General features: G+C 37.0%; 2 protein-coding genes across 3 annotated transcripts; both read right to left on the bottom strand.

The window, feature by feature from the left end:
• Positions 1–22,875: 22,875 nt before the first annotated feature.
• LOC149815584 (Kelch repeat-containing F-box family protein) lies at positions 22,876–24,509 on the bottom strand. Its single transcript, XM_089989775.1, has one exon. The coding sequence runs from the start codon at positions 24,283–24,285 to the stop codon at positions 23,185–23,187; it is 1,101 nt and encodes a 366-aa protein (XP_089845901.1). The 5' UTR covers positions 24,286–24,509; the 3' UTR covers positions 22,876–23,184.
• A 6,303-nt stretch (positions 24,510–30,812) lies between these two features.
• On the bottom strand, positions 30,813–64,208 carry LOC149815583 (M phase phosphoprotein 10-like). 2 transcript variants are annotated; one of them, XM_089989457.1, is made up of 13 exons: positions 63,566–64,208; positions 61,367–61,440; positions 38,502–38,679; positions 38,078–38,188; positions 37,773–37,910; positions 34,522–34,590; positions 34,369–34,410; positions 34,144–34,212; positions 32,412–32,483; positions 32,274–32,327; positions 32,045–32,186; positions 31,816–31,866; positions 30,813–31,200 (listed from the first exon to the last, which is right to left on the bottom strand). In XM_089989457.1, exons 1-13 carry the CDS (start codon positions 64,193–64,195, stop codon positions 31,184–31,186), a joined length of 1,647 nt encoding a protein of 548 aa, XP_089845583.1. In that variant the 5' UTR covers positions 64,196–64,208; the 3' UTR covers positions 30,813–31,183. The 2 variants fall into 2 exon arrangements, with proteins under 2 accessions (XP_089845583.1, XP_089845582.1); XM_089989456.1 differs by lacking the exon at positions 30,813–31,200 and having other exon boundaries at positions 31,542–31,866.
• Between the last annotated feature and the right edge of the window lie 7,881 nt (positions 64,209–72,089).

The raw sequence follows: 72,089 nt of genomic DNA, 5'->3' as shown, positions 1-72,089 counted from the left end.
TTTTCCCTCTGTGACAAGAATCACAAATAGAGTTTCTAATGCCATAATAAAAAGAAGTCCAAACTATCATATCACTTACCAAACCACCCTAAAGGCTGAAGGACCCAGCCTTTTATGCCACTGATCAAGAGATGTCCTCTCACCAACATGCACTTATTTATTCCCGACTGCACTTGGAAAGGATATTTAATATAGCCCGTCACTCCCTTAAATGAGCTCTCTCCCGGATACTTGATCCTTAGCACAACAATAGTGAGGATAAAATTAGAATTTGACATTATTATCTCAGATGAACTTATATGTGTGAAACATGTAAAATATCTTTAAGCACAATATAGTTATCAAGGCCAAATTTAGATGTACTAATATTATGAATTTTAAAAAATGAATAATCTCCTATTTTGACCATAGGAGGGAGCTTGATGTTGATGACACCGTGGATGATCTTGTACTTGCTAATGAACCCTTGTGATGATGGAAGGGACAAGCAGAGTCGGACCTTGTAAAGAGGCCAATGAGGCTTGCGCCTTAGGGCACTTGGGACCAAAAAAATTTTAGGGCCCATTTTGAAGGCCCGAGCTCTCCATTTGTTTAGAAAAGGTTCGGGTAAAGGATCATACCCGGACCCTTTGCCCGACCCGGATCCGATTAAACATTAGAAACCCATGTGCCCCCTCGTCTTCTTCAATCTAAAACCCCTACGCCCTCTCGTCTTCTTCAATCTAAAACCCTTGTGCTAGCCTCTCTTCTTCTTCAATCTAATTCTTCTATGCTAGCCTCTATTCTTCTTCAATCTAATTCAGATTCGACCAACTCCACACTGATTCAAAGCTCACCCGATCGAAATTGACATTAGAGTTTCGGCTTCCGGTGCTGCATGGATTTGATCTAAAATTTAGCTACCATGTAGAAACTAAAAAGTTTTGCTAAAAATTTAAAACATTAACTAAAGCATTAAAAGCTTTCAACTTTTCAAAGCTAGAGTTGAAAAGATTTCTACTTTTCAAAGTTGCATTTGGTGTTGGTACTCGGTGGTCGAGAATTTATTAGCATGTGAGAGAGAGATGGAGAGGGTGAATTAAATGATGATTTTTAATACTCAAATAGTGATAATATATAGGCATTTTACCAAAAATGACACTATTTTAATGCATCTAAATAACTCCCATGCAATTATCTACATTTTAAAAAAAAAAATTATGTTCAGAATATAAAATATCATGATTATACACTACAAGGATGAGGGTCATTAGCGATGACAAAAGGCGTTGCTATTGCTCTATTTGTCGTTGTTATAGACCTCTAATGGCGACAAAAAGTAGCAGTCTAGTTTTGGCCTCTGTTGAGTAATAACGGCGACAATTATAGGTTATCATTAAAGGATACATCTCAATAGTGATGACTTAGCCTATAACAACAATGGCTCTATAATGGTGACTAGCCTTTAACGGCAACTTCATAGTCACTGTTATAGGAGACAACAGCGAGAATTAAATTTTGTTATAACCTATAACGACAAGCATGAAGTCGTTGTTATATGATATAACATTGATCTCATAGTCGTCGTTATAGACTATAATGGGTTTAAGACCTATAGTCACTGTTATAGGCTATGACAGGTTTAAGACTTATAACAACGACACAGGAATATCATCGTTATTGGCATTAAACCTACAAAAATGAATTTTTATATTAGTTTACATTTTTTTATATAGAATTTGCATATGAAACAATAACAATGCAATAAAATTCAACGATAACAATGCAAATGAAATCACTCAAACAATAACAATTCAAACATTATATTCAACAAAATTTAAACAATAACAATGAAAATGGAATCACTTAAACAATTCAAATATTACATTCAATAAAATTTAAACAATTACAATTACATAGTCAAATGAAAGTATATGATAGGTTTTAATATTCATTAATAGAAATAAAAGTTCAAGTTGCCCAATCATTGACATGATTGACTCAAATCTCTCTTATCACTGGCCTAACGCAATCACTTAATAGTGAATTTATCAACCAATTAGCTTTATGTGCCAACAAACTAATCCTACTTCTCACTGTTTTTTCTGCCATAAAAATAAAAACAGTATGTTAGTAGTACCTATGACAACTATTAAGAACATAATGCTTAAAATTACAAACACTCAAGTAAATGTGAAAACACACCAAAATATTATTCACTTGCTATACATTAAGAATAATTTAAGATATACCAACAAAGCACTTAATAGAGGCTTACCTTGTAATTGAAGTTGAACATGCCCTGAGAGAAATGTGGCGCATTTACCAGCTGCACAACAATGCCACAAAAAAAATAAGTAAATAAGAGTTTCAAAAAACCAAGTTTATTCTCAAATTAGGTAACATTATTTCATACTTAATTATTTTTTTAGAAGACAAGCAGCTTAACATGATGATGAATATAAATATGAAAGCATATTTTATTTAACATATTTCATTTAGCACAGACCCATTAATATATATATTGACCTAATCGGGTATGTTTCTTATGGATCGACTCAGTCCATATCAAGTCAGATCTAGTGTTGTCAGATTGACTTGGTCTAGACCAAGTTGGGCCAGCTTTTGGGACAAATCGACTCGGTCTAGACCTAGTCAGGTCTGATAGACTGTCTCAGTCTAGGCCAGGTCAACCATGTTTTAGAAAAAATATAAATATAAATTATTTATATATATATATACACACATGTGCGTAAGCGGATATGAACTTATATACAGGGTAGTGCAAAAATTTGAGACGATGAAGACCTCAATTTTTTTAATATGAGTCAGATCCTGGTTTGGATCCAAGCCCAAATCAGATCTCATGTACATGAAGTGGATCCAAAACAAATTAGATTCAGTTGGATTTAGTTCAAACCTAAGTCCTTTCTATCATTGACACCACACTTATATATATATATATATATACATAGTTGTAGATTTTTTTACCTTCCTTCGCTCGAGAGGTTCCCCTTCCTTTTATATATATATATATATATATATATATATATAAGAGAGAGAGAAATGATAAGGAAATGGGGCATACCAAAATCGTAGAGAGATCCAGGATGGGGGGTTTAGTTTGGGTAACGCCACAATATTCAACATGTCCTCTCTGAACTTATTTTCTTCTATCTCTCGCTCAAGTTATTGTTCGAGTTGCAACCAGTTCATCCTTTGTTCTTCTCTCTCTCACTCTAGTTGTTGTTCGAGTCATTCGAGCTTCGACTGTGTCGCCTCCAACTGAGAAGATAGCTCTGAAACTCGAGTTTTGCCTTTGGATGAAATGACAAATGCACACATCCCTCTCACATGTCTAGACCGCGCCTCAAGGACCTTCGCAAAGACTTCTGGCTGCAATATTGACGTGCCTCCTTGTGAAGAGCATGTTTTATCATCTTCAATCTTTGCATATCGTAATTTATTCTACACATTGATGATATATAATTGGTTATCAATAACTAATGATAATGTACAAAATAGAATGAATGAATGTGACACTACAAAGTGTGAGTTACTTACATAGTTCTCTAATGTTTTACTGCAAATGAATGTCTTGTGAACTGAATGGGTGTGTGTCTCTAATTATTACTCACTCATTGTCGATTCTTTCCCTTTCATTTTAAGAGTGTAAATAACAAATTTAGAATTTATTACATCAAACATATTTAACACTATACTAATATATGAAAAAAATAAACTTAGAGAATAAAAAATTTATGCGTATGAAACTTTTGGAGGTATGAAGATGATCCAGTGGTATGTTAGACCGTTTGTTGGGCTCTGTTTGCCGAATTTTACTTGGACATCTTCTGTTAACCAAACAAAGATCAATTAGTAGACAAAAATCTAAAAAATTAAATATTTATTTACTTATAAATATATATCCAATATTTAGTGTCCAATAGTTTTCGGTGAAAAAGTTGCAAAGATCTTTTCATTCTTCATAGTTGATTCCCTCGAGAGGATGTCTTTCTACTTTAGTGTATTTTTGAAATGTCTTGTAATGCTTATAGGATATTTCTCATGCCCTTTTGTATGATAGTTGAAGCTATTTATCCACGGCAGCATGATGATCAACTATATTGTTATCTAAAGTAAATGTTGTATGCACCAAATTATCAAAAAATAGTTAGTAACATTTTTTTATGGATTAGTTTGTTTATCAAAATATAGTTAGGCAATATACTTACAAAAATTGTCTCACAAAGCAACGTATTCTCATCCTCTGGAACCTTTATCTACAACTGGTGAGTGAGTCTAGCCTTCTCCTTGATGATGCACGTAAGCCTCCTAGAGCCTCCTAGAGAACTGTAAGGCGCCCTCGCCCACGACTCCACATGAGTCATGCTTGATGGTTAATAAAGTCTTTTCTTGCTTGAGTTGCTTTAGGTGGGCTATACATTTGTTCTTCCTACGTTTCCGCTGGGAAGAACCTGCAGTTGCTAATTTGTATTTACTTATACATATTAATAGCAATGACATCAATAAAATTTTAATTGTACTAAAGAAATACTGGATTAATATTTACCTGAAGTTGTCATGAATGACTTTGGAGTTACAGTGGACGGTGGTGTTGGGAAAGGCTCCTCTTCCTCCAATGAAGTATCACCTAAGTGTGATTTATGTTCAATCTCGTCGGGTGGTGAAGCGATCCTGAAAGAAGAGGAACACATATGTCCTTGATGTAAAATTAAAAATAATAGTTTACTAAACATTAAATGAAAATTTACAGTCACCACAAAAATGACATATAAAATTGCAGTCACCAAGTCATTTCCAAATTCCCAATTCTCAATTCATATACCATAAGAAACAAACTTATTACACCTTAAATGCCACCTTATAACCCCCTAAGAAACTATTTGCAACTAAAACATAATGTGCCTTTGAGATGATGTTATGTCTAGGTATTATTGTCCATTTGCATAAGCATAAACTAATAATTACATTATAAACTATGCATTGAAAATATATGATCACAACAGAGGACCCGACCTAAGGCTATCTGCAGCACACACACTTCTTATCTCCATCCCCACCTTCATCTCCATTTCATGTCCTTTATCCCTGGTCCAAAGCGGGGTGGCGGGGCAGGCTCCGTTTCTTCTCGATCCACTACTATCTTTAAAGGTATTTTAGTCATTTTATTAACAAAGATGTGGGATGGGACGGGAAAAAGCATAAATCTATCTCTGTAGGAGTTTTGATTTTAACCTTCATTCCCATTTCATATCCTCCATTCCTGATCCAAACGGGGCAAAGTGGGGGTAGGACCCTGTTTTCCCCTGTCCACTGCCATCCCTATTGACATTAGCATAATTATCAATCATGTAAACCTCTAAATATGATGAAAATCATTAAGATAATGCCAATAAGATCAGACAGAGAAAGGGTGAAGCAGGTTATATGTCCCCCCCTCCCCCACAAAACATGCAGGTGCGTGTTTTCGAGTCTGAATGAGTGCCACGTATGTAAGCACATGGGGTTTGTTTCCCCGTGTGTGTTGGCATCACTTAGCATCTGAGTTTGATGTATTTGCAAAGACTTAAGTACCCTTTCCAGCCATTAGCGTCATAAAACGATGTTTTGAGTAAAGGACAAAAATGTCCTCTCGCCAGAAAGGGTTAAAATCATCGGTTTTGCCCTAAGGAGTAAACTTCTCTATTTTAATAGGAGCTCCAAGCAATATGTCTCCCTAAATGTTTTGGATTACCCTTTGACGATGCACCATCTGCTGTAACAGGAGCTCCCTTTGGCGATGCAGCCTTTGACATCGTCTGCTGCTGCGAGAGCACCCTTTGTTGTCGTCTACTACTACCGGAGCACCCCTTTGTCATGGTCTGCTACCGTTGGAGCACCCTTTTTTGTCGTCTACTGCCATCGAAGCATAGTCGAAGCATCATTGCCACCATCAGTTGCATCTACCTTCTAGGTGTTTCTCCTCTATTGTCGAATTAACAAAACTTGTGTCCTTTTGGTGAGTTTTGTGTAAGGATTCGTTATGTAAATAAATTGATTTGTAAATCTGAATGCTAAATCTTACAATTGGTTGTACTATTTATGTTAAATAGCACCTATTTTCATACTTAAACAAATCAATCCACCTTCTGGGCATCGAAAAATAGTTAGCACGATTTGTTCTTATGAAGGCCAAACATTACAACGATATGTACTTATGAAGGCTAATTTTTTACAATGATTTGTAAGTTTGAATTTAACAATGAATTATACATTTAATGCAGTAGCGATTTGTTTGATGCAACAACAATTTATACGTTTGAAGTAGTAGCGATGTATAATTTATGATTTATACATTTACGATTTATGATTTACAATGATATATACTTATGAAGGGTGTAATTTATACATTTGAAGCAGCAACAATTTATACCAAAGCAGGTTATATGTCTCTCCCCCCCCCCCCCCCCCCGATCATTAGCTACATTGTGTGTTTGAGGGTCCTAATAAGCGCCACGTATGTAAGCATGTGTGGCTCGTATCCCTATGTTTGTCAGCATCCGTTAGCGTCAGAGTCTGGTATGATTTCAAAGACTTAAGTACCCTTTCATCCATTGGTGTCATAAAAACGATAATTCTAGAAAAGGAGTGGTTGAAAAGACTAAAGTACCCCGAAGATGGTTGCACTGCAGGATTATCCAAGAAAGGAATCCCCCGTGAAGAAGGCCATGGACATCAACCCTCTCTCTCTCTCCCTTCTCTTTCTGCCTCTGTGCACATCCAGCAGACGATCCTACACTGCTCCATCAAGCACTGACTGACATGCACACTGACTGTAGCATGGTTCAACTTGATGAGTTGTGGAGCTTGATTTAGAGTTTTTGCCCTTACAAGAGGGGGCTCCGAGGTCTCCCTCCGACGCGGAGGGGGGCTGCCCTTGGTGGGGTCTCTGAGGGGCAGTGCCCCCCAGAACAAATTTTTTTTGGGGCCTGGTATAAATTCTTTCTTTTCTTTCCTTCTTGTAACTGTCGAAAAAGTACAATAAAGTATTTTGTTTGATCATGGCGCTCATATGTTTCCTTCGATTGTTTCTTGCTTGAGGTTTTTGTAACACACTTTCCCATGATTTTTTGTTTTGTTTTTTTGCTACACAATTTTCGTAAATTGCTACTCGATTTAGCGATTTTCTATTTTTTTTGCTACGTGATTTTCGTAAATTGCTACTCAATTTAGCGATTTGTCATTTTTTCCCCTACGCAGTTTTCATAAATTGCTACGCGATATAGCGATTTGCCATTTTTTTTACGTGATTTTCATAAATCGCTACTCAATTTTGCAATTTGTCATTTTTTTTACACTACGTGATTTTCATAAATCACTACTGTGTGTAAAACATAAATCGCGATGCCGAACATCACCCCATTGAGCACAATCTTTGCCGTGATCAGGCTGTAGTCGCCAGCCATCCCGATGGCAGTCTTAAGGTCCATGATGGGAAAGTCGGAGAGGAACGTGCCATTCCTGATGCCTGTGTTGAGCAGCGTCACGGTGGCTTGGAAGGCATAGCCCTGATCGGAAGTATTGCCGACATAGGGGTAGACCGATTATACTTTGAAAGACTCTGTTGTAGGTGTACTGAAGGAAGATTCTGTTGTAGGCGTCCCTCGAAGGCGACGAAGGGGCCGCTACAGTCGGTTGCCCGTTGGACGAGGGCAGCACTCTAGCCACTGCTAGCAGAAAGAGGATGACGATCACCATCGGATCGCCAGCTCTTTGCCTCCCTTAATGTCTTCTTTAGAGAGAGAGGGGGTTTTACAATGTTTCATGGAGAAGGAAAAAGAAGAAGATGATGACAAAAAGTTCAAATGGAAAAGAAAGAGAGAGTGCTTTAGGTTTGTTTCACTATTTAGGCTTTGAAGAGTCAACATCATCCTCGACTTTCTAGATGGACATTTTTGTCATTTTTTTTAACCGTCGTTTCATGGCAAGAATAGCAAGAAAGGGTACTTAAGTCTTTGCAACCGCACCAGACTCTGATGCTAAGTGATGCTGACACACACGAGAATACGAGCCCCATGTGCTTACATATGTGGCGCTCATTCGGTCTCCCGAACACGCACTATGGCATTCAGTGCATCTTCGGAGGAGAACACACACCACCCTCTCGATTTATACGTTTGATGTAGTAGTGATGTGTAATTATGAAGTTACCTTGATTTGTATTTAATTTTGCTAAATTGTACTACGATGTTTACTTATGAAGCCAAATATTGTGATGACTTGTAATGTTGGTGATTATGTAACAAATATGATAATTTGTAACAATATATACTTGGGGAGGCAGTTGTAACATATAATAATGCGGTTAAATTTATGTGTTGTGCATGTTAGCAATGACTATAATTCGTAAGACAAGAAAGCCTTATTGTTGGAGGGGATGACTCTTGGAGAAATCATTCGCCAATCCGATATATATAAGGGTTATGTAAAGTACCAAAATATAATGAACATTGAGAATGAAAAAGACAGGAACAAATTGTTGGATATTTATTATGCGGGGCCTAATCCATCAGATATTGAAGATGAAAAGCAAACAAAGAAAGATGAGAAAGAACTAAAGATGATGAAGAAGAAGAAGGATGACGAAGAGAAGAAAAAACAAAGGAAGAAGGAGGAGAATGAAAACTATGCGCACTTATGAAGCAAAAGGATTTCTTCCTTCCGACCATGCAAAATTAAATCTACATGCACATGATTTTTCATGTTATCTGACATGATCGTCAGTTGCATCGCACTATACTCTGCATCAAATTGTTATTTACCGTGCCAATTAAAGAAATGACTTATCATATATGTGTGTTGACGATAGCGATTCACGTGACAGCAATTTAATGACAGCTATGATGCTGTGAAGCGATTTCAATTTTAATCGCTAAATGAACAGCAATTTGAATACGCAAATCGCCACCGCAATTTTGCAATAATGTAAATATTGCACGCACATGTTTCAATATCATAATACAAATATCTTACAAATCGACACTAGCAAACACATAATATGTTACAAATCGACATACATATCACATAATATATTATAAATTGATACGAAAATTTAGCATAATAGCTTACAAATCGATATTAACAAACAAAACAATATCTCGCAAATCGATCGTATGTTACTATAATCGCGATTTGCGTTATACTATTCCAATATTTTCTATACAAAGGCAAATTGTTGTGGTTGACATGGACGTCATTGCATAAATCGCATAAATCGTCAACCGGAATCCAGGTCTCACAAGGCATATCGACTTTTTACAATGAGCAGGATATGAAACAACGTTTCTTTTATAAATGAGTGACACATATTTTTGTAACAAAGGCAAATCGTTGAGGCTATTTATGATTTATGGTTTATACATTTAAAGTAGCAACGATTTATACATTTAATGCAGTAGCAATTTATGATTTATAAAGTTACCAAGATTTGTACTCAAGTTTGCTAAATTGTACAACGATGTTTGCTGTTGAAGCTCAAATGTTACAATGATATATACTTATGAAGGGTATGATTTCTACATCGATTTGTACGTTTGAAGCAGCGATTTGTATGTTTGAAGGAGCGATTTGTACGTTTAAAGCAAAAATGATTTATACGTTTGGTGCAATAGTGATTTATACTTGTTGGTGATAGTGATTCACATTATAGCTATTTAATTACAGGTACAACGCTTTGATGCAATTTCCATAGAAATCGCTAAATGAGCAATGATTTGAACACGCAAATGGCCACCTCATATCGCTACAATGTAAATTCCGCATGCACAAGTTTCAATTACATATTACAAATATCTAACAAATCGACACTAGAAAATATTTAATATTTTATAAATTGGTATAAATATTGCATAATATATTACTATACCTAACCCTATACAAAATAATGACGTCGATTGTGGTGTCTTTGTAATGAAGTATATTGAAGCAATATACTATGGACGAGAATCAGAATTCACCGTTGTATGTTGTACACTTAAACATGTTTTATTATCCTATATTATTGGTGTAAGGATTTCTATATCGGTCTGACTTTCGGGGGGGTTTTGGGCCGGTATAATTGGATTCTGCACAGAACTATGCGAAAAATTGATGGATTTTTTAATTGCGAAAGATATAAAACCCTATACTGCAAGATTACCTAGAAAGTAACGAAGAACGCGAGGCCCCCAGGAGTAAGAGGAAGTCGTTTTAAACGTCTACCTATTCTCAAAGATAACATGAAGAGGGTTACGTTCTACTGTTGAGAGAGAGAGAGAGATAGCAATTTTTGGTTCAACATTCAATTTCCCGAACATGACACATTTTTTATGTACAGACATTTGTAACAAATTTTGTAAACTGTGTATATAAATTTTATAAGACTGTGCAAAATTCACATTGATCCATAAACCAAAATTATGCACTTGTAACACGTGTTTTGAATACGCAAATCGCCACCTCAAGCGTGCAAATCGCAATAATGTAAATTCCGCAAGCACACATTTCAAAATCAAACTACAAATATCTTGCAAATCGACACATCTTACAAATCAATATAATATTGCATAATATATTACAAATTGATTCTTAATATTGATTTGTATGCTTATTCTTAATATCGATTTCTAAGCTATTATTAGGAATTTTCCTCTCAATTTTTATGATATTTTATCATCGATTTACAAATATTGCTTCCTAACATAATGTCTACTATAAATTTATAGGATATTATATTAATTTTTATGAGATATTATTTTGTTTGTTAATATAGATTTGTAATATATTATGTTGAATTACCATATATCGATTTGTAAGATATTATGTGTTTTCTAGTGTCGATTTGTGAGATATAATTTTGGTTGTTAATATCGATTTGTAATATATTATGTTGAATCGTCATATATTGATTTGTAAGATATTATACTTAATTGTCGTATACCGATTTGTAATATATTATGCTAAATTATCGTATATCAATTTGTAAGATATTATGTGTTTTCTAGTGTCGATTTGTGAGATATGGTTTTGTTTGTTAATATCGTTTTGTAAGCTATTATGTTAAATTGTCGTATCGATTTATAATATATTATGCTCAATTATTGTATATTGATTTGTAAGATATTATGTATTTTCTAGTGTCGATTTTTATGATATTTATAGAATGATTTATATTATAGATTTACAACAAAGAATTATAACATTACAACAAAGAATTATCGGTTTACAACAAAAAGTTATAGAATTACAACAAAGAATTATAGAATGCTAAACATTATAACGATTTATACTAATGAAAGTTAAATGCTGCAACTATTTTGTAGCTGAAGAATCCACACGTGATTCCTGTGTTGCGTTGCTCACTTTTGAATTGAACTGAGTCTGTCATGAAACAAAACAATATCAGACACTACATTAAGTTCAACAAGAAATGCAAACATCCTCCCAAAATTATTACATACCAAAAGACTTGTCAAACTCATGTCATCATTTCACTCAAACAGGTCAGGAGGATTGCAGGTTCCAACGTTGTAGTGCACGTCTATAGGGTATTTTTGCATGTTAAAAATTACACAAGTTAGATATTGATAAGTTGCATGTAATACAATTTACATGGGAAGCAATATATTTTATTACATACATGTTCATATGAAGAGCTTGGTTGCTTAGGGGTTTGTTGTTTCTTAGACATTTTCTTGCCAACCAATTCCAGAGCACTCTTTGTCCTATGACGACTGCGATCAGAGGTAGGTTTCCTTTTGATACCCTTCGCTAGGTGAATATTTCTATTATAGTCTACAATATTTACTCCTGACTTATCGAAGATGATGTTTACGCTTCGGCGCAACTTCTTATAAGGGTCGAGGAAAGCATGATTTTCACCTACGTTGTTCGATCCCGTTTTCTTAGATTGGTCTTCATGAGCTGCAATAGACTCATGGTGAATTAACTGCACTTTTTCAAGTAATTCCCTTGACACTTTTCGCATACATACATAGGCTTCTTTGCTTTTCGATGTTAAATCTGCAACATGCATAAGTGACCTACATAGTTGTCGGTAACAGAAGGCTATGTGGCACTTTTCATCAACACTAGATGGACTGACATTATTTGTATCCAGCAGTTCAATCTTTGCTTATCTCGTTCATCTTCTCATTATATATGACTCAGGTATTTCTTGTATCTTCTCTTGATTAAGTGTCTTTAATACATGACGACATAAAATACCTTTGAATTCAAACATTTTGCACGTACATTCAATTGTTGCGTTGTCAACATTGTATGTAACATGTGCTTCTTTCATTTTTTGATGTTCTTCGCCCTTCCATACAACATGGTATTTGTGCATATTCTCATATTGCATATGTCCTTCTATATTGAAATTCATGACATGTATAATCTCTTTCTTAGTCCATTCAAATACAGTTAGTTTTTACAGATCTATAGGTCGCGTCAATATTTTCATGCCCAAAGTTACAAGGCGGGTATTGAAGCATTTCACATCTTGTGCAAGCTCATTATGTCTAAGACTATTTATAAATAATTTATATTATTCCATGAAGTGAAACATTATTAAACATGAATACAAGGTTTTTTTCAATATGGCATGCATAGATTCAGCTCTTTGTGTGTTTATCATACCTGCACAAAAGTATTATCTTCCATATGCCAATACCCACTTCTGTTTGTCTGCATATAAATGTTGTAACCACACACAGTCTTCAAGGTCGTACATCTGAATTATTTGTTCTCAATCAGACATAAAGGTGACATAGTTTATGCTCTCAAGTACACACTTTCTAAACTTTTTATCAAACCATGTCTTCTGATTAAAAATGTGTCATATGTTCTTTGCTGCATTTTGAAAGATATGTCACAAACATAGACGATGATGTGTATATGGCCATATATGAGACATTGCAGCCGCAATTGCATGATCACCATCTGTAAGTACAGCTCCAGGGTGCTTTCCATTCATTGCCTGTGTAAATACTTTGAACAACCACTCAAAGGTTTTCTTGGTCTGGTCATACAAAAAAATATCGCCTAATATGCAACTCCGTGAGTGATGGTTCACTCTGACAAACTACGCAAATTGTCATTGTTCCGTATTAATCTTCACTGTCATATCAAAAGCAAGCACATCATTGAAGCATTCATAATCTACTCTTGACTCTGAATCTGCCCAAAACATATTCACAGCATACCCATCTTCATCTAGTTGCATTGCACTAAATAAACCAGGGTCATTGCTTGAATGCTTCTGTAGGTAATCAACCAAAGAACATATTTTTTCATTCTTCATGTTGTCTGACCTCTTCCTTCTCAAGTGGTTTCTTAGATCCATAGGTGTGAATGGTACATTCTCGCGACCACCATCTATATGCGAGCACAAATTGTATGTCTTTCTTGGTGCAATGTTGGCGCTAGGGGTGGCAATTTCTGACACGACCCACCAACCCGACACGCCAACCTGCCTCTTAGGCGGGTTCGGGTTGGGCTTAAGCCAACCCGTTTAATAAACGGGTCGACCCGCGTAACCCGTTTATTAAACAGGTCGGGTTCGGGTTGGGGGTATGCCAACCCGCCAACCCGGCTGACCCGTTTAATAAACGGGTTAGGCAGGTGGGTCAACCCGCCAACCCGTCTTCCAACCCGCCAACCCGACCCGTCAACCCGTCAACCTGACCCGCCAACCTAACTACCTGCCAACCCGATCCGTCAACCCGCCAACCTGACCCGAGAACCTGAAAACCCATTTACCCGACCCAACCCATTTATTAAATGGGTTGGCGGGTCGTGTCGGGTTACCCGTTTATTAAACGGGTCGGGTTCGTGTTTGCCACAGCTGACTCGTTTAATAAATGGGTCGGGTTCGGGTTGAGGTATGCTGACACGCCAACCCGACCCGCCAACCCGACCCGATTGCCACCCCTAGTTGGCGCTATCAGCTATTTCAGCAATTACAACATGCGCTTCAGTTACTTTACGATGTGACTTTAACATAAGAGTCATAAATGAAGCCGCTAATTCATGGTTATGATCATTGATTAAAGTATGAACTACATATTTCTCATTCAGAAGTCTTCTTAACACCATTCTCGTTGGACAGCCACATCATGAATCTGGCTTGCTCCTTGTTGGATTTTCACTTGACTTCTTTCAACCTTGCTTAGAACAAACATATACTTTTCTCACCATGACACTCCATGCATTTTTTGCCCAAGAATACCTTATAATACTGAAGTCAAGTTTTAAGGCATAATCATTATAAAATTTGTATGCAGCTTCCTCATTATTAAACTGCATTCCCTCTAAGGGAACAGAGTCAAGTGTACTATCATGTAGACTTTAGGTGCCTGCACCTTTGTCAAGTGCACTGTCATGATCGTCTACCTCATTATCGAATTGCATTTCATTTGCTGAAATATTCAAGTCAAGAGTGAATCCAATGCCTGCATACTTCTTATCATGTACATCATTTATGCACATATTCACTTTTTCAGGTGCGTCGATAGTATGGATGTCCGTTGTTCCATGACTTTCCAATGATTGAGATACATCATCTTCACTGCAACTAGTTGATATGCTCAACACTGTCATGAGCAAAATATCAATTTGTGTTAGCCAGCGCATGCGTTTACTACGATTTATTCAAGATGCATATAACAACGGCTACTGATTAGTTAAGAAAGTCAAAATATCAAAGCAACAATATAATAGCTTATAAATCGATAATAACAAATAAAACCATATCTCATAAATCGACACTAGAAAACACATAATATCTTACAAATCGATATACGATAATTTAGCAAAATATATTCCAAATCGATATACGGCAATTCAGCATAATATCTTACAAATCGATATAGAGCAATTCAGCATAATATCTTATAAATCAATATACGACAATTCAGCATAATATATTACAAATCGATATTAACAATCAAAACAATATCTCACTAATCGACACTAGAAAACACATAATATCTTACAAATCGATATATGGTAATTCAACATAATATATTACAAATCGATATTAACAAACAAAACAATATCTCATAAATCTACATTAGAAAACACATAATATCTTACAAATCGATATACAATAATTCAGTATAATATATTACAAATCGATATTAACAAACAAACAATATCTCACAAATCAACACTAGAAAACACATAATATCTTGCAAATCGATATATGACAATTCAGCATAATATATTACAAATCGATATTAATAATCAAAATAATATCTCACAAATCGACACTAGAAAACACATAATATTTTATAAATCGATATACAAAAATTCAGCATAATATATTACAAATCGATATTAACAAACAAAACAATATCTCACAAGTCGATATATATGTTACTACAACCGCGATTTGCATTACATTGCATATACTGAGTGAATGGATGATATCGGATTGGGTAGGGGCCCTTGCTTGCATTTGTAACTAAGCATTCTTGTCAACAGATCCCACTGCCTTACAAATATCTTCAAGTTTTGAGTCGTTGAATTGATAAAATCTATTTGCAATAACAAAACAATGCCTTAATGACACTCACGACGACATACGTTCTTCAACAATAGCATGATGACATGGAAAGATACTCACCACGCTTTAATGGCACTTGTTGGAATGTTTGTGCATCATTGCTTTTTCCCATACTGCCTAACGAAAACGAAGAAGAAGAGAAGATTGTAAAAAGAGATGGCTGACAAATCCCCCTATGATGTCCACCAATGATCGAACCAGTCATTTGATTTATAATTATCTCCACGAGGTAAGAACGAACCCGAAAAAGTTTTCTAACACAAGGCAGGAACGAGAAGGCGGCCATGTGTTCTAACACAAGCTAAAAACAAAGACAAAATGTGCAAATCTATTTACGAGGAGTGGGAGGACATTTTTGTCTAACGCATATCTATCTTACAGGAGGACATTTCAGTCAAAAGCATATCTACCTTTTTTATATGTTATTTTATTATAAAGTCATTGTGGGCAACATTGGCATATGAATTATCGTGTGGGTCCCAAGATATTCCTTTGTACACACCGAAACATGCAAATTTGTGTTCAGGGGAGAACACACAACACGGGGAGAGGCATTTGAGCTTCAGAATAAAAAAAGATGGAGAGAAGAGGTCGAATATGGGTTATTGTTGGTGATCATTATAAACACCTCAAATTTTCCTCGTTCACTTCTAGACACCCCTCTGCCATAGATGCCAAACCTGTAGGTCAGTGTAGGAGTCTAACTCTAGGTCTATCCCCTTTTAGGTGTCATTTCATCCCATTCTGTCAGTAAGATTTCCATGTTACCCCTAGGTCACTTTAGATCATTGTCAGTCAGAGTCAACCAAACTCATTTTTAAGCTCAAAACAGTTAGAATGTCAGTCATTTCTAGCTCACATGAGCTCACGATGAGCAGATCATGTTCATTTCTGACCATTCCTGCCAAAATGGGTTCATTTCCTGAGAAATGAGCTCATTTCTAACCTGAATCTCAGTCAATTATTCCCGGGTCAGTCAAATCCAGTCGACCCTATTCCTTTGAGTCTAACCTGAGCTCACCAGGAGTTCAAGTAGCGTGGTTCCAGTTCAAATCTATTTCTCACAGTCTAGCAGTTCATTTTAACCCATTTCAGCTGAAATTGAGCTAAGTCCAATCAATTGAGCTAGTGTTTGAGCTTTAGTTTTAGTTCATCTCAGTATTATTGATCTTTGTTCCAGCTCAAACTCAGTTCTTGTTCATAACTCACTTCACTCCAGTGATCATTTCTCACCATTTCTCTAAGAAATGATACCTTTTCTCGATCGTTCAGTCTAGAAGTTTAGTTGAGTCAGTGTCTTGTCAGTTCATTTGAGTTTTGAAACCCTAGAACTCAGTTCATTCCAGTTAAAACCCCAGTTTTCAGTGTCACTCTTGGCCCCGCAAGGACAAAAACCATTTCTTGAATCATTTTGTTCATTTCTACCAATTTTATCACTTTTTGAACTAGTACAACTGTCGATCGGGGTCCAATACCTAAAATCCTTTATCCGGGACTTCAAATCCCTCATCCACGGTTTTGCCTTTTGCATCTCATTCCATATCATTTTGTATCATTTCACATCATTTCATGTCATGTCATTACATTGCATAGCATTACATATCATTTTCGAGATCCAGCACTCGTATTTTTCAAAATCTTTAAATCCATATTCGATTTTAAAACTTTTCTTTCAAAATCAATTTCAAAAACCTGAGTTTTAGATAAATATTTGTCATTTATCAACCCCCAGGATCTTATATTTCTTATATTTCAAAATATTTTTTTAGAAAGCGATCTAGATTCATTTTAAACTCAATTTTTAATTGATCTCAACTCTCAGATGAGACCCATCTAGGTGGTGTCGCTTTTGGATCACTTCCTTCATTCAAAATTTTCAAATTCCATAGTCCTAGTTGGATCAGGACTTTGTCTTTTTTATATTTTTGGACCTTTTCAAAATTCTATTTTGGTTTTAAATCAAAAGAAGTCTTATCCCTAATTCATTTCTTTTATTTTGGCTAAAATCTCAAAGTTTCAGTCAGACTAGGACTCTATTGCAGAGTTTCAGTCGGATTAGGACTCTATCCCGATTTCATCCTTTATTCCTGTTTTTCATTAGGACTTTGTCTTCTATCTCTATTTTCACTTGTTTTTAACAAAATTTATCAAAATCTTTTATTTTGGTCCAAATCCTAGGGTTTTAGTTGAACTGGGACTCTACTTCAGAGTCTCAGTCAGATCAGGACTCTATCTTTTGTTGTTTTTTTCACCTATTTTTGAAAAAAATCTTCTAAAATCTTTCTAAAGAAGTCAAAATCTCAGAGTTTTAGTCGAATCAGGACTCTATTCAAGAGTTTCAGTTGGATCAGGACTTTAACCCTGACTTCAATTTTGAGAGAATCTTTCAAAATCTCTTCATTTATCGTTCAAAAAATCAAAATTTAAAATTTTAGGACTTTATTATAGAGTTTCAAAATTTTAGGACTCTGTCCTAGAGTTACAGTCGGTTTAGAACTCTACTGTAATTTCATTTCTTTACTCTTATTTTACTTATTTTTCGAGATAAGATTTAGTTCTTAGAGTTTCAAAATTCTTGGACTCTGTCCTAGAGTCTCAGTTGATTAGGACTTTGAACCTTGTCTCGTATTTTGTTTATTTTCACTAATCTTTAAGAAGATCTTTCAAAATCTCTTCATTTGTCTTTTAAAAAATAAAAAATAAAGACATTCAAAATTTCAGGACTCTGTCCCAGAATCCTAATCGGGTTAGGATTCTATTCTGAATCTTATTTCCAGTTTCAATTCTATTTATTTTGAAAACTTTTTCATTCGTCTTTCAAAAATTAGTCTATTTTCATAGTCCTAGTTGATTCAAGACTCTATTTCAGAGTTTTGGTTGATTCAGGACTCTAACCCTGACTGCATTTTTTGACTTATTTTCACTAGTTTTGATAAAATCCTTCAAAAACTTCTTCGTTTGGCTTTCAAAAATCTAAATGTCAGAGTTTTAGTTAGTTTAGGACTCTAGTCTAGAGTTTCAGTTTGTTTAGGACTCTATTTTTAAAACCTCTCATTGTCATCTGATGATTTTAACTCTATTTTAAAACCCTTTCTAGTCTTTGTTTCAACTTTTTCAAGACCCTAATGTGAGGCCCACATAGTTGGCACCACATCTGGAGGAGTCCCGATTCATTCAGAACTCTGATGGATTCAAAACTTCCAATTTCAAACTCAATTTCATTCTAAACCTCTTTTGAAATCTCTCATTTTCAAGTTTTAAAATCATTTTGAAAAATCAAGTAGGGCCCACTCTGAATGGCGCCACATTTGAAAGAGTTAGGGTTAGTCAATGTTCTAATTAGGTTAAGAGTTTAGAAGAATCAAATTTTGATTTTTAAAATTCCATTTTTTTACTTTAGATTTTAACTTTGGTTTTTAAAGTTTTCAAAATTAGGGTTTTTAAAAAACCAAAGGTGATGCCACATTTGGAAGCTTCCTAAATCATTTAGAATTTCAATTAGGTTAATTAGGGTTAGTTAGTTAGAATCCCACCTAGGCTAGACGTTCAACAAAAATCAACCCCCCTAGTTAGCCTAACTAGATAGAATTTTGAAAAGTCAAAGAGAGCATTAATTAGCCCTAATTAAGTAGGATTTCAAGAGGCTATAAAAGGGGACCCAAAGGGGGTCGTTTTGGATGAGTTTCCTCTCTCTCCCTCTCTCAAAAATTCGTGGTTCCCTCCTCTCTCCTTCAGCCTCCTTCATTACAGCAACCTCCAAGGTGAGTTCTCTTTACCTTATTTTATTAATTTTATTGATTTTTTATACTTTTTGCTATGGTTTTCACCATTGTCGCCCCTTACATATTGATTTCAAGGCTATTTTTCATTCAAGAACCGTAGAATCGATTCAAGAAAGCGCTAATGCTGCATGAAGGTGTTTTTCATTATTTCAAACCATGGAAATCATTTGAATCATCATTTTTTACATTTAAGTAAAATAAAAGATGAGACTCGCTCGTTCAATGGATCGAATCCCTCTTTTTGAAGGCTAAATTGAATTCTAACCGTGTATTCCCTGATTTTTTTTATTTATTTATCATATTCATGTTGATTCTCTTCATTAAAACATCAAATCCAAATTCGTGGTGTTATTTACAAGTTTTCTTTATTATTTTTCAAGTTTAGATTAGGTTTTTAATGTTTTATCGATAATCCATTGATTTTGATCCCGAGCACGCGGGAACTACATTATTTTATGTTTAAGTTTCTGTCAAAAAAATTAATTTTTTAAGGGTTAAATCATGAACATGTCAGTGATTTTCAATGAAAAAATGGATTGTTTTGGGTTTTGTAACCTTGTCAAAAAATAGAAAACTGAACCTTACTTTTTAAACCATGAAATTGCTATGGAGATTCAGGAACAACTTGCCGAGATGAAATCTCCCTCATCAAAGATTCGATCGATGATCCATAAGTTTCAGTATTTTTGTTATCATATCTAGTATTTTCTGTAAATTTTTCAGATTTTTATGCATCTGTTTGCTATTTTTACTCTGACAAAAAGTAGAATCGGTTTTACAGAGCTCATTATACCTTGTTTAAACCCTAGATCAACTTGGGCATATCGTATCTCCATAACCGGAGATCTGATCGATGATCCATAAAAAGGAGTGTTTTCATATATGTATCTACTATCAACTGTTAAAATTTTATAATTTTAAAACATGATTTACTATATTTCCTTATACCCAAAACTGGATGTATTTATTTCAACTTGTTATATATTTGTCGGAATCAAACATATATTGCCGGAATGATATCTCCTTAACCGGAGATGATTTTTCTGATCTGTAAAAAAGAAAATATTTATTTTTTTGTTTAGTATCCCTCTGTAAATTTTTTTGAATTTTTATGGTGATTTGATATCTGATTCGGGTCTGACACTGTGATAGGTACGTGCTCGTGGGCAAAATCATGTATTTTAGGGTTTTATTCAATTTTTATATTAAAATAATGTCAAAAATATATATTTTTTAATATAGTTTAATTTTAGGGTTATCAAAACTATTCATATTGATTTTTACAGATTTTAAAATTAATTTGATATATTATTTGATTAAATCACAAAAACGGGATACCTGCAGAGTCCTAATTCGAGTAAAACACTGACAAAATTTGCTATTTTCATGATATTTCAATTTTTTATGAAATATTTTATATTGTTAGGGTTTGATAATGTTTATAATCAGGTTAGGGTGCTCTACACCCGATTTGGTATTTATTTGAATCCATTTGAGCCTTAAATTCAAAGTTTTACCAAAAATCTTTTCTGAAAACCCTGATTTCAATGTCATAGTCTTATTTTTAAGGATATTTTTGTCATTTTTCTCCAAATTCTGAATTTTAAAGTTATTTATTTTTTATTATTTCTTCAATTTTATATCATCTTTTGATATGTTTATATCAGAAAAATATAGAAAAGGCTTATATCTGGATAAATCCAGTAATTTCTAGATATTATTGGATAAATCTAAAAAAGCTGACATATTTTCACTAACAAGATTTCTAGTTTTGTAGGGACATTTAAGAGTGTATTTTCTTTTGTTTTATTTTTTATTTTTATGTAAATTATAATTATAAATTTAGAATAAGAGTTTACTATTCAAACTCACAATAGTCTACACGAATGGCACGTGCACTAACTTTTAAGAAGTTAATAAACTCGGTGGGTTTCATATTTGTGGTCATAGTCAAAATACGAACAAAACCTAAATTTATCATCTTCTTTTAAGTCACAATCGACCTACACTCTTAGGCTATCTTCAAAAACCATTGCATATTTCAAGAATTTCTAAATATTTTTCTCTTTCTAGAACCAAATGAGGTATTATTCAATACATAGCTGTGGTCATAATCAGGGATGTGTAGAGAATTTATTTCATCTAAATTCTATAAGGCACAAAAATCTCTTTTTTCAAATGATTTTCTCAAATTCTTCAGAAAATACTTTCTCAAATTGCATTTATTCATTCCTCCAAGTTAAATTGCATCATAGAAGGACTTTTACAGGGCCACATGCCCATCCCTTTTGATATATTTTTCCAATTTCATCTCAGAAATTGATTTTCTCAAAATATTCAAAGTTTTCTTCAAAATTCAATTTTCTCAAAACATAAAGATTTCCTCAGAAATCTATTTTTCTTTTCTTCAAAATACTTTCTCAATGCAATTCACGATTTTCAATCATCCATTTTTCAAATATTTCAAAATATTTCAAGCATACTTTATATTTTTCAAGTCAAAATCTTTTTAAGTCATAGCACATGTCTGATTCTTTGTGCATTTAGAAAATAGAACACCGATTTAGACAAGTTGAGCAAAGCAAAGTACATGATTGATCCTTGGTTTGATTACCCCTGGTTATGATACCAGAAACGGTTGAACCTCGTACCGACAGGCGAGTCTCATTCTTCGAAATTATCCTATATTTTAAAATGGAGACGCGTTATTTTCAAAATCTTTTTTAAATGTCAGTTTGAATTGTAAAAGTAAAATTTTGCAATGACACTAATCACCTTGAAGGATAGAGAAGGAGAAAGAAGCGGGAGTGAGGGAGCAGGGGAGAGAAGGGAGGTCGAGTATGGGTTAGGGCAGCATAAGGGGTCGCCATTGTTAGAGAGCGGCCAGAAGCTGGCCAACGAGGTCAGAGAGGGAGAGGGTGATCATTGGCGGGAGAGGGTGTTGGAGGAGAAGAGAGGCATTAGAGCATAGAATGAAAAAAAAACGCATTACTTTAAGGATTAGACATGGTCTTTTGATCAAAACATGATCGAACGATCGTGGTTCATTTAGCAGGTTTAGCACAGAAGTCATTTAGCATGTTTTCATCTCTCTAATATATATATATAAAGTGGTAGTTGCCTACTGCTTTACTTTTTGGGTGACGGACGCTTAAAGCATGTCTGTTTACGTTTGTTTGCGGCACAAAGAGTGGTAGACAGCTCTACAGAGAGAGAGAGAGAGAGAGAGCAAGAGGTGTATAGCGAAGTGCTGCGTTGATCGCACGCTATCAACGAAAGCCCTTTTTTTTTTTTACGTTTTGGACCCAAATGCAAAAAAAAAAAAAAAGGAATAGATACGGGCTTCACAGAGCACGCATCCGATTTTGATGGACGAAAGGGGGGGTTCGATAATACCTCTTTATATAACATGTGTTTTTTACAGGAACCAGCTCGTGTTTGACTCATTTCATTAAGGGACAAGTCAAGTCACGAGCTCAATATAATGGTAAACGAGCTGAGCTGTGTACGGTACTACACTAGAATATAATTCTATTTATATATTTCATACTTATCAATAAACCACGATATCTTCCGCTGGCAAACCACCACAGTGCTTCCCCTCTCGGGACAAACCAGGAACCTTCCGGGATAAAACCGCTCTCGACGACTCCCTACGAAATCTACTCGGGAAACTAGATCCTTCCGTCGGGAAACCACATCTTCTGCCGGATAACAGCTCTCAAAGACGTCGCCGCCTTTGCCAAATGTATCCCCCTGTGAACTACGACTCTCCACCCGGAAAAAACCGCCCCCGAAGTCGTAGACGGCACACTATGCCTGGCAACCCCGATTCTGCGGCTGGAAAACCGCCCTGACGTCGCCGATCCCCACCTGGGAGCACGTGAGCACGACCCTGCCGAGCCTCTCCTCGTCGCCGATCGCCTCATTCCTTATGACCTCCCAATCGCACCGCCCACCGGAGATATCAACAGTGAAGATATTATCCGACCTATTCTCGTTGTAAATATATATGAAATCCGCCTCACCGATGCACGATACCTCCGGAAACTCCTCTCCAACGAATTTTCCAGCCATCTCCGGCGGCATCTCGCCGATCAATTCGCACTCCCCGCTCTCGTAGTCCGCATCCCAGAGCCTGACACCTTCGCCGGAGACGCCGATCAGCACCACCCGGTCGACGGAAACCACCACGGACGAGTGGAAGACCGCCGGATCGGGGCGAATCTGCACCGCGGGTCCCCACTTCTCGGCATCCGCGTCGAAGCGGCAGACGGCCCCGGAGCCACGCTCGATCAGGTACACATACCTCCCGCCGACGGCTGACGCATGCCACGTGTCACCAGAGACGCCCTTGAGCCGCTCGGGGAGGCTCTCGCACCGATCCCATCGCCTGCCGGCGACGTCGTAGGCCTCCACGGCGAAAGCGTCCTCCTCGAACTCGCACGCGCCGCCGACGACCACCACGCGCGCGCGTGGCCCGTCCGGGTCGAGGAACGCGATCGCCGGGTCCCGGCGCCAGACCCGCATCCCGGTGTCCTCGCACGTGCTAATCCAGCGGGTCTTGAGCGGATCCGAGGAGAAGCAAAGGGAGGAGGGGCGTGCGAGCGTGTAGAGGAGGTTCGGGTGGGAGACACGGATGGGATTGGCGACGCACGACGCCACGTGAGGAAACCGGATCCAGGTGCGAGAGTTGGGGTCGTAGGCGAGGGTGGCGATCCGGGAGAGGTTGAAGCGTCGCTGGTGGTGGAGGAAGAGCCAGGGCTTGGAACGGGCGGAGGTTCGGGCGAGGGTGGAGGCGACTCCGGATCGCCAGGCCTTGTTGACGATGGAGGCCGGCACGAGGTCGAGAAGCGGCACGCGCGATAGCACCGCCTCCAGCACGTCACCGTGCAGGGGCGCCTCGTAACCCATCTCTCTCTCTCTCTTGGATTGAAGGATAAGGGGGGACTCTTGGGTGGGAAAGTTGAGACGGAGAAATCTTTATTTATAGAGGGAGGAAGTAGTGCGGTTGAGGGACGGGTATGTACAAGATGCGTGGGCTTCTGTGTTAATGCTTCTAGATTAAAAGATTAGAGAGGGCGTTGCGTTTGGTGCCGATTGTTTTTCGCCCTTCCGTGAGTTTCGGTGTCTTTGCTGCGGACGGAACCCACCCAACCCCTGCTTCATGACTCCCTAATCTAGGAACGAAAAGCGAAACCTACTCTAACCCACCCTCGATTCGTGCAGCAACCCAAAAATTTACCTCTCTCTCTCTCTCTCTCAGGTTTTGGATTGGCCAACCCCTGAACAACATCTGTACTCAAGGGCATCATGAGTTCTTATTGGTATTTGCTACCAACTAACATGTTCGGGCTTGGCTCGTTAACCAGTGGACAGAGCTTAACTCGGATCGTGTTCATAGCTCCTTACTGAATGAGGTAAACCAAATAAGCTGGCTCGTATAAAAAAATCTATGTTATTTATACATGATAGATATTTATGTAGTATATGTATGTTACACTTGAAATTTGTATATTTTATATATTAAATATAATAGTTCATATTTTAAATGTAGATTTTGCATGCATCCTCCTCTTTATTGATATATTTTTTTCATCTTTGTCTTTATATATTATACTTCAAACATATATCACAAAAAAATATATATATTTTTATCTGTACGAGCTTATTCGAGCTGAGAGTTTCGCGTGGATCAGCTCACCAGCTGTACAAGCCGATCACCAACTAGCTCGTGATGAGCCCAACCAAGCCTAGTCACCAGCTGTTCAGATCATTTACCAGCACCAGTACCAACTTAAAAAATAAGTTGGCTGCGATTCTATGATGCATTAACGACTTGAACTCCACCCATGTGGACATTTAGGACCTGTTTGGGATCGGTAGCTGGGATGGGCGTTTATGGAGTTTATGCATCTAAGGCTAGGTAGCTGTCAAATCCATGCTTCAGCATAAATACAAAGGAGAAAGGGCTTCACTTTCCATCCCAAATGCATAAACGCCCATCCTAGTGCCGAGATTACGAACGGAACCCTCATGGGAATTTGACCAAGATTTTGCCTGAGAAACACCAAATGCATAAACACCCATCCCAAGTCCTAGATCCCAAACAGGCCCTTATCCAAAAAGGATTCAATGAGAATGTAGACCAATGGTAGCCGACTAGTTGGTTGGACTTAGACAGCTAGATGGACCCATTTTATGTCAAATGATGGGATCGGTACATCAAGTTAACGGGTGATGGACCACCCTATCAAGCGAGAGAGCAGGCACCATGTTGGGGTTTGTCTCAAAATTTAGTGGGAATAGCCTAGTTAAAGCCTACATATTCACCATCAATTGCCTAAGTTTAGTTTTGCAAGAAAACTACACCTTTTTTTTTCTCAAGTTTAGTCATCACACTTGGATTGAAAAGTTTTGAAAACTTTTTGAACTTGGATTTGGGTTTAGCCCAATTCGGTTTGGTTTGGTCACAGCCATTCTTAGGCTTTGATCATTCCTTTTGTAACTTGAAACAATTTTATCTACAAGATAAAACCGACCCTCTTTAACCTTTGACTGACCCATGTAATGGGCTTTGACCATTCGTGTTTTATCTAGACCTAGTCAACCCAAATGTTGGAGTTGTTGACAGTCTAACATTCCTGCATGGCCTATTTAATGCTTCAACATATCATAGCTGCGTAATCCATTTGACCATTGACTTAGCCTCTCTTTTTTGATAAATTTGACCATGAAGATGCCATTTTTTACCTTTTGACTACTCTTTTTATCCTTGAAATTAGCCTAGCTTGTAACCCCTCTCCCTAGCCATTGGCCTGTCTTAAAAGCCATTTATTTTTTAGTTGATAGGTCCATTATGGCTAACCAATGGGTTTGGAGTTATATATACCTCAACCCTCTCCCATTCTCTTTATCGCTCTTTCAATTTATTTTCTTCTCTTTTCTCTTTCTTTCTCTCACAAGCTCACTTATCTCTCTCACACTCTTTTTGACTTTTTCTCAAATAAGTTTAGGCCTTGACTTAGTTAAAGTTCTACCTAAGTTTGGCTTAAAGTTTAGCCTAAGTTGAGCCTAGGGTCTACCCAACCAAACACCAAAAAAAAAAATGGTTTTTGGTAAACCAAGTTTCTATGAAACCTGGTTTTCCCCCTTGTCATCCAGACGCTATCTAACTTTTTTGTGTGCCAATATTTTACCAAGGAAGAAGACTTGGACTCATATACGAATGTGGAGCCAAGTTTCTAAGGTGCTTATGGGTCCCACGCGGTCAACCCGAATGCGAATTTTTACTTTGATCACAACCCTTGTCATGAAGCCACTGCATCACCAACTCCCTGACTCACCTGCCCTCTTGATTCAGACAACGAACAGTGAGACATATCAAGTCTAAGCTGTGGCTGTCACGTCATACCTAGCAAAAACATGATTCAAAGTGGCCTGCCTTTCTATCAATTAATAGCAAAATGTACAACGAGAAGGAAAATAAATTATATATATATATATATAACCTACGGGAACACGCTGGCCGTCCATAGCAGGGCTTGATGGACAGCTATAACGCTAAAATGGCCCAAAAAATACACAAACACTGGCTTTAGCGACGGTTCTGGACTGCGCTAAAGGTCGCAGTTTCGCTGGAACATTTAGCGGACCATTTAACTCCTCCAAGGGATGCCAGTGGTACTTTTAAAAAGTGGCATTAGGCGGTCAAGAACCACTGCTAAAGGTTCCTTTTCGTGCAAATTGATGCAGTTTTCAATATTTTTTTGCTGGAAAAGCGTTGAGCGTTCCACTCTCTCTCTCTCTCTCTCTCTCTCTCTCTCTCTCTCTCTATATATATATATATATATATATATATATATATATATATATATATATATATATATATATATATATATATATATATATATATATAAAGTGGTAGCTGCACAACCCTTACAGGATCACGCTGGCCGTCCATCTCAGGGATTGATGGATGGCCAGCTTAAAAAATGCTAAAACTTATTTTTTGTGCATTTTAGAGCTTTTAACGAAAGCTTTTGACCGCTGGTAAAGGTCTCTTTTTCTGCTGGGACCTTTAGCGGCTGTCGAGAACCGCACTAAAACTCTTTTTTTGCTTTTGACATTGTTTTTAGCATTTTTTTTAGAAAACGCTGAGTGTTCACTCAGGGTTGCCCTCTTATGGAGTGAGCAGCTCTCTCTCTCTCTCTCTCTCTCTCTCTCTCTCTCTCTCTCTCTCTCTCTCTCTCTCTATATATATATATATATATATATATATATATATATATATATATATATATATATATATATATATATGAAAGAAGTAATACAAATCAAGGCATAATTAACTAACACAACAAAACAAATCATTTATATGCAGCCAGTCACAAATATTAGTCTTTTTAATCTCACGATTTTATTGCGAGATTCTCAAAAACCATAATAATTCCAAAAGACAATATTAGTTATTTTTTAAAATATTCCATTTTTATCACGATATTAGCATATTATTAAAATGATATCATCATACAACCCCAAAAAACATCACATTAGGCTGTTGATTTTTTAAGCCTTATAAAATCATGTAATTGGACGACTTAAAGAGCCGATTCTTACTAAGTGAAACATGCAAATCACATGTATAAGGTCAATTTTTATGAAGAGCAATAAAAATTAAAAATAAATAAAAAGTGGCATTTATAGGTAATGGCGATATTGTCATATAAATATATATATAGTAGTAGTTGTGTCCATCATGCTGAAATGGACCAAAAAAGACACAAAAATGTTGTTTTGCTTATTTTTGGGGCTTTAGCGGTGGTTTTGGACGTTGAGGTCAGAGGTTCAGCTCAGTCCTTTACTGCGGTTGAAACCGCTGCTAACGCCTTCAGGGGATGTGAGTGCCATTTTTAAAAAGATGAGTTAGTGGCAGTTGAGAACCGCCTCTAAAGGGTCCATTTGTGCAAGTTGACATTTTCAACATTTTTTGCAGTAAAAGCGTTGAACATCCATATATATATCCTTGTGGGCAAGGAATCCCATAGTTGGAACTCATAGTACACATTATAGTAACTACCCAGTCACATATTTCTAATAACCCAAACATGTAGGGGTGTGAACGGTTCAGGTTCGGTTTGGAACCTGGTCTTGATTTTTAGGTATGGTATTGGCTCCAGACCCGGGGTTTAATTGGACCCACCATAAGAGAAACCATACTTAGACTCTATAAGAACTAAAAAAACGATTGTACTGTACTATACGGTTAATTTGACATGTTTTCATAAAAACTTTATAATTTTTTATATTCTTATCATGACCCAAATCGCAAATATTCTGTTTTAAAAAAACCCTTTTTACCCTTCACAAATATAGACTTTCTAAATACATGTGAATTTTTTTTCAAATATGCGGTTATTTTTTGCATAGCAGTCTTTGTTCTTATATTTGTATATCTTTGATTCGACATCGAAAACTTATATTTTTAAGGTTGTTGTTAGAAAGTTGATATACAGGTCTATAACTTTTATATTTTGAGTCATAACTGAAAACCCTTAATGAATGATTGAAAAAAAATGTGATCTGAAAGCTTAAACATGCAAACAACGAACAATATAAGCAAGGATGAAAAAGTCCGCATAAAATATGTGTGGACTTAAGAAAGTCTACATAAAATCTATGGAGACTTGAGAAAGTTCGCATATATTTTATGCAGATTTTAAAACATTCACAAAAACATGTGGACCTCATTTTAAGTATGAGCTTACGGCATCCGATAAATGGAGCGATATTTTGCAAAAACTTTGTGAAAAGGACATTCCAAAGCTGGTTAATTACGATTTTGAACATGGCAAGAGTATCAAAAATTATAAAACTTTTAGGAAAACGCATCAAATTTGCCTTTAGGTACAATTATTTTTCCTAAGAACTACATGAACAGAATGATGACATACCCAATAAAATAATTTTTTATCACTTTTACATTAAAATTTATGGGTCTTAATCGAAACTCGGGTTGGGCCCAAGTCTAGTATAAAATTTCATAAACTATACCCAACTTCAGGCCTTTGGGTCCGAAACCAGGCCTTAATAGGGTCTTCTTATTTATCACCATACCCAGACCCTATAGGGTTTGGTATTGGGTCCGGGTAAACCCAGGTTGACACCCCTACACATATAGACCACATTTGAAGGGTTTGATGTGCAAAAAAATTAAAATATTAAAATATTCTAGTGTTTTTACTAAAGGGTCCTTTAGCCTAGAGGGAGGAGGCATATATATATACCCGTCAGACGTACGTGCACTGTGGCTCACCCCAAGCCCCTTCCCCTCCTCCCTCCCCCATCCCTTATGTTGCTTGTCCTGCCCTCCCTGCCCCCTCTGTTGCTGTCTCCCACCACCCCCACCCCCCACCACTTTTTCCTCCCCCCCTCTGAAGCTCATCCTGCCGCCTCTATAGCTCCTCCCCATCCATCCGCTCAAGAGAGAGAGAGAGAGAGAGAGAAAACAAAGGTGCAGTGCCCCTCTGTTGTCTCCACAGAAACCATCCGATGGAACGAGACACACACACACACACACACACACACATATATATATATATATATATATATATATATATATATATATATATATTTGCACAACTCCAAGTGAAACGTCCATCGCAGGAGTGATGGACACTAAACGTTTTCCACACAAAAAAACTGAAAACAGCATCAAAAATGCACAAAAAAGGCCTTTTAGCTGCGGTTTTCAGCCACCACTGAAGGTCCTAGTAGAAAAAAAGACCTTTAACTATGATCAAAAACTGCCACAAAAAATGCTTTTAGCATTTTTTTGCACTGACCGTCTATCAAGCCTCACGATATATATATATATATATATATATATATATATATATATATATGGAGTTCATTAAATTACAAGGTTTTTAGCTCAGACATAGCACCTTGATGAATTTTGAATTATTTCAAGTGAACCCCAAATACCTTTATTTAGGAATAAATCTATCCAACTTGTTGAATGAGATTTTTTTTATTCACTAAATATTTAGACTATGAGGTATTGCTTGATCACCACAAATATTTTGATATGCTCTAATACTTGAACTAACTGCGCAACTCGAGGCCAAGTACCACGAGTGGTTAGGCATGGTTGTATTTATAGAGACTAACTACAACAGATAGGAGCTGTATTGACGGACCAAAAACGCGGTCAGCAATAAGCTACAAATGGCAATGGCTAAAGCCGTAATCAACTCAAACCAACTGAAAAAAAAATACATTTGAAAGCAAGAAAAACTCTCATAAGAAAAAAAAATTGCCTACAAAAAGTTTTGATATGAAAATTTTTCACTTATTTGTCATGAAGCCCGAATACTGGAATCCTATGTTAACAATTCCACAAACATCGGTGTGTCCATAGCTTTTAAAGGTGTGCCACGTAAGGCAGGGTGGTCGTGGGGGCCCACCAAGGGTTTTCCTTGCATCAGAAGAAAAAAAAAAACAATTCCACAAACATCTGTTGCCCTGGAGCAACTCTTCAAAGTCGGTCACTTACGATTACAGATGGAAAAAACGTCATGATCTTGCTCGGGATGGTGAAAACAGAAAATCAAATGAAAAAATCACAACTAATTACAAGCATGCCTATCAGTTCATGATACACGAAATTCTGAAGCATAAAAAGAAAAATGCAAGTGCCGTTTACTTGTTTCAAATACCTGCATCCACGAAAACTTGAACCAGCAAGTGGCTTCAAACAGTGGATCAGCAGCACAAGCATTTTGCTCATTTCCCACACCGATGGAAAAAATCATGAATCAACCTTCCCTGATAGCAAGTATGCAAAGTGTTTCATTAATCACCAGTTCACTTCCAGTATAAGATAATTCAAAAAAAAAACTCCCAAGAACAAAGTTAAACAATCAATTCAGCTTAGCTCAAGGGGTCTTAAATAAAAAGACAAAACAGCCAGGCCTTCCTGAGGTTATTTTCAAGTACAAACTCACCTTGTCTCGTCTAAGTAGGGCTGGTAAATGAGCTGAACAAGACAAGCTTGAAGTATTTCAAGCTTTGCTCATTCTTGTGGCGAGCCAAGCCGAGTTCAAGCTCATAATCAGTCCGAGTTAAACGACCCAAGCTCGAACTGGCTTGCTTATAGGAAAAATACATTTTTTTAGAGCTGAAAGAAATAGGATTACAAAAAAATACATGTAAAATATATTTCTTATAACCTAATGAGCTTCTACGAGTTGAGCCGAGCCGAGCCGAGCAGAGTACCTATTATACAAGTTTAAACGAGCTCTTTACAAGCCGAACATGAGCGACTCGGCTTGTTTCCCAGCCCTACATCTAAGTGGCATGGGTCATGTAGGGTCAACATCAGCAAGTCAGATCACTTCAGTAAATACCACCAAAAGACAGGAAGGCCATCCAGCAATTTACCTTTTGCATCGTGGGGTAACTGCGCTTTTGCCATCCGTCTAGCTGACTCAGCTGTAAACATATTGAGAGAATAAAGTTGTCATGTTTACGAACTGAAAACAGCAAGTGGACACTATTTTAATAAAATAAGAAACTCATAAATGCTTAAGGTCACTGAGGACAGAAACACAAAACAGTAAATGGTGAATCATTTTTCAGAATAATGATCAAAAGGAAAGAATGAGGACACCTTCGAATTTTCTCTTTTTCTTTGCTCGTCTCCTTTTTCTCTCAGCTTGAGTCAGCTCTGCCTCTTCTTTAATATCACCTTTGCCAGCAAATACCTCTTCAGGAGCCAGCATGGCTGCATCTGAGACAGCTAACGGTGCAACCTGCAAGCAGAATATGAATTAACCCATTTAATACAGGATCATGTAAAATAAACCATCAAAATTAGCTTTTGAAGACTCTCCACTAACCTCTTCCATTGCTAGAGCAGGTACATTTGTCTGTATAGACATGTCCTCGATAATCTGTTAAAGAATTTGTCATCTTAAAACTTTCATGGAACTCCAAAAATATCCTATAAATCACAAATAATTATATCTTCTGCTTACTGGCTTTGGAGCAAAGTGAAAATGAGATAAGGCGTCCAACTTCAAACAGAGCTGCTTGAATAATAGACTTGCCTGATCAGAAAAGGTAGTCAGAAATAAATTTGAGATGAGAGCCATTTAAGTAAATTCATAAAGAAAAAGGCAATGTCAAACAACAATGCAGGGAACACAAAAAAAATCATCTACTGTTTAGCATAGGATAGCACAAAATTGAAGCCCAAAATATTTTACCAAAAGTTACTGAATTTTGACTTAGAATACAGATCCGAATTGGCAGAGCTTCTGGAATAAGCACCAACAGTTGGAGATGTGCAACTATAAACGAACCAAATAACAAACAATAACATAGCTTTGTAAAAGGTTATTTGATAAGACACTGTTCCATATGCTTCAGTTCACTATTCAAACCATTGATGCATGTATCACACAAATACACATCGGAACACACAAACCATCGGGATTTCTAATGGAAAGATGGTATAGTTCAGGTAAGGAGAATTCTTGGAAACTAAATTTAAGTGGATAGCTCTTCATTCTTGCACTTCAAAGCATAGTAAGCTCATAAAGTAATGCCAATAATGGCAATCTGAAGGCATGGCAAGCTGCATGAATAAATTAAGGTCAGGTATTAACAAGATGTAAAGATGGCGAACCAGAAACTGCTAAAACCAAGAAAGTATGGAAGAGAGAAAAGAAAAAAAAACATTGAAATGATTGAGAAAATTATTTTAATACATTTCAGAAGGCATTAACAACCAGTCTACTCTGCTGATCTATGTTAAACAGACATGGCTAAAAGCACACGAGGTGAGACAGGACATGGGAGTAAATTGGAGTATCCATAGTGACAAAGTGCTAATGCAAGAAAATCACACAATTAGTGACAACCAGTCACAAAAATCAGTCTTGGCTATATCTCGGCAAGGCTATTTCTCGCAATAATGCAGGTTATGTTGATAAATCTCGGGAAAATCTCAGTGCTTAAAAATTTTTAAAAAACAGAAATATAATAAAACATGTATTTATAAATATAACAAAATAAATAAGTAAAAAATATAAAAGTAAAACATATTTAAGATATAGAAAAGACATAAAAAATGGAAGTAACTGAAAATATCATGATATTATCGTGACAATATCACTGTAACTTTTCTTAAAATATTGTGATATCTTAGCTTTAATATCATTTACCTATTGAAAAGATAGATATAGTCGATATTTTCAAAATATAGCTGATTCTGTGACTATAGTGACAACCTATGTCACATAAGTACGTGTGCTGGAAAGTGGTATGACATGGGTACGGCTGGTACAACACAGTTGTTTTTCAAAAGAAGGATGTGAGGGCGTGGCTGGGTTGCGTATGTTGTGCTCAAACCCACATACAGAATACATAACATATATGCTGAAACTAGGTACCCCCACTAAAATATCAAAGAAAAACTGTAAAAAGTATATAAATAAGTATTTATAGTGGCAAACAATACATCAATACATTACATAGTATGTCTATATGTAAGCACCCAGAAGTACCAGCATTGACATGGGTATGTTCGACATTTTAGAGTACCCATGTTACATAGGTTTTACAGACAACTAACATAGAAATTACCATCAGCCTCTCAATAAAGTGACAGCCTAGAACTATTTCCGAAAAAAAAATTGTAAATAACAATATCAAGCACAGCAACTCATCAGCCAAGAAAAAAGAGAAGGCAACCCTTAAGTTCACCTCTTTCTTCAGCTCATCCCTAAAAGACAGAGGAGAAGGAGCAAGGCCGGTCTTCTGCATATACACCTCCTGGAAAAGTGAACAAAGTATAATTACCAAAATCCTATTCAAAATAGAAGGTATAACTGACACTGGGAGTGAGCATTCTATGCAAAACCAGAAATCTTTTTCTGCACTATATTGGCATGCCCAACAGGAAAACAGAGGTTAGTAGAAAATACATACCTCATAAATTTCAGCAAGGCCCTTCTGGCTCTTGTTTTCATCCTACAGAAAATAAAAAATTGCAGCAGGATTAAGACATGGTTCTGACAATGCATTATCTAAGGAGCTTGCGTATAGGATATCTGAAAGAACAATGAAACCCATAATGCATACCAGCTCCTTCATCTCCCTTGGTTCCTTAGATGGCAAACTGGAAGTTCTTTGCACATCATCAAAACGTCCCTAAACCATGAGCAAAGTTCAACATTATATACAATACATAATCCAACATGACTTACAATGGAAATCTCCGGTTCTTGCAAACTTAAATAAACAAATTGAATCTCTCTCTCTCTCTCTCTCTCTATATATATATATATATATATATATATATATATATATATATATCACACAAAATGAGGAAACAATGTGGAATATGATAAACACCTAAAGGATGGGCATCAAAGTAAACATCAAAGAGGAAGAAAAATAACAAAGAAAGTTATATGCTATAGGAGTGAAGAATAGAATATACAATTTAAAATAAACTTGGCCAGGAGTAACAAACAGCTATAGTGAATGGAATGCTTAAGGGTTCTTCAATTCAATTTTTCACTATTCTAGGACCAATTTTCACCTTCCAATCACTTCCCTATGCCTCAGGCTTGTTCATTTTTCACTGTTCCAGGACCAATTTCCGCCTTCCGATAACTTCCTTGCACTCAGCTTTTAGCCCGACCGTATTTGTACACATCTAAATTATCTACCGCACCTCTCGTATGACCTCACTCCTATGTCACACGGACACTCCATTTTGCCTTCCATACCCATGTCGACACATGTGTCCCCGTCTCGACATGCATCAACACCTGGACACGCCATTTTACCCTCCGTACATACAAGTTTGTATTCAATTTATAATTATATTTTTAGTTTATAACTTTATATTTTCAGTATATAATATATATTTTAGATATAGCATATATATTTAGATTGTATTCAGTTTATTTTGAATTTATTTTATATTTATGTGATATTTAATATATATATAGCCGTGTTCCCGTACCTACATTTTTTGGAATTGTTGTGTTGTACCCCTCCGTACCCGTACCAGCACCCACACCCGGTACCCAGGTGACATAGCCTCACTCTCACAAACTTCAGCTAACCCGAATCTCCTTACAATTGACTATCTCTGACAGGCTATTGCACATTTCTTTGGATTATCTGATTCATTTGAAATACTCAATCAATAAACATAACTCCAATATCTAGCACCAAAACTATGAAGTGTCTCACATATCAAAGAAATCTAGGATAGTACGGATATGACAGCCACCACAATTCTCTGATTCAAATGACTTCACATGCCAATGCGCATTATGGTAATAGACACACCAATGAGAGATTTTAAAAGGCCTATCTCTTTACATGTTAAGGTTGAGTACCAAGTATACAACATTAATGTTGCTTTCGTCATTTCTAAGGTTCAGATAGCACCATGTTTTATATCTCATATTAGTTCAATGCACTAGTGATGTAAGCAGGGCAGACTCGGTTCAGGTCCAAGCATTAGTGAATCCAATTTAATTGGATTTAGCTTAATCGAATTCAGAACCGGACGTAGATTTGCTCAAACCAAATCTGAGATCGAGTTTTCAAATGGCATCCGACTCTGATTATAAATAAAATGAGTTATGCAATGTATTGAATGTTGGGAAGTCTTTATTGCTTTGACGCATGTTCAGGTCATAGGAAAATTGAAAATAATAATACATTATTTGTGTTGCCATAATCACAGTTATTACTTTTTGAAATTGAGTGTTTGTTAAAGGCATTCAAATAATAAAAAACAGGTACCTAATTATGTTTGTATGTCTTTCCCGAAGTAGCATTTGTTACAGCTCAATGTTCCTTTACCTTTTAAAAAGTAGTGTGTCAATGCACCAAATTAAGCACGGAAGGATCAGTTTATAAAACTGAATCCAACTCTGAATTTTTTACTTCACTCTACCGAAATCAGATCCAATTAACAATTGGATGTAAAATTCATTACCAGATCTGACTAAACAGTCTGGGTTGTCTGGACTCTGGATATCCAACCCAAACCCGTTCGGCTTGATCCCCTACACTGTAGCTTCTTCTTTGCTTTATCTTTGATGCCATGTTATATCTCAGTTCAGTGGGCTTTTTCCCAAAACCAAAATTCTTGTTTTGTCTTCAAATTGCTTTTGATGTAGACTCTATTAGGGTCAGCTGGGTTTTCTTCTTGTATCATGTTCTAGTGCTGCAATGTACAATTTAAGTTATTCCTTCATTGTGTCATTGCCCATCAAGGCTGCCTACAATATTCAGTTACCATCACATGAAAATACATAAAACATGGATAGACTAAGGTTATGAAAGCAGATGTTATCAAACCCATTTCCATTAATTATCTACTTTTACAACACATGTATTAATTGTAGATAACCTCATACTACTTGGCACCTGAATGACACACTATTTTCTCATTTAGCATCAGTCTTCCCTACAGGCCTATTTGTTGGTTTGCTATGTGACTATAGTGGATAATACCATGTTAAACAATGTATTAATATGATTAAAGCATGTTTCCCACATAAATTCTTGAATTCAGTAAAAATCTTGCTCAAAGTGGTCCTCCAAATAATGCAAATCTATACGCTGAGAGCACTCATTACTCTACTTGGTAAGAGATCCCATGATGAAAGCAGCTCAAACTTGGTATCTTCAGTTTTAAATTTTAATCTAATGAGATATATGAGCATATCCATTACCAAATAGTTCATCATGGTTAGACATAAAGTTGTCCAATCATTCAAAGGATAAAACGAGCCTAAGGTAATGAAAATACATAAAACATGCCTAAGGATGTATATTAATTGTAGATAACCTCGTACCAATCGACACCTGAGTGACACTACTTTCTCATGTACTCTTTTTATCATTATTTTAACATCATGCATCATTTTTTTCTACATGGCTATTTGTTGGTTTGCTGTGTGACTGTAATGCACGATACTATGTTGAACAATGTGTAATATGATTAAACCACGTCTGTCACATAAATTCCTGAATTCTGTAAAAAACAATCTGTTGCTCCAAATAGTCATCCATATAATGTGAATCTGTATGCTGAGAGCACTCATTACTCTAATTGATAAGAAATCCTATGACCAAAGCATCTCAGACTTGATATCTTTAGTTTTAAACTAACGAGACATGATTACAAAATAGTTCACCATGGTTAGACATAAAACATATTCCTTCATTCAAAGGAGGGTAGTTAATATGATTAAACATTTTTTAAAGAACTATATGCTTCAACAGATCCAATGAATAATAAATATAGATATAACAGAGAAGTCACACCCATATATATAGAGAGAGAGACAGATGTTTACCTCAACAATCCTTTGCTTAATGATATCTTCAAGGGATGCTGTTATCTCTTCTGTAATCACAGGTGCTGGTCTCACGTTGTGTTCAAAATCTAAATCCACCTCAAGTGCACTGTTCTTTGGCCTCTTTGCAGCTGTAACCTGTCTCACACACAGCTATATGAGACACATACATACAGATATGTATACCAAATATCTGTATATTCGGTAATATTTACATTTATACACATATACTGTATCTATATATTTACATTTATATGGAACTTGTGAAAGGAAATAAAAAATGAAACATAAGAATACCAATATACCTCTCCCTGCATGGTCCAGGTTTTGGGCTCCAAATTTGCTTTTTCCAGCTGTTTTATCTTTGAACGAACCTTCTCCAGTTGTTTTTCATGAGTTGAAAGTTTTGCTGCTTCCTGACAAAAAGGAAAAGGAATGAGCATAGTTGTGATAAATGATATACTCCATATGAAGAACACTTAGCTAAACCACCAAGGGATTTCCAGTACACAAATAATATTAGCAAATTCTATAAGTGAGATCATAGATGGGAAACAGATGCCAGCTCACATATTGTGTTGTGATCAAGATAATCTATGCAGGAAAGTTTGTACCAAATCTTCTAGGAAACTACAGTTCCCAGCTTAAAGACTTACAAAAATCAGAAAAATCTCTAGATATAGCTATATTTATGTAATATGGCCAAGAAATGCATAAATTTTGAGCCACCTGCTTATGATTGTTAGTATTATCTTCATGCTCAATCATCAAGTCCTCTGATTCACTCAACTTCTCATTTGCATTATCATTGTCCTCATCCTCATCATCTGTGCCCAAGTCCTCTGACTCAACAAACTGCTTGTTTTGGTTTCTTTTCTTTTTTTTATTACTGAAAAAGTCTTCATATCTGAAATGGAATATGAAAATCAATATAAAGTAAAGGTGCTGGAATTAACAAAAAAGTAAAGTATGTGTTCAAGTATTGAATAATCTTGCAGATATATGCAAAAAGTTACCCAAAAAGACAGTAAATAATAATAACAAGGATAATGATAAATTGCTGTTGATGTTAGTTTTTGTTACTGCTGCCACTGTTGCTGCCGCTACCAAACTTGAGAAGTACCACTATTGTGAGTAAACTACCACAATTATGGTTTAAACTATGTTACATGGATAAGGCTGTGGATACAAATATGAAGTTTCCAATATGAATAGTACACAAGGGACAGAGAACAGGAGTCAAAATGGAGTATCTGTGTGACATAGTGGGTAAAATAGGCCTGCGCAAGTTTTCAATTTTTTTTGCCATAACAGCCTCAATACAAACAATAGCCAACATATGCATCTTTTGACGCACTAATCTACAACTTCAGGCTCCAAGTTTGAGCAAAAAAAAAACAAAAAAGGAATAGTAGTAGTCACCTTGCTAGTACATTTTAATTTTTGAATAAAAACATATGTTGACTAGACTGCCTGGTCCTCTATGACAAGACAATTAACAGTTAGGATGATAAATATGCATACAAGATATAAGGTACAAAGAAATAAAAACCATAAAAGACTTTACCAGGTACAACTAAATGTAGAATCACGTACAATCAAGAGTACATTAGTAACATGGTGAATAAATTTTATAGGTAAAAGAATGCCCCTTGCTAAGGATAGATGCTTTTGCCAATACAATGACTTTTCAATTAAATAATCAAGTATGAAGTATAGAAGAATGATATTAAAAAGCATCATAGATACAATCCAATAGATGCAATCAAGTACTTCTGGCACCATGGAACAATATGGAAGGTGCCAAACATTTCTGGCACCATGAAATAATTTCAAAAGAGTGCTGGTTATACACCATCAACAAGAAAGACATGAAATGGCAGTGTATACATATGACTATTCAAATCATGGTCATTTTGGCCCATAAGAAATATGCTATTTGCTGTTAAAATATGTAATCTCATAGACAGCTCATATCTCATATGTAATCTCATAGACAACTCATGTAATCCCTTTTAATGTTTTTCTTTTTTTTAAGTTAGTTTAGTTCTAGTTTAAACTCAACTAGAACTCACTTAAAATCTATTTTTAGGACACCTTTAGGCTTCACCTTTTTGACTAGTCAAAAAGGCCTTTTTGATCAAGTCAAAAAGGTGAAGCTCCAAGGGAGCCGTTGGGAGTCCAATAACTCCCTTGTGGCTTCTATCCCCTTCTTCTATAAATATGGGGTTGTTTCCCCTTGTAAAGTATTCTTTGTTCTTTGTTCTTGTGGGAGTTCTCTCTCAAGTTTATGAAATCTTGTTCTTCATTTTATGTATACCCATTTTTGGGTATTGTGTACGAGTGTGAGCTCTTTTGTGTGAATGCCTTTGTTTCGCAAATCCTCTTTGTGAGTGTTGAAGAAACAATCCTTGTTAGGGATTGCTACATTCTTTCATGGTATCAGAGCTCGGTTGATAGAAGCAATCAGTCCGGAGTTCTCCTTGTGCTTTGGGAAGCGTGCCATTCGAATTTTCTTCAAAAGAAAGAAGCCTCTTTGAAGGGGTAGTTGTGTGGAGTCTTGAAAGCTTGGAAGGCTAAATATTTTTGCTTCTTGTGGTGGTGTATTTTTCTCTTATTCTTTTCTTTTTCTCCCGTTCTTTCATTCCTAAGCTTGTAAAATGGATGACAATGATAATGTCACCATTAAGCCCATAAAACTCAATGATTCAAACTATGTAACATGGGCTTCTATCATGAAGCACTTTATTTGGGGAAAGAGGCTATGGGGATTAGTGGATGGAACCGATGAGGAACTTAAACTAATGCTCACTAAAGAAGAAGGAAAAGAAATACCTCTTTCGGAAGTAGAAAAAGTTAAAGTTGTTTTCACTTATGAGAAAAAGTGGAAAGAATGGAGAATGGGTCACTCCAAGATTATGTCTTGGCTCATTTCTAGTGTGGATATAAAGAAGTGTTCAAGCCTTGCGAAGTTTGAATACGCTAATGATGCTTGGGACTATCTCAAGAGAATGTATTCTCTTAAAGATGTTGCCCATATATGTAATCTTCAAGAAAAGGTTCGCAATACGGTTCAAGGAGATAAAAGTATTAGAGAATACTTTAATAGCTTGTCTGAGCTATGGGAAGAATTGGCTCTCCTTGAACCAAAGTGGCATTGTTCACAAGATATAGAGCTTCACCAAAATCAAATAAATGTGGAGCATTTTTTCAATTTATTAATGGTTTAAGACTGGAATTTGAGACAACCAAGTCCGCTCTTCTTCATCGAGGGAAGGTTCCCTCTATTGAGGACACAATTGAAGAATTGAGTATGGAAGAAAACCGACTGAAGAAAAGAATCTCAAAAAATGATGATGACTCTGTTTTAGTTGTTTCAAGACCCGGGAATTATGTTCATGCATATAAACCTCCACATTTTGGAAAAACATATGATGAGAAATACGGAAGTAAGGTGGAAAGAAAAGAAGTAATTTGCTATTATTGTCGTGAACCTGAGCACGTCAAGACGCATTGCCCAAAGTTAAAGAAGACTTATGAAAAGAAGGTTGCTATTGTTGAAGCCCAGCAAGAGACAAAAGAAACATCTATTGGAAGCATGTTGTTATCTCAGCTAGTGGAGGCACTTCAACCACTTCTTAAAGGAGCTTCCCCATCTACTGGAGTTGCGGTCTCTTCAGTAAGCATCTCCGATTCAGGTAAACCTCTTTGGTTTCTTGATTCTAGTGCATCTTTTCATATAACCCTTAACATAGAATTATTGTCTCAATATCATAACTCAAGTGGTTCAAACGTTTTGACTGCCGACGGCACTCCTCTTGAGATTAAGGGAATAGGATGTTTTGAAAATTCTTCTCAAAACTCAAACAAATTTCGTATTCCAAAAATTAGATATATTCCCAAACTTAATTTAAACCTTTTATCCGTATCTCAGTTAACTGATCATGGGTGTAATGTTTCCTTCTCCTCTCATGATTGTCGAGTACAGGATCACCAGTCAGGGAAGCTGATTGGGTAAGGTCATAGAGAAGGAGGCTTATACTACATGGATTTTTTGGATTTTCCCAAGAGTACACTGTGTTGCAATGTTCAAAAATTGGATTTGGATCTTTTGCACAAAAGATTTGGACATCCCTGTATATCCAAGATTCAACACTTTCCGAACATGGAAAAAATTGTAATTTTGAAACTTTTACATGCGAAAATTGTATTCTTAGAAAAATAAAAAGATTACATCTTCCGGAAAGAACTTTTGTTTCTACAAGACCACTTGATTTGATTCATTCTGATGTCTGGGGTCCTGCACTAATTATATCAAAAGGTGGGTTTGTTTATTATGTTATCTTTGTAAATGACTTTACACGACACACTTGGATTTATTTTCTTAAACATAAATCTGAAGTCTTTTCTCATTTTAAAATCTTTCATAATATGGTCAAAAATCAGTTTAAAGAGGATATTTCAATATTTCGCACCGATTCAGGAGGAGAATTCTTATCAAAGGAATTCAAAGATTATTTAAATCAATATGGAGTTATACATCAAAGGTCATGTCCCTACACTCAACAAAATGGCCTAGCTGAAAGAAAGCATAGGCACATTATTGAGACAACAAGAACCCTCCTCATATCACATCAAGTACCAAAAATTTTCTGGGTTGAAGCAGCCTTAACTGTTGTTTATCTCATCAATAGGATGCCCTCTTCGTCGTTAAATAATATTTCTCCAATCGAAAAGCTTCTTAAACAAATTCCTGATTACTCTAGGTTAAGGATATTCGGGTGCAAATATTTTGTATTCTCAGATAAAAATGATAAGCTTTCCTCTCGAGCTATTCCTTGTGTCTTATTAGGATATGCAAGTCATCAAAAGGGTTATAGATGTTTTGACTTTAGAAATAACAGATTATATGTCTCAAGAAACGTATCCTTCTTAGAAAATGAAAGTCCATTTGAAACCAAAGCATCTGCAGAAACAGATGAGTATTCCTTTCTATTTGATTTAGTCTCAAAGAATGAAGAATGTAACGTTGAGCAAGATGATCAAAGTGATATTTCTCCTCCTGAACCAATTAGTGATAACCAAGAGTTCATTCAATATTCTAGACGAGGAAATTCAGAAAGACCATGTGCCCTTGAGAGGTACTCTGTATAATCAGAACCCGAGGTGTCAACAAGAAAATCTACTAGGATCTTAAAAATTCCTGAGAAATTTGTGTCATATAAATCTTTTTCGCCAAAATTTCAAGCCTTTAAAGCCTTAATTCACTCCTATAAAGAACCTCCCAGTTATGCTATAGCCAAAACCCAACTGGAATAGGTAAAAGTCATGCAAGTAGAATTAGAAGCCTTAGAAAAAGGCAAACACTTGGACTATACAAGAACTTCCGCCTAACAAGAAACCTATTGGTTGTTGATGGGTTTACAAAGTAAAGACTAAAAGTGATGGCAGTCTTGAGCGGTTTAAGGCTAGATTAGTTGCTAAAGGTTATGCTCAAGAATATGGAATAGATTATGAGAAAACCTTTGCTCCAGTAGCCATAATGACCACAGTTAGAATTCTAATTGCCCTTGCCTCTAATAAAGCAATGGTCCATATATCAAATGAATGTTAAGAATGTGTTTTTAAATGGTAGTTTAACTGAAGAAGTATACATGGATCCACCACCAGGAATTGATGAACCTAAAGGAAAAACTCTTCGTCTAAATAAAGCCTTGTATGGACTTAAACAAGCTCTGAAGGCTTGGTATGATAAATTTAGCAGGGTGATGCTTGATTTTGGTTTTCAATCTTGTCTTACTGACACTGCTTTGTTTGTTAAGAATTCTAATACAGGTATCATTATCCTCCTTCTCTACGTCGACGATATGATCATCACTGGCAGTGAGAAACAGAGAGTGTGCAATATTAAAAAAATTCTCAAAACTCGCTTTGAAATGAGTGATTTGGGTTTCTTAAAGTACTTTCTTGGTATAGAAGTTGCTTATTCTTCTAGATGATATTTGCTAACACAATCTAAGTTTGTTTTAGATATTGTTGTCAGGTCAGGTATTTCAGATGAAAGACATGTAGACAGTCCAGAAGTTGTAAATGTCAAGATGAAGAGTGATGATGGAGAACCTCTTGAAAACCCAACTCCGTATAAACAACTCGCCGGGGCTTTGTCATACATTTTCATTACAAGACCTGACATTGCACATGTTGTCCATATAGCCAGTCAATTTCAACATGCTCCAACCTGTAAGAATCTGAATAAGTCTTCAAGATAGAGCGCCTTCAAGCTTTGGAGAACAGTCTTCAATCTGGAAATCAAAGTAATAAAAGAGAAGAGATGAAAGGAAGAGAGGAGGGAGACGCCAAAAGGAGAGAGAAAAGTAGGGCACGTAATGTCTGTGTCCCTCTTTAATTATGTATATATAGGATCTTCCTCCTCTAAACAAAATACATGAAAACATTACAAGATTTACAAGTATGCCACCGCCCATATGGGGGGGAGCATACGTATGGATATGGATCCCATATTGGATCCATATCCAAGACAAATACAATTCTAACATCCCCCCTCAAGTTGTGCATGAGTTTTCATCATGCCCAACTTGTTCTTCAAATGCCAAAACTGTGATCCAGTGAGTCCTTTGGTGAAAAGATCAGCAACTTGCTCAGAAGTATGTATATATGCAGGGGAGATTTCCTCATCTTCTATTTTCTGACGAATGAAATGTTGATCAATCTCAATATGCTTGGTACGACTGTGAAGTATGGGATTGAATGAAATTTTAATGGCACTCTGATTGTCAACCAACACGGAAGACTGAGCAATAGGAAGAGATAATTCCCCAAGGAGGTGACGAAGCCAAGTAGCATCAGCAGTGCCAGCAGCCATGGCCCTATATTCAGCTTCTGTGCTGGATTTTGCAATGGCGCGTTGTCTGCGACTACTCCAACAGACAAGGTTAGAATTGAGAAAGACACAATAGCCAGAAACAGATCGGTGTTCATCAAGGTCGCCTCCCCAATCAGCATCAGTGTAAGTAGAGATAATATGACCATCCATAGTAGGAGACATGCGTTTATAAGTAAGTCCATCGCCAATAGTCCCCTTGAGATAACGCAAGATACGCTTGACAGCTTCCATATGAGTGTCTGTGGGAGCATGCATAAATTGGGAAACTTGATTGACAGCATATACAATGTCGGGCCGAGTGAATGTCAGATATTGAAGTTTCCCAACAATACTGCGATAAAAGGTCGGATCAGGATATGCAGGACTGCCATCTGAAACGTTCAACTTTGCATGCAAAATGCTGGGCGTGTTAATAGGCTTACAATCAGTCATACCAGAGGAGGTGAGAATATCAAGGGCATACTTGTGTTGGGAAAGAGTGAGAGAGTCATCAGTCCTGTCTAATTCAACACCCAAGAAGTATCTGAGGTCATCGAGATCCTTCATTTTGAAGTGTTGTTCTAACACCTCTTTGACTTGAACGATGTGAGAGGAAGTATTACCCGTGAAAACTATGTCATCCACATATATCAATAACCAAGTAGTGATCCCTCCTTTGTGATAGATAAATAGAGAATGATCAAGGGCACTCTTCTGAAAACCAGCTTCTTGAATGTGAAGGGAGAACCTTTCAAACCATGAACGAGAAGCCTGTTTTAACCCATATAATGACTTGTGCAACTTGCATACTCATAAATTAGAATCATTAGTAGCATATCCTGGAGGTTGTTCCATGTAAACGTCCTCTTTGAGGAAACCATGAAGAAATGCATTTTTGACATCAAGTTGATGTAATGGCCATCCAAGAGTAACTGCAAGAGAAAGAATAACTCGAATGGTACTCATCTTAACAAGAGGGCTGAAAGTCTCATCATAATCTTCGCCATGTTGTTGAGTGAAACCTCTAGCCACAAGTCGAGCTTTATACCTATCAATACTGCCATCTGGTTTATATTTGATTTTATAAACCCATTTAGACCCAACAACATTCTTATCCCTTGGCCGTATTCTTATCCCTTGGCCGTGGAACGACTTCCCATGTTTGACATTCATTAAAGGCTTCCATTTCTTCATTCATAGCTTCAATCCAACGGGAATTTTTAGAGGCTTGAGAATAACACTTTGGTTCAGTCTGTTTATGCAAACTGGTCATAAAAAGCTGAAAATCCAAAGTGAAAGTGTCATAGCTTACCCATTTATCCATGGGATGCCTCACTCGAGTGGACCTTCGTGGATGGGAAGGAACAATGGCAGAATCAGTAGTAGAGGCAGGAGTGCGACGAGAATAAACCAAGCCAGAAAACCTGTCTAAAGGAGGATCATCCATCTGGGCATCAGACATATCTGCTTCAATGTGAGTACTGTCATAAGGGGCTGGGAAGGTGGTCGGTTGAATCCCATCGCCTAAGATATCAGCACATAACCATGGATCATACAGTCTGGACGCTGAATCATGAAGAGCCTTAGAAGAAGTGTGAAACTTCAACCTGAGTTCATCAAAAACAACATGTCTTGAAATATGTATACGACCTGTTAGGGGATTATAGCACCTATAGCCTCGATAGTGATATGCATAGCCCACAAACTGACACATAACAGCCCGAGCTTGAAGTTTGTTCCGGAGGCTGGAATCAACATGAACATAACAAATGCATCCAAAAACCCGAAGCTCATCATACTTAGGATGCTCATGATTCAAAAGGAAGAAAGGAGATTTCCCTGCGAGAAGAGCTAAAGGCAATCGATTTATAACATAAACAACCGTGTGAAATGCCTCAGTCCATAGAGTCATAGGGAGATCAGTGTCATGGAGCATGTTTAAGGCAGTCTCTACAATGTGCCGATGCTTGCGTTCTGCAATGCCATTTTACTGTGGTGTGTGTGGACAAGATATATGTCTAGTGATGCCATGATTTAGCAAGTATTCAGTAAATTCAGATGATAAATATTCACCACCACCATCACATTGAAAATGCACTATGTTGGATGAAAATTTGTTTTGAATGAGGGCATGAAATTGAGTGAACAGATGGAACACTTCAGACTTGTGTTTTATGAAGTGTATCCATGTATAGCGAGAAAAAGAATCAACAAAAATGACATAGTATCTACTGCCGGAAGAAGATGAGACAGGAGCTGGTCCCCAAACATCAGAGTAAATCGTCTCAAACAATTTAGAAGCTCTTTTATTGATGGAATTAAAAGGGAGGGCATGACTCTTACAAAGTTGACAACTTGAGCACATGCCTGACTTATTAACAGGACTCAAACTGGATTTGTGCAACAATCCATCCATAACAAGACTAGAAATAAAAGAATGACTACAATGGCCTAATCGATTATGCCAAACAGAGGGCATATCAATTTGAGTCAAATTGACTTCATTCGGACTAATAGGAAAGGAAACAGGTGGACTGGACTTGGACACTGGAGGAGCTTCTTTGAGGACGTACATGTTGCCTTCACGAGTTCCTTCAGCGAATATCGTCTTGGTGAGAGGATCCTTGACAAAAACAGAAGAAGGAGTGAATTCAACTGATGAGGAAGAGTCATCAATGAGTTTAGATACTGAAATAATGTTTTTCTTGACATTAGGGACAACTAAAACATTGTGTAAAGGAAGAGAAGTATGCGGCAAAGAAACATATGCATTTCCAATGTGAGTAATTTTGTGATGAGTGCCATCACCTGTAACTACAGAACCTTTTGCTATATATGGAGAAGCACTAGAGAGTTTACCTGCATCATCTGTCACATGAGCGGCAGCACCAGAATCCACATACCAGACACCATCATCATTTTGCTTGAGATTCAGGTTGGACATAGCTGTCATTAGGAGTTGTTGTGCATCGGGCGTGAAGGAGAAGGAAGACGATCTAGAAGTGGTAGAGGGGGTGGGCCTGTGATCACGTCAACCTCCCTTGGCTTTGTTCTGAGGATTGTGCCAACATTCAGATTTAACATGTCCTCTTTTGTTGCAATAGAAACATGTAGGGATACGCTTTGGCATGTTAACAGGAGTAGGAAGAATACCCTTTCCTTGGCCGGATGTGTGAGCCCAAGTATGTGCACGCTGTCCTGACATACCATGTGTAGAAGTAACTAAAACACTAGGTGAAGTAGAAAGGGAAGCATCATGCCTGTGAACCTATGTCACACGGACTCGGCTAAAGGGTTGCCGCACCCGCGTCGACACGCACGGACTCGGGTGCGGACTCGGGTGCGGCTTTGGACTCGGCCCGGACTCGGTCAACTCCGAGTCGGACTCGGTCAACGAGTCCGGGCCGAGACCGACCACATTTTGGACTCGGTCAACTTTGACCGAGTCCAAAATTGTCCAGTTCGAGTTTTAAATTTTGTTTTGGATCCGGGTCGGGTCGGGTCCAAACCCAACCCAGATCCAATTTTTTTTTGGCAGCCGAACCCTAAAAGGGGTTTATCGACAGGGAGAGGGGCTTACCCTCTCGATTTTGCCTCTCCCCCTCAGCCCCTGCAGCTTTCTCCTGCAACCACGCCGGCGATCCGAACTCCGGCGACAGGCAGCCACCATCTCCCCCTCCGTCAGGTATGTCGACCCTGCTCGTAGCCTCCCTCCCTGCACCCTCTGCTCGCAGAGGAGGGGCTCGGCCCCCCTCCCTGCACCCTCTGCTCGCAGGGGAGGGGCTCGGCCCCTCCCTGCACCCTCTGCTCGCAGGGGAGGGGCTCGGCCCCCCTCCCTGCACCCTCTGCTCGCAGGGGAGGGGCTCGTCCCCTCCCTGCACCCTCTGCTCGCAGGGGAGGGGCTCGGCCCCTCCCTGCACCCTCTGCTGGCAGAGGAGGGGCTCGGCCCCCCTCCCTGCACCCTTTGCACGCAGAAGAGGGGCTCGGCCCCCCTTCCTGCACCCTCTGCTCGCAGGGGAGGGGCTCGGCCCCTCCCTGCACCCTCTGCTTGCAGAGGAGGGGCTCGGCCCCCCTCCCTGCACCCTTTGCACGCAGAAGAGGGGCTCGGCCCCCCTCCCTGCACCCTTTGCACGCAGAAGAGGGGCTCGGCCCCCCTTCCTGCACCCTCTGCTCGCAGGGGAGGGGCTCGGCCCCTCCCTGCACCCTCTGCTCGCAGAGGAGGGGCTCGGCCCCCCTCCCTGCACCCTCGGTTCGCAGGGGAGGGGCTCGGCCCCCCTCCCTGCACCCTCTGCTCGCAGAGGAGGGGCTTGGCCCCCCTCCCTGCACCCTCTGCTCGCAGGGGAGGGGCTCGGCCCCCCTCCCTGCACCCTCTGCTCACAGAGGAGGGGCTCGGCCCCCCTCCCTGCACCCTCTGCTCGCAGGGGAGGGACTCGGCCCCTCCCTGCACCCTCTGCTCGCAGAGGAGGGGCTCGGCCCCCCTCCCTGCACCCTTTGCACGCAGAAGAGGGGCTCGGCCCCCCTCCCTGCACCCTCTGCTCGCAGGGGAGGGGCTCGGCCCCTCCCTGCACCCTCTGCTCACAGAGGAGGGGCTCGGCCCCCCTCCCTGCACCCTCTGCTCGCAGAAGAGGGGCTCGGCCCCTCCAATATTCCCTGTTTTATTAACTTTATTTTATTTACTTATTTAATTATTTTCTTTTCAGTTTTCACTTTTCAGATATAATGGCGAGTTCTAGCGGTAGTGTCAATACATTTGGTTCAAGTTCTAACCCTGAATTAGATGTTTCTCAACCACTTTGGAGGCTTGTTTCAAAAGGGATAAAAGCTAGTAGTGGTGGTGGTGGGAATGTGCAGTTTCATTGTAATCTATGTAAGACTGTTTTCACAGGTTCTTATACGCGTGTGAAAGCACATCTTTTGCATATTCGTGGTCAAGGAATTAGGGCATGTTCTGGGGTTGACAAAGACATGTTAAAGCAATTAAAAAAAGAACAAGAGGAAGCTGAAAAGAAGAAAATTGCAGAGATGAAAAGCAATTCGATTAATTTGTCTTTTCCTACTGCTAGTGATACACAAGAAGAGCTTTTAAAGAAAAAAAAGATGGAAAGCAATAAAACAATACAAGCGTCATTCAAAAACATGGCAAGAGCAGAAATTGATAAAAAGATTGGTCGATTCTTTTACTCAAGCTCAATTCCTTTTAATGTAGCTAGAAGTCCATACTGGAAAGATATGATTACATCTTTGGCTAATTGCAATTTGAGTGGTTATGTGCCTCCTAGTTCAGAAAAACTAAGAACAGTCATTCTTGCAGAGGAAAAAAATAGAATTGAAGACTTGCTAGAGACCCAAAAATTTGCATGGAAACGACATGGAGTGTCGATTGTTTCTGATGGGTGGACTGATATACAAAGGCGACCACTGATAAACTTCATTGCTTACTCACTAAATGGGCCAATCTTTTTGAAGACTGTTGATGCATCTGGAGAGTATAAAGATGCTGAATATTTAAAGAGATTATTTGTTGAAGTGATAAAAGAAGTGGGTGAAGAAAGTGTGGTGCAAATCATTACTGACAATGCTCCAGTTTGCAGTCGTGCAGGAATGAATTTGGCAAGTGAAGATACATATTCACATATTTTTTGGACTCCTTGTGCAGCACACAGTTTAAATTTGGCACTTAAGAGTATATGCAATCCATCAAAAGATGATGCACATGCACATGAAATGTGCTTATGGATTGAGGAAATAGAGCATGATGTTCGAAATATTAGAAATTTTGTTGTAAACCATCATCATGCCCTTTCTATATTTAATAGGCATTCTGATCTCAAGTTACTGAAAGTTGCTGAAACTCGTTTTGCTTCTCTAATTGTTATGATAAAAAGAATTAAGCAACTCAAGAATGCATTGATGATGATGGTGGCTGATCAAGATTGGGATTTTTATCGTACTGAAGATGATGTCAAGGCTCAAGCTATCAAAAAATGCATCTGTGATGATTTTTGGTGGGATAAAATTACATATTTTGTTGAATTTACAGAGCCTATTTGGGAAATGCTGAGAGAAGTTGACAGAGATGTACCCATGCTTCATAGAATTTATGAAATGTGGGACAATATGATTGAAAAAGTTCAAAGTATCATTTTTAAACATGAGAAGAAAGATATTGCACTTGATGATTCAGAATTTTACAATCATGTACATTCAGTTTTAGTGAGAAGATGGGATAAAAGCAATACACCTTTGCATTGCATGGCACACTCTCTCAATCCAAAATACTATGCAAAAAAATGGTTGACAGCAGGTGTTGGTCGTGTTTCTCCAAATGAAGATCCTGAGATATCAAGAAATAGAATGATATATTTGGGAAGAGTTTTTAATGATCCTCACATGTTTAAGGTTGTAAATAGTGAGTTTGGCAAGTTTTCTACTGGAAGATTTGATTCTTTAGCAGCACTTGTGGCAAGGGACGAGGAAGATCCCCTTAATTGGTGGGCAACATATGGATCAGAGACACCAAATCTGCAACGTCTTGCAATGAAGTTGTTATCTCAACCTGCTACATCATCTTGTTGTGAAAGAAATTGGAGTACATATGCTCAAATTCACAACATTAAAAGAAACAAACTCACTAGTAAAAGAGCAGAGGATTTGGTATATGTTCACTCAAATCTACGATTAATTTCTCGCCGCACCAAAGAAGAGTATAGGTACTTTTTTTTCTTTGTATTCAAAGTTTGTATTTAAATATTTCATATTTGTATTCAAAGTTTTAAGTTAGATACTAATATAGTGATTTTTTGATGCAGTTGTGGACCATCCAAGAATTGGGATGTAAATCCAGAAGATTTTGACTTGGAGGGAGAACATAATTTACATACTCTCAACATGGACTACATCGATCATGTTCTTCCTTCTAATTCAGACGATGAGGCAGATTTATGATAAGTTTTGTTGTTTATCACACTCACAAGCTTCTTTATGTGTTATATTTTGGTAAGTTTGTGTTGTTAAGAATTGCTTTTTTTTTGCTTTAAAATTTACAATCTTTATGTGTTAATTTATTGTTATATATATATAATTATAATATTTAAAATATATATATTTATAATATATATTTTTTAATATATATATATATAGCCGAGTCCCCGTGTCCAAATTTTTTGGAATTGCGCCGCACCTGTGTCGCACCCGCACCCATGTGACATAGTTGTGAACTCTACTAGCCTCATGCTGGACCAATTTTGCCTTTAGGTCTTCAAAAGAGGGTAAAGTAAGAAGAACGTCTAGAGCAGTGCAAAATATAACAAATTCTGACCCTAGTCCACTGAGGGCCTGCTGAACTTTATCCTTGTCTGAAATAGGATGACCAATAATGGCAATTTGATCGCTGACATTTTTAATCTCATAGAGATACTCAAGTACAGATCTGGAGCCTCTATTGATGCTTTGAAATTGACGCTTCAATTGGAGATATCTAGCTTCTGAAACTTGAGAGTATGTATTTGCAAGCATATTCCATAATTGAAAAGCTGAGATATCATCATCTATACCTGCAAGCACTTCTTCCGAGAGGGTAGAAGTAATATAAGCAACTAAAGCCTGATCATGTGCCATCCATACGGCATATGCCGGATTAGGGATATTATCTGTAGCAGTCACCGAACTAGTAGCATCCTTTGTTTCACACAAAATCGATTCAGGCGGGACTGGAGTAGAGCCATCAATGTGACCATATAGACAATGACTTTTAATGAAAGGGACTATTTGACGTTTCCACGTCAAATAGTTGGAATGGGTTAACTTTTGGGAGATGAGTTGAGAGAGGAAACTCGAAGAGAGAGCAGACATGGTTGTGCTGATATAATGCTGGAATGTAAGATTAAAGAAGCACCATTTGACGTGAAATAGAGAAAAGCAATCGAAAAAGAGATAGCACGCAGGAAAACAGCATGCAGGAAGGAGGGCAGAGATTCTAGCAAGAGGTCACGTATCAAAAACCAGTATGCATAAAAGAAAATCACCAAGATGAACACAGAACACAAGAGAATAACAATCAGAATAGACACAGACAGTATATTTTGACGTGGACAGAAAAAAAAAATTAGGGTTAGGGTATAGAAGACAGATTTGGGAATTTGGATTACCAGGTGACGTTCCGCTCTGATACCATGTAAGAATCTGAATAAGTCTTCAAGATAGAGCGCCTTCAAGCTTTGGAGAACAGTCTTCAATCTGGAAATCAAAGTAATAAAAGAGAAGAGATGAAAGGAAGAGAGGAGGGAGACGCCAAAAGGAGAGAGAAAAGTAGGGCACGTAATGTCGGTGTCCCTCTTTAATTATGTATATATAGGATCTTCCTCCTCTAAACAAAATACATGAAAACATTACAAGATTTACAAGTATGCCACCGCCCATATGGGGGGGAGCATACGTATGGATATGGATCCCATATTGGATCCATATCCAAGACAAATACAATTCTAACACAACCTCTGTTCATATGGGAGCAGTTTTGCGAATTATCAGATACATTAAAAATTATATATCTCGGGTCTATTTTTATCTGCTTCTTCTAATCTCAAGCTTCTTGTTTATACTGATGCAGATTGGAGAGGTGATCCGAATGATCGTCATTCAACGACAAGTTTTTGTGTCTTCTTAGGAGAATCGTTGATCTCATGGAGATGTAAGAAGCAACAGAAAGTATCCCTTTCATCAACAGAGACTGAATACAGAGCAATGGCTACTATAACTATGGAAGTAGTCTAGCTTCGACGACTGCTTTCCGACATGAGAGTTGAAAGTTCAGAATCATTTGACATGTGTTGTGACAACAAGAGCTCTATCTACATTGCAAGCAATCGGACGTTCCACGAACGTACCAAGCATATAGAAATGGATTGTCATTATGTTCGGAAGGAATTCTTGCGCGGCACCATCAATCTTCCCTATGTTGCTTCTGAATACCAGCTGGCCGATTTCTTCACCAAGCCTCTTGTTGCTCCTAGATTTCACTTTCTCTTAGGCAAACGTTCGATTATCCAACCGTAAGTTTGAGGGGGGTGTTAAAATATGTAATCTCATAGATGCTCATATCTCATATGTAATCTCATAGACAACTCATGTAATCCCTTGTAATGTTTTTCTTTTTTTTAAGTTAGTTTAGTTCTAGTTCAAACTCAACTAGAACTCACTTAAAATCTATTTTTAGGACACCTTTAGGCTTCACCTTTTTGACTAGTCAAAAAGGTGAAGCTCCAAGGGAGCCCTTGGGCTCCCAACAACTCTAATAGAGACTTGGGAGTCCAATGACTCCCTTGTGGCTCCTCTCCCCTTCTTCTATAAATATGGGGTTGTTTCCCCTTGTAAAGTATTCTTTGTTCTTTGTTCTTGTAGGAGTTCTCTCCCAAGTTTATGAAATTTTGTTCTTCATTTTATGTATACCCTTTTTTGGGTATTGTGTACGAGTGTGAGCTCTTTTGTGTGAATGCCTTTGTTTCGTAAATCCTCCTTGTGAGTGTTGAAGAAACAATCCTTGTTAGGGATTGCTACATTCTTTCATTTGCAACAAGGTTTAAAAAGATTTGAAAAGAGTGTAAGGTGGTTTGACTGTTTCAGGGAGAGGCATAAGCCTTGAGGCAGAAAATTTGAAGTGTGAGAGAATAAAAAAGATATAATTGCAATTGTTCTCAAGACGTATCGACCTCTAGTGAGCCTTGTTGCTCACATAACTCACCTCAAAGCATGCACCTTTCAAAACCATGATCTTCAATCAGAATAAAGTCTGAGCTTGAATCAAAGAGCATAGAAACCCTTCTTATAAGTCTCCATTTTTTTAAACCAAAGACCGCTTTCTATCAATGGTTATCTTAAATGTTAGGAGCAATGTTGTGAAAAGCGTTGAGGTGTAGCGAGGCGCTCCACCAAAATCTGAGGCGAGGCGTAAGCCTCGAGGCGTAAAGCGTAAGCCTCAAAAAAAATTAATTAAAAAAGACTATAAAAAATATCTAAAATTATAAATAAATAAAAATTGCTTTATTGATAAAGCAACCAACAAGAAATAAAAAAATCTCAAATAAATATTGAAAAAATATGAGATTAACATATAAAAGTAACATTAATCCAGTTATGATTAATTATTTTGGTTGATGGGATGACATGTATTCGTTTTTGGTGCTACTTAAATCAAGCTTTGTAATGCTTGCCAAGTTGTACATGCATTTAATCTTGTGGTTTTTGGTGTTTGACGCAGAGCACTATTAATGGATTCAACATATCTTCTAATTTTTTTTTTCTTTCTCAACTGAATGTAGAAGTTGTGCACAGCTTGCCAAATCAATTCAATGACTGGCAATTTTAAAAAAAAAAAATTGTCATCACAGTAACTTGCTCAACTGACTACTAAAAGAGAAAAACCATTAGGAATTGATTTAGGATGATGACCAGCCAGTGATTTATAGTCAAAGAAGAAACAAAAAATACAAACTGAGAACAAGAATGGGGAAAAAGTGAAACTTACCCAAAATGTACAAACTACGTGTTTCAAATGAACGAACTTGTCTCCTCCTTTCTCTCCGACAACAAACCCTAATACACCCAAACGAATTTTTGGCCCTCGAACTCATCTCCTTGGCTCTCCGTTTTTCAAAAAATAACAGGGCCCCCAACTGCGTGTTTCTCATAAAATATAACATTAGGGTCGGAGGCCCTGTTATTAAAACTTAATTTTTGGTCAAATGAGGGTTTTGACCCTCATTTGACCAAAAATCTGAGGCGTATACGCCTCACCTTGAGGCGCGCCTAGCCCCAAGGCGTGCGCCTCAAGGCGTATGAGGCGCACGCCTTGGGGCATTTGCGCTTTATGCCTGCGCCTCAAGGCACAAAGGCCCTCGCCTTGAGGCGAGGCGAGGCGTGCTTTTTGCGCCTTGAGGTGTGCTTTTAATAACACTGGTTAGGAGGTAAGCTCTGTCCAAATGGCTAGAAGCCAACAAGTATCCATCTTGGAAATATCTTTAAGTATGTGCGTACAGTGTGCCACAAGGTTGGTTGGATACAACTTCTAAGATAATGTTCTGTAGACTAGCTTTGGTCTTGTTTTGCTTTTATACCTCTGGGTTTGTATCATGTGCATCTCTTAGGTTTAGGGATCAATATTAATATGGAGTAAAATAAGCATAGTTGGCAAACCCGGCGAGTCAACTCGGGAATCGCCCAAGTTTGACCGGGATCTGACTTCAACTAGGTCACAATACAAGACTGTTGATCCAACCCATTAAATAAATTTGTTTATCATGTATTTTATTATTTTAATGTATAATTCTTATATAAAGTCACTTGTTATGAAGAATCTAATATTGTTCAATGAAAAAGTTAATAATCATGTATAATTGTATGTTTTTGTAAGTTAGCTATTGACATATTAGCTTGAAGTTTAGTTATTTATATGTCTTATTCATGTACTTACAATATAAAATATAGAGTCTTGACCTTAGTTGTCATAGGCGCTAGGCGATGAGCCCTTAAAAAGGCCTAGGCGGTACCCCAAATAAAAAAAAATAAAAATAAACATAATACGAAACATGTATACAACATAAAATCAATCAACAATAAGCAATAGACAAATAATATATTGTTGAACACTCTAAAGCAATTATATTACATAACCTTAACTTGTTCAAACAAATTAAGAATAAATTAACAATTGAATAAACAAACAATACAACTAACAATGTGAAGAACAATACATAAAAAATAAAAATCATGTATACAAAAAAATTAACAACAATGATAGACATAATACAAGCAATAGACAAATAATGTCTTTTTCTTCTTCTCAACAATAGACATAATACACGCAATAGACAAATAATATGTTTTATTCTTCTTCTTCTCAATAATATACATAATACAAGCAATGGACAAATAACATGTCTTTTTCTTCTTCTCGAAGAAAAAAACAAATGATATGTCTTCAAAAAAAAATCATAGGCGGTAATATAGGACCCCACTGCCCAAACATGGTCGCCAAGGCGGTGGGGCTGCGCCTAGGCGCCACATTTGACAACTAAGGTCCTGACTCGTCCAAGTTACCAAGTCAACCTGCTGACTCGGTCACCCAGTAAGGGTCCAATCCGAGCTTGAGTCATAAGTTTGCCAACTATGAAGATAAGTACCCCTGTACCAATTTGATACATAAACGGACCTTTCACAAGGTGTACACTATTAATATATATATATATATATATATATATTCTTCTTTATGTTTTATATCAAAATACCAGATAGGGGTATTTTGGTAATTTTTCTGTACATTTTATTTTTTCTTAGATTTTTCTTTTCTTATTTTTTGTATTCTTTTTTTTCTCTTTTTTATTTTTATTTTCTTTGTATTGGGACCATTGGGGACCCCACCCTTATAGTCGTTGGGGTCCCCAACATTATAATGGGAGCCCCAATGGCCCCATCTCAATGCCCTCCTTTCTTCTATAAATTGAGGGGTTTTCCCTCATGTAATGCAGCTTTGCTCTCTCTTTAACTCCGCTTGTGTATAACTGTTTAGTTATACACTGTCGGTCCCAAGCCCGAATAAAAGAGGAGAGTTGCGGTAGGCCTGTGACAGCCAGCATAAAAACTTAGTCATACCCTATGAATATGAAGCAATATGAGAATTTCGTTGGGGCGTTCCCTACTGAGCGACGCGTTGTACTCTATAGGCCCGGAGGCAGTGATAAATGGGCAAGGGTTGCTAGGTCGTCGCCCAGAAGCGACGCGTCACACCGGCGCCCGGGTGTGGTGTCAAATAGGCAAGGGTTCCCTCACTTTGTTGGACGGGTGGGGGTAAAGAAATTAGTCCAAGACCATAAAATTAGGTTAGCCACTTGGAACATAGGATCTTTAACTGGTAAGTTGGTAGAGTTAGTAGATGTTATGTGTAGGAGAAAGATTGATATTTTATGTTTACAAGAGACCAAATGGGTAGGTGAGAAAGCAAAAGTGATAGAACCTTGGGGATATAAGATTTGGTATACAGGAATAAATAGGAATAGGAATGGAGTAGGGATTGCTATGAGTCGTGAGTTTATAGATAATGTAGTTGAGGTCCGTAGGAAGGGTGATAGGATTTTACTTATTAAATTAGTATTAGGTACGAATATTATTAGTGTTTATGCACCTCAAGTAGGTTTAGATGATTCCATTAAGCGTCAATTTTGGGAAGATTTAGATGGAGTAGTACAAGGGATATCTTATGGAGAAAGGCTTTTCATCGGCGGTGACCTTAATGGGCATGTAGGCATTAGTAGGGATGGGTTTGAGAATATCCATGGAGGCTATGGTATAGGAGAAAGAAACGAAAGTGGAGAAAGAATTTTATATTTTGGTTTGTCCTATGATATGATCTTAGCAAACACTTGGTTTAGGAAGAGAGTCTCACCTAGTAACATTTAAAAGTGGGGTTAATACGAGTCAGATAGATTTTTTCCTACTTAGAAAGAGAGATAGGGGTTGTTGCATCGATTGTAAGGTTATACCGGGAGAAAGTGTAGCTACACAACATAGAGTCTTAATTTTAGATCTTAGAATTAGACAATACCGCAAAAGGGATAGACATATGATAGATCCTAGAATTAAGTGGTGGGCACTGAAAGAAGCTAAACAAGGAATGTTTGTAGAACGAGTAGTTAAGGAAGTTGATTGGTGTCTCGAGGAGGATTCAGAATCTATGTAGAATAAGATAGCGGGTGGCATGAGAAAGGCGGCTAAGGAGGTATTGGGTGAGTCTAAAGGCGGTGCACCGCTAGGTAAGGATACATCGTGGTGGAACGAGGATGTCAAATTAGCTATTAAGGTTAAAAGAGAGTGTTATAGAAATCTAAGTAAAAATTGTGATAATGTGAATTCGGAGAAGTATATGATAGCAAAGAAGGAAGCTAAAAAAGTAGTTCGGAACGCGAGGGATAAGGTATATAAGGATGTTTATGACAAGTTAGATACCAAAGAGGGTGAGAAGGATATTTATAGGCTTGCAAAGATGAGAGATAGGAAATCGAGGGATCTGGGTATGGTTAGATGTATCAAAGATGAAACGCAAAGGGTTTTAGTCAAAGATGAGGAGATTAAGGAGAGATGGAAAGATTATTTTGATAAGCTTTTTAATAAAAGTCATGCTCAGGATCTTGGAGACTTTTCAATTCCTTTTCATGAGATGAATCGTGACTTCATGCGCAAGATTCAAAAGAAAGAAATTGCAGAGGCTTTGAAGAAAATGAAATCAAGAAGGGCAGTTGGCCCAGATGGTATACCTATCGAGACTTGGAAATGCTTGGGAGAGAAAGATGCCTAATGAGTGGAGGAAGAGTACTTTGGTGCCTCTATATAAGAATAAGGGTGATATACAAGATTGCGCAAACTATCGTGGTATAAAACTCATGAGTCATACTATGAAACTTTGGGAGAGGGTGATTGAGTCTAGGTTGAGGAAGATTGTCATGATATCGGAGAATCAATTTGGTTTTATGCCTGGAAGATCAACTATGGAAGCTATACATCTTCTTAGACAACTTATTGAGAGAAATAGAGAGAGGAACAAAGATTTGCATATGGTTTTTATTGATTTGGAGAAGGCTTACGATAGAGTACCTAGGGACGTTCTCTGGTGGACAATGGTGAAGAAAGGTGTTTCTCTCAAGTACATTAGTATAATTAAAGATATGTATGAAGGAGTAGTAACCAATGTCCGCACTTGTGGAGGGGTGACAACCAATTTTCCTATAACGGTTGGGTTACATCAAGGATCTGCTTTAAGCCCTTTCCTATTTGCTATAGTGATGGATGAGCTTACGAGATCAATTCAAGAAAATGTGTCGTGGTGTATGTTGTTTGCTGATGATATTGTTTTGATTGATGAGTCTAGAGCTGGGGTTAATGCTAAGTTAGAATTATGGAGACAGACATTGGAAGCAAGAGGTTTTAAGTTGAGTAAGAGTAAGACAGAATACATGGAATGTCGATTTAGTAAGCAACGAAGTAGTGATGGGAGTGTAGTGAAGCTTGGTGAGCACGAAATACCGGTGGATGATTCTTTCAAATATTTGGGATCTATCATTCAAAAGTATGGAGAAATTGATGGAGATGTATATCATAGGATAAAGGTTGGGTGGATGAAATGGAAGAGTGCAACTGGAGTGTTGTGCGATCGTAGAATGCCATTGCGGTTGAAGGGAAAGTTTTATAGGACGACTATTAGGCCCGCTTTACTATATAGTACGGAATGTTGGGCTGCCAAGAGACATCATATTCAAAAAATGAGTGTAGCTGAGATGCGTATGCTGAGATGGATGTGTGGAAATACAATAAAAGATAAGATTCGGAACGAGGAGATACGTAAGAAGGTAGGCATTGCACCCATTGAAAATAAGATGAGAGAGAATCGTTTACGGTGGTTTGGACATATTCGACGAAGGCCTAATGATGCTCCAGTTAGAAGGATGGAGAAATGGGAAAATATATTAGTTAAAAGAGGTCGGGGTAGGCCTAGGAAGACATGGATGGAGGTGATAAGAAAGGATATGAATGCTTTGAACCTCACCGAGGACATGGCATTGGATAGAAATGAATGGAGGAGAAGGATTCATGTGGAAGACCCATAATGTTTTTCTTTGTTGGTTCATATCGCCGACCCCAATATTTTTGGGATGAAGGCATAGTTGTTGTTGTTTGTTGTAATAATATTTCCTTAGCCTTTCGGCTTTTACCCCTTAGTGGGTTTTGTGTATTATGCACATTATGTGCTTGTGCTACTTGGCTCTTTGTTAAACTCTTTTTAAGAGTTCTCTTATAATTTGTATTTCCGCATTCTTCATTACATACACATCTCAACACAATTCTCAGTTTTCAGTAACTTGGGACCTCATCTTCTTATCTTCGGTCCAGTTTTCAACTCAATGAGAGAGAGAGTCTCATGCAAGTGTTTTCTTGTAATTTTTTCTATTTCAACATATGTAGACTTCATTTGTACATGTCTTTACAAAGTGCAAATCATAACAAATATTAGGGGTAAGTGTATTTTACCACTAGAAGTCATTGGATCATATCTCACAAATATATTATGGGGCATCCTAGTGAAGACAGATTAGGATATATATATATATAGACAGACACACAGAGAGCCATGTTTCATTTTCTTAGTTTTACAAAACCCCTTTGTCGTACAAAATGTATACTTATGTACAAGAATACACATTTTTTCTAAGTTATGATTCTTCTTCAGTAAGAAGTGATATGATAAAATGACATTGTACATGATGAATTTACAACCTTATTATAAACCTAAAGTTTTATTTTTTTGAAACAAGATTCTATCTTTTGAGAATGAAACAAAGGTAATTACCTAATTGAATGGAACTAGTATCTTTTTAGAAGAAAAAACAGCAAGTAATGTTTTATATACACTTTTTCTTCTAATAGCCAAACTTGCAATGGAATAAGAAACATCTGTTTATTCAAGAAATTATACAACATTGGCACCCAATCAAGTGATTGTGATGGAGCCCTTATGCAAGTATACCTATACCGTGCATCTTATTTATTGCACCAAATATTTGTTTTCTTCCATTTAGACAATGATAACAAAAGGATGGCAACCTTCCTAAAATATAATACAAGCTCCAAAGAAACTTCAGTAAAAAGAAGAAAAACAATACTGAACCACCTGGGATACTTGGTAGGTTTCTCAAGAGCTTCAGCTCCATCACCACCACCATGATCATCATCATCAATACCAATCTACAAATCATGCAACTTGTTAGGAATATAGCATCATAGGTATTTCCACTGAATAAGTAGTCATTTTCATACAACAAAATGGATGTCCAAAATGTCACTTTTCTTGCAAGTATTAATCCATATGAAGGACACTTACGAAACAACACAACTTTTATAAGAGAAAACACCAGTGCCAATTTGTGAACGGTGATTGAAGTATCAAACTAATATAGCAAAAAAAAAAAGGAAACAACACAAGTTTCTCACAAGAAACTTGGGCCGCCTTACTAAAATCTTGAGTTCATTCTCTTGATAAACAAGCCAAGCCCCAGCTTAACTAAATGCTTGTTAGAGCTTATTAGAGCTCAATTAAATGAGTAAACTTGTGTTTGAGCCTAGGCTTATTAGAGCTCAATAAGTGCATTTGTATCTCGTTAAAATCAAAAGTAATGCACACATTCAGTATATGCCTCTTTTAACACGTTGAAAATAAAAAAACAAAATTATTAGGGTGATAGTTGGTCTTCCTTTCATAAGGGAAGTAATGATTCAAATATCATTTTCTCTCATTATAAATTATGTTACACGGACACTCCGTTTTGCCCTCCATACCCATGCCGACACCTGGACATGCCATTTTACCCTCTGTACATACAAGTTTGTATTCAATTTATAATTTATAATTATATTTTCAGTTTATAACTTTATATTTTCAGTATATAATATATTTTAGATATAGCATATATATTTAGATTATTTTGTATTTATGTGATATTTAATATATATATATAGCCATGTCCCCGTACCCACATTTTTTGAAATTTCTGTCGTACCCGCACCTATACCCATGTGACATAGATTATAAAGGATCAAAAACAAAAAAAATTATAAGTAACCCCAGATTGAGCATCATGGATCTCAAATAGACCAAGCTCATGATTGCTCGGCTTGTTACAGCCGTAAATAGGATGACCAGTAAGCCAACTAAAATCTGAATACTAGTTCTGAAGACTAAGCATGTGCAGCAAATTTAACCCAACAATAACAACAATGATAAAGGTGAGTTGAGTATCAACAAGAATAGAATCAAAGCAAAACACTGGTATTATCTTCGGTACAACAAAGAGTTCCAAGCCAAAGCTGCACAAACATCATCACAACTAGCTACTAGAAATGTTAAAAAACTTTACCAGAGTTATGGGACTTGAGGAAGCAAAGGCTGTGGCTTATCAGGATTAATTTAATGATGCCCATGAGTAAGCAATACTAGTTGACATCAAGGTAGTGCTTTGTAGTACAATCCTAAAGACCCCTTAATGTATAGTTAAATATGTGCTTCCAATTTTTTTAGCAGCATGATTAACACCCATGGTTCAATTAGTTGCGAAGACAAAATTGTTTATTTATTTATTTTTTTGTCATTCTCATTGCATTTCCTACTACTAATATGAATCAACTTCCCGTATATGTCACAAGGACATGGACACAAGTACAGAACACAACAAGAACGTGCTTGCAATGATGTGGAGATCGTAAAAATAGGACATGGACAGATGGACATAATTGGTACGAAATGCAGTTTCTGCAAAACCAACTGTGTATGTAATGTATGCAAGTGGGTGCATGTGAGTGTGAATGTCACCTTAGAAGTGCAAACTGCAAAGTCTTGAAGAATCCTAAGCCATTATGGTTAATAAACATTTATTAATCCAAGATGGAAATTGAAATGCATATAATCAATAGCAAATTGACAAAGAAAAAAGAGGAAGTATATACAAAGTAAAGGATCAAGATCATCAAAAAACACAGATAAGGTTGGGGATATTGTGTTGATCATGATCAACATGTGATATATTGGTGTCGTGCCAACACGTGTCATGAGCATTTTAAGCGGAGTACCCTGTAACATAGGCTACTATAATGAAAAGAAATGAAAGAACAAAGACTAAAAAGAAGAAAGAATGCAATGCCATGACACCACAACCCTACCCCAACCACGTGCAAGAAGGTTCAAATCCCCACTAGTTTCTAACTTTCTCCAATGATTATACCTTCTCTAGAGAACTTCTTAGGGAAGAAGAATATAGAAGAACAATAAGAACATCAAATGAACTACAACTGAGCTTAAAACAACTAAAATCCTCACCTCATCATCATCATCTTCTTCTCCTGCTTCACCGTCACCATCCTCGTCCTCTGTGTCATCGTCCACCGGCTTCTCCACCCGGCCCCCGAACTCCTTCCTCTCTTCCTCTTCCAGAAACATCTCCAAATCCTTAATCTTCAGAAACCGATCCTCTACACCTCCACCTTCCAGCTCCTCCTCCTCCTCCTCCCCCTCTCCCTCGTCTTCCTCCTCCTCGTCTTCATCTCCCTCCTCTTTCTCCTCCTCCTCCTCTTCTCCGCCACTGACCCCATCCATTACCTCCTCCATCGCCTCAATTCCTCCCTTCCGCTCCTCCAAACCCTCGTCGTCTGCCCCAACCCCGCTCGTGCCGGGTGGATTCTTCTCCAACTGCCGGACCTCTCGGCGGAGCGCCGGGAGGATCGATAGAGCCTGGAGGTCGATTTGCTGCCATATCTGCTCGGCGTCGAATCCGTCGACGAAGAGCTTGGTTAAGGGACACTTCCGGCAGTGCGGTGCCAACGCAGAGAATAGGTGCTCCGACATGGCCCTGGACGCCTCGGAGATCTCCAGCGACGGCGTCAACCACTCCGGAGGCTCCGCCGTCCTCAACCGGCGCAGCGCCTCCTCCGCTCCGCCCGCGGCCGCCATGGATGCTCCCGCGCGAAACCTTGAAATGTAAGAAAGGAGAGAAAGCACCAACCGCCGTGCCTCCCTTCCAGTAAGAGGGGTGGTGTTACAAGTGGTTTGGATCGGGTTCGGGTCTGGATCATACCCGAAATCGACCTAATCGTATCCACCATACTCGGTCTCGGACCAAGAGGCGCCTTACAGGGTCCGATTTTAGATGCAAAACGGTCAAGAATTTCGGGGTGTGAAACTGTGAATGGCAGATGAAAGCATAGGCACAAATATCGGCTATTTCGCTGGATTTTCAAAAAACCTATATAATCTGCAGAAAAAAGAGATTCAAAATATTAGTTATTTTGAAACTATCGTGTTTTTATCGTGATATTATCACATTATTAGCCCAATGTTTTTTTATATGTTTTTTATTGTTTAATGATTTTTTATATTTGTATATATGTTTTCTTACATATATTTTAAAATTAAATAAACCAATATCTTCTTGAGAAAACAAAGTTTTTATTTACCGTGAGAGCTTCCTTTCTGAGAAATTCCCAATAATGAGATTTGTGAGCATGGTTGAAAGTTGTTTGGATCCAGGTGATACATGTTGATCCGGGCCATCAGATTTGAATTTAGATCTGAATGATCCAAGAGATTATCATGATCTAATATATTTTTTGATAGGCAAGTTGGGTTAGGCAGACCCCTACCAGATATCTCTTAAGCCCCATGTGGCCGAGAGATTCGAACCTGGGCCTTCAGCTTGCCAAGGACCCCGCTTACTACAAGGGATACCACCTTCGGTGGTATCATGATCTAATATTTGTATGCATAGTTATAAATAATAGTAATATTTGAAAAATATTGCTATTTTTATCTTGATATTTGTAAAGAGTTGTTATACCAAAAAAGTGTATTATTTTAAAAATATCGCCTTTGTTGATAATTTTCATTTTTAGCACAAGATTATCACAAAAAAAAACACTTTACAAGTATTTAGATCATTGGGTTTTTTATATAATTTTTCATTATACAATAAATAAAAAAACATATTATTTTTCATTAATGGTATTTTCCCAAGAAATAGATTGATTGCCACATTTGTGCTCTAGTACTAAATCCAAAAACTGAATTTGATATGATTGGCTACACACAAGAGATTGGTTTCACACACATATATATTTTTGCTAATCTAACATTAAACTAGTTATGTATAGACTCAATCTTAGGAAAATGATTAAAATGCCCTTAAAAGAATGATATTTTTTATAATAAGCAATTCTTTTTTGGGCATTATAAGTCTTTTGAATTTAGAGGAATTAAAAAGTCAAATATATTTTTCAAAAAAAAGCTTTATAAATTTATGAAAGTTACTTTTTTACCTAAAAAGTAACAATGTATTTTAAAAAATATAATTATTTTAAAGTATTTTAATTATTTTAATATAATTGAACCTTTTAATATTAAATAAAATTAGTTTAATATTAAATTAATCATATGTATATATACCTATGTGGCTAACTTTTAAAACAACTTAACCCATATCCCTATCGGATCAAGATAGAAAGAGAGGTTAGGTCTGAATATGATATTTAGTGGGTATAATAGATGTGAGGATCACGTGCAATGTAATTGCACACTTTACAGGGTAGACACCTAAATTTTGACTATGATCATGTGTTAACATGTAGAAATGTGTGTTTTTTAATTTATTTTGAAAAAACAAAACTTAAACAATTTTGCACCTTAGTATAAGATTGTATCCAAATTTGTATGGATATACTAATATTCATGTCAAGCATATTCGAAACTAAATACCTAATATCCAATATCTCATTCTAAGAGCCTACAAAGAAGGGTGACCACTAGAATTCCACTAGAATTCAACCGATCTAAAAGTTATATAATTGAGTGTTGATACTTAAGAGAATGACCAAACCCTACCCTCCTCACTATGCCTTGCACCTGTCTCGATTCAGATATATCATATAGAGGCCCTGTCAAATCCAACTTTGAAATCTTTTAACCTACGTTGAGATATTGCTGAGCAATGGAGAAAAAGACTCTTAAATCACCTTCCAACCCTAAGAAGGGGCCCTATTGGAACTATAATTATCGAAAGTGTCTTGCTAAGGGGGGAAAGTGTGCTTCCGAATCAAGAAGCACCACACCTCCCCAAAAAGTGGAAAGCAAAAGGCAAAAAGAGTGGGAGAAACTTGCTTCTCCCTTATTTTGTATTTTACATATTTTTTTTTCACCTTTCACTTATTTACTCCATGTTTTCTTTTTTGCTTCTCTCATGCTTCTACAATCCCTTCCAAAGTAAATCATACTTCTCGCTTCATACTAATTTTTAACACCCGCTTCCAAACTTTCGCTTCACAAATCTTTTACATCATCCATTTCACTTCCTGGTAACTATGGTTTGTCCAATACTGATGTGTCACATGGGATGTTGATTGTCTCGACTTGAGCAACGCATGTGCGCATATCAAATGCAGGACATCGCCCGAGTAGAGATTAGTCTTTATGTGTAACGACCCTAACTCGTACTCATGAAAAAGTGACAACTTTTCTTTTTTAAAACAAGTGCAGAAACACAACCACCACCATAAGGGATCTTATACTTATCTTTCAAATCATACCAAACCCAAGCTTTATTTATTAAAATGCATAGATTCTAAGACATAAGTAAATAAAATATAAATAAAGCAAAAAGAAGAGTCACGTTGTCCAAAAGAATCTGTCAAGCAATCATGTGGTCTCCTTGTAGCTTTTCTCTAAGCAAGTCGCTTCATTGAGCCTTTGAGGCTACGAAAAATACAAAAGTAAGGGTATAAGAATACAAAAAAATTTGTGTATGAATCTTTCTAATGAAACAAATAAGTAAAAAAAATATAAATAAGATTCATATAATATTTTAGAGGGATGCAATTAAGACAATTTTATAACTTAATTAACTATTTATGCAATAGGAAACAATTATTAAGCATGACAAAATAATTTAATAAACAACAGAGACCACAATTTAAGCAATAAAGGGATTTTACCTGCATTAGAGAACAAACATCATGCATTCACCAATATATCACAATTAAGGAAACAAGTAAATATGCATGAGCTAATGCATAGCAGGAATATGCATGATTTCAGTGCAATGCATGAATAAATTATTATCTTTTATCATAGTTTATTTTTCATATGCATGTTTCTATTAAATGCACACAATTTAAGTTCGCCTTTTTATTACCATTGCCCATGGATACTCCAAACGGGTGAGAATTCTCAAGGTTAAGTAGGCTTCTCAGGGTAACTTAGCACACAAGTTGTATTTTATTACTAGGTTTCAAACCTAACCTTTGATCGATATCAAGAATCAATATCATCCATCAAAACATTGAAAATCAATAACCAATATCGAGAAACTATGAAAATCAACAACCATAATGTCACTTTCTTAGTATACCAAAATAACAGTTGTGTCTATACACCACCCCTAGGCAAAATGACAGATTCTCTATAAAATTGTGGTCAGGAGAAGAACCTCAATATCGGGTTCAGGGGCAACAACAACACACACGGAGTTTTAGTATCCTCACAGTTTTCCAAAACTGCAATGTCCAAGATTCTCGTACTATAGAAAAGACATCAAGAAAATGTATATTACACTGTTTTAAAAAAAAAAATTGTATTAATTCATCTCTTTTAATTTGCAAGTCAACATTCAAAATTAATAGCACAAGTTCACAAATCAATATATGAAGCTCTTCACGGGACCACAACCCGTGACAATATGGAACAGTGCAATTAGAACAATAATATTATATTCGATTTTTGCAATGCATAATAACATCTCAAACAAAGAGCAACACATGCTAAAGGCTCGCACGACCTACAATGTAGATCCATTTTGATCATTTATGCATTCATATGCAAAAATCATGAATATCGAGCCACTATGCATTCCTTTTTAAATGCTTCTCAATGCACATTTATTTATGTCAATTTAAAGATATGCATGAAACAATAATATTCATATGCATATGCATGAGCTTACACAACCATGACAAGTGCATGCTTCCATTTAGTTTACATGTTCATGTCAAATGTGTGCTTTCATTCATGAATCTTTTCAATTAAAACATGTAAACATTCATGCAATTACTTACATGCAAAACACATCAATTTCATGAATGCACACACACATAAGAATAATTGTGTATTAACACTTTGATTAAGCATGACATACTAATGTGCAATCATGCAAAAAAAATTGTTCTTTTTCATGCAGTCAAGCCCAATTTAAATAACAAATATGAAAATCAATTACATAACTAAACACATTCACTTTATGCATGCACATGCACTTGAAACACACTTGAAATAACATATTGCTTAAGCATGTCACATCAAGTTAACACATGTGAAAATTTTATTCTTAGCATGCATTAAAATCAAAATACATACACTTAACAAAATCTGAAAATTTAAAATACATAACAGAACACCTAATTTTTTTTAACATGTGACCCAATTGACCCAGTCGGCTAGGTCAATCCCCAGCCCAGCCAACCCAATCGACTGAGGCTTGGTTCCAGCCCAACTGACCCAGTCGACTGGGAGTTGGATACCAAATGGCCCAACAACTGTAAGTCAGCTGGGGTCCAAGAGCCTCAAGAAATATTTTCTGAATGGGATCACAACCCCATTCTCCATAAGCATGTGTTAAGAACAGAATTTTTTTGGTTCACACGGTCAAGAAATCATTGCCAAACTACATCACAATGACATGGAATGATTGTAATATTGTTGTACACAGTTCCATTACACACATAAGTACATGGTTCGAAATCATGCACATGTAAATTCATCTTCAAGGACATGCTTGTGCTGATCCTTCATTCTATATTCGCCGTGAATCACAAAAATATGCGAAATACATGCCATTCTACCAGACCGGAGATCAAAACCAAATCCCTATTCTAGCATGCTTATAAACACGATATATATATATATATATATATATATATATATATATATATATATATATATATATATATATATATATATATATATATATATATATATATATATCCCAGAATACGTTCAAATGAGGGACAAACATAAATTTCCACCGTGAATCTTAGAGTAAATATGCAGATTTACTCTTTTTCATGGGTTTTCACTAAAGCATTGCATGTAATACAAATTCATGCCCTTTTTCTCATCTGGAACAAAAGAGAAACCCGTACATTGACCATGAATTGAAAAGAAAACAAGAATGATGGTGGAAAATGTCGGATGATCGAAGAAGAAGCCTCCTTCTTCCTCTTCCTCTTCCTCTTCCTCTTCCTCTCTTCTTCCTTCTCTTTCTCTTTCTTACTTTTTTTTTATCTTTTTATAGGGCTCTAGGGGGTGATGCCCCCCCCCCCCCCCCCCCACCCCACCCCCCACCCCTCTTCTAGATGGGCTGGAGAAGAGAGTGCAACCTCATATGGGCTCTCTTCTCTATTGGGTTTTTCAAAATTTTTAAAACTCTCCAAGCTGACTTTTTCAAACTTTCATTTTAATAGAATTTCTAAAACCTTCTTAGATGCTTCTAGGTATGTCTAAGGGCTCTAATAAGAGTTCTAAATAATTTCCAAATTAAAATTTTGAAAGTACATCAATTTAATTATTTATTTATTTAATATTAAATAATAAATAAATTTCTAGATGCTTCCGAAAATTACCAAATTAACTTGGGAGGCTTCTTAACATTAATTAACTCCAATTTAAGGTTTCTAATGAATTTAAAGCTAGAAAAAATTGTTGGGCATGGATTTGGATTTGGATCTGAATTTGAATCTGCATCTAAGATCCAAACCCATCTAAAAAATCCAAATGGGTCTTGAGATGGATCCAATCCAGATTAATATGGGTCTTGGATAGAGTCCAAATCTATATTAATTTGGATCAAATCCATCAAATTTGATTTGTTTCAAATCTGAATCCGAACCGACAAACTGCTCAATTTTTTTAAAAATATGATTTTTGGGTCAATCGTAGCCTGAATCAAAGAGAATAAAATATTGTTATGCTCATAATTATGAGACGCATCCAACGATATATAACTTGAATTTTGCTTCTAAAATTCACCTGAAAATAACTTGAATTTTGCTTGAATTTAAGGGTCAAAAAATAAAACTTTCTCTCACGTTTTGATTGGCTCGTTTAGACCTTGACAATGAGACCTGAGCCAAGCCCAGATTCCAAAGCATTAGCCTAAAATCAAGAATCTACCAATGTTTCTTCTATACTTAGCCAAATTTTCAAAAATCTCAAATTTAAATAAGTGTGAAAATACACAATATTACACCCTGCATGGGTATGCCCCGCGTATCAAACACACCCTTAAACTCAATAATTTTCACATGAAAAACAAATATTTTAGACTTAAAGCTTGCCCTTTTAAGCAGATCAGTTTTGTTCCAAGTTGAATATTAGGACCTGGATAAATAATATATGGTTTCTATAAGTATGGTATTAAGTGGCAAACACCACACATTATACCCGTGCAGTGTTTGTCAGTTGTATCAAACACATCATAATCGAACCTTGGTTTGAAGTCGGATCTAATTTACAAGTTCCTATCTAGACCCATAACCTTATATTACTTTGATCGCATGTGTAAGACTAAGCATTTTTTAAAACTCAAAAATTTTAATTAATGAGAATTTTTCTTTGAATTATTAAGATTTTGATATGAATGTTTTTATTATGAAAATTTTATAGATATAGACTCATTTTAATTTATTGTTATTTAATTAGAAGAGAGATTAGTATTATACGTTGGATCCTAGGAATGGACCCTATGTCGGATCACAGACTCTAATAGAGAGGATTCATAGTCTATACATGAGACAACCTGAGGAGTTTAAAATTTTTATAAGATTAGTGATTTAGTTTACTAAGAATACATAGAAGACAAGAGGTAAACTGATGTGGACTCGGTAAACACCGATCCATGATTCAAGATCCAAATGGATCTTAACACGCGTGGAAGCTTCTCACAAAAATGAGATCGAATAGGACTTGGAAAAATAAGTTTTTTGGGACCTGTGCACTTTGTTTCAACAAAGACGGTCCAAAGAAAAGTTGTGCATGATTGGCATGCCTTTCTAGCAAATCTTAAATCACTGGATTCAGATTAGCGGTGTTCGTTCCACAGACTCGAGACTGAGACTGACAAAAAGCCTATGACAGATTTCTAGACTCTGCGAATAGTCTGTTTGGAGGGGTTTTTGACCCTGCAGATAGAACAGTTTGCAAAAACGACCAACTGAGAAATTGAAGGTAAGATCCATTTCTTTTTAACGAACCAAGATTTGAAATTTTGTGAGTTTTTTACAAGGCTCTATGAATTTTTGAATTTTGAAAATGGTATGAGATATTATCAAATGAATTAAAACTTCAAATATTCGACAATAATAGAGAGATTGATATTTTTGAGGCACTTAAACCAAGATTCAGTTAAAACTAAAAACATGAAAGTTTTAGATCTAGGTTTTAGTTTTCCATATAATCAAACAAAATGATTTTTCATGCAGGGAATCTCTAGATAATATAAAAATACCAAACACCACTAGGAGTGTTCTGAACCAAACTGGTGGCAATGAATTTCTGCCAGACTGAGACTTTGACAGCAGTTTTCAGGGACTCCAACGACCGATTCACAAAATGGTCTCAACTATAAAGTTGTAGATAAATGTCTTATTTTTTCGGGAAGCTAAAAGATACTGGAAATTGATCAGTATCGAGGCTGATACAACCATTTATTTAAAGTAGTCCCTGACAACTCATAACAGAAAACTTTGTTTCTTAGTAGAAACTGAATTCTGAACTTTCATGAAAATGCAGGAAATACTTTGAGTAA

This window comes from Nuphar pumila, chromosome 15 (assembly GCF_984573655.1).
Source record: "Nuphar pumila chromosome 15, dmNupPumi1.hap1.1, whole genome shotgun sequence".
Taxonomy (NCBI): domain Eukaryota; kingdom Viridiplantae; phylum Streptophyta; class Magnoliopsida; order Nymphaeales; family Nymphaeaceae; genus Nuphar; species Nuphar pumila.
The sequence above is the reverse complement of the archived record's forward strand: the minus strand, read 5'-3'. Positions and strand labels throughout refer to the sequence as shown.

Excerpts from the sequence above, each read along its gene's own strand:
- LOC149815584 (XM_089989775.1), bottom strand. The coding sequence starts at position 24,285 with ATGGGTTACGAGGCGCCCCTGCACGGTGACGTGCTGGAGGCGGTGCTA.
- LOC149815583 (XM_089989456.1), bottom strand. The coding sequence starts at position 64,195 with ATGGCGGCCGCGGGCGGAGCGGAGGAGGCGCTGCGCCGGTTGAGGACG. Across the intron at positions 32,187-32,273 it reads CTGCTCTAGCAATGGAAGAG|GTTGCACCGTTAGCTGTCTC; the intron begins GTTAGTGGAGAG and ends TTCTGCTTGCAG. Across the intron at positions 31,867-32,044 it reads GAAAAAGAGAAAATTCGAAG|CTGAGTCAGCTAGACGGATG; the intron begins GTGTCCTCATTC and ends ATATGTTTACAG.